Source organism: Saccoglossus kowalevskii, chromosome 20, assembly GCF_978046115.1.
Source record: "Saccoglossus kowalevskii chromosome 20, keSacKowa6.1, whole genome shotgun sequence".
Lineage (NCBI taxonomy): Eukaryota > Metazoa > Hemichordata > Enteropneusta > Harrimaniidae > Saccoglossus > Saccoglossus kowalevskii.
In genome coordinates this window covers 28,565,711-28,637,799 of record NC_140660.1, presented here as the reverse complement: position 1 = coordinate 28,637,799, position 72,089 = coordinate 28,565,711, and the positions used below count along the sequence as shown (strand labels likewise).

Below are 72,089 nucleotides of genomic sequence, written 5' to 3'. Positions count from 1 at the left end.
TCAAGCCTCTGGACAGTGTGATTATACAGCCAGGTAGGACAATTTTTGTAGACACATACACGTCAGGATGTCATGATGCCACCTAGGCATGCTCCTGGCAAACACATTTTATTTTATAAACATGTGTTTATATTACAGTGTTTTCATTTCATGCGAGTTACGTTACACCCCGTATTTACAACATGTATGATGGTTATCCACAGTGGGATAAATTCTAGTCATATTATTTATTGAGAATGTTTTTGACAGGTAAAAAAACTCACAATCACGAGTAATGAGTGGTGTCCTTCACGAACAGGATTGTTCGTGCATAATATCATTCAACACTGTGACATTTGGTGTCAGAAGTGGGATGTGTTATAATTTATTAAACACATCCAGGATATTTGTTTATCTCTGTTCCAAACCACAGAAAACTGTAATCCAGCCTGTGAAGTCAACACAAGTGCAGAGTACCGGTACCTCTGATAAAACCCAAAATGATACCACCAGTAAAGAAAGTCACATGTTATGCAACAAAAGATGTCCATGGCAAATTTCGAACTGCATCAAAAGGGTCGACCCCTTCCCTGGGTGAGTGTGCCACAGACCCAATGGGATGGCCAATTCCACTAGCTGAGATTTATTCACTAACGAATGTGACTTTGGGGGAACCTTGGTTAAGATCCGTAGGTCCTTGTGTTCGACCGAGCCTGGTTGACGCCAAGTTATCATTTGATAGAGAGATGGCCACACAGCCCTGTCATGTAGTCCTAAACATGGATATGACTTCTGTGGCAAAATGCCTACAAAATGTGATGCCATATACATGTAAGTTCATTAGACAGTTAGTCCAAAAAACAAAAAAATAAAAAAATTATATGAAGTATTATTTTTCTGCCAAATTTAATTTTTAAATTCCTCAGTCATGTGTAATGTAACATACATTGTATTCCTTATTTCCAGTTGTCATGTGTACATTATATTGTGACAGGTCATCATGAACTGGATCTAAAGGTCATAGTAACCTTCAGTTCACACCATCAATTTGAGTATTTTGCTAAGAATACAGAGTATATCTTAAAATATATGTCCTCACCATCGAATTTACAATTTCAATTATTTAATTGAAATCATCTTCCTTTAGATTAATCAGAAAAAATAAATGGATCTCAAGAAAATGTGAGCTTTCAAATTCATATATATTTTTGATATAATTACAACCAATTAGGAATGTTAAATTAAATGTCAATGAAATGAATCCTGATGTCAATAAAATTCCTTAAATTTTTAATAAAAACATGTGAAGCTTAAATAATGAAAACAAAATAATTTCTGGCCTACTTTGTGAATGAAGATCACATTTTTTTTAACCAAATCACTCCTGAGATGTTCTAGAACCACAAAACTATGTGTTTCCTAAAGCTGTGTTTCATAACACTTAATATATATTCCAAAGTTGAATAAATTTGGTGTATGCAAAGCATAAATGTTGAAAAAAAAATATTTTTTGACCAAAGAGACACTTCAGTACACTTTAATTGTGTCTATATGTATCAATATACGTAATGTACTGTAGAATACCAGATTTTCGCTTGAAATTTATTTTTGATATTTTCCGCTGAAGGAATGATTCAGTTAAAATAAAATTCAGCGAATATACTTTTTTCCCTTTATTTTACATTCAACTCGTCAAAAATCAGTGAAAATAAATTCTATACAAAACGCCCAAAAAGTATATTCAGCAAAAATTAATTCCAGCCAAAATAAAGTATTTTACAGTATTGTGTATTAGCTATATGTAAAGTTTGAATGGGTAATTCATTGCTGCACCCTAGCCTGTTGCTATGGAAACCAGGCTTTTAAAAATTGTAAATTTATTATACATTATACTTTCATTTTAAACTGTCAAGATTTTTGATACATGAAACAAAAGCAAGCAACGGAAGATGACGACATAGGTTCCGTCTGGCATAAAAACAAAACACTAGAGGGCTGTATGAAGCCACCAAAACATAAATCTTTAGTAAAAACTACCATTAAGATACTATAATGACCCATACCACATAGAAATAATTATTCATATTACAGGCTAGCACAATTACATTATTTTGTATACTATGTTGCTTGCTTAAATTAATGGAAACAAAAATTATTTTTAATTTTAAATGAAATATTGACAGGATACATGTACACATATTTAAAATATTAGAATAGTCCCCAACCATAAAAATATAACTGGCAATTTTTCCCATAAAAGGAGTTGCCCACATACAACTAAATCAAAACAATGATTTTATTTGAAACTACTCTGGGCAAATTAAAAAAATAATATAAACAATGAATACCTTGCCTACACACACCAACAAACTTGACAGACCATTATGACAAATCACTATATACTCTACACAAACGGCAATTGTTATGATGACATTTGATTGGCCCTATGTGGTGTAAATTCATCAATCAAGTATGTGAAGTTTCAATGAAATTAGTCATTGCATTGCTGAGAACAAAACATCTTTGTTAACTTTACTATTTGAATAAAGATGACATATTTTCACCCAAAAAGAACCTCTTGATAAACTTTGATTGTGAAATATTGTTGAACAATATATATATATATATATATATATATATATATATATATATATATCAGTAATTTTAATGAAAAAAAGTACATTTTTCTTAATACTAGTGACACCTGTTGTTTAGTGTGATGGACCCCCACGGTTGGGTACAGGAGCATAGAAGTTTATAATTAAAATTGTTTTCCATAAGTAACATGAAACCATCATACATGGCCTTATAAATAGCCTTTTACTTCATAGTGGGGTGGGTGGAGTAAAGCTGTGATTATTTTTATTACTTTCTGACCATCTAGTTTGCCATTTACCATGTCCATATAAACTAAAGCTCCAGCCAATATCAGATTTGACTACTTGTTTCAAGCTATGGCACTTGGAAATGAGTGTTGTGACATGTGGCAAATGTCCAACTGTCTTGGTTAATAAGATTGGCTATATTTCAACTAGAAACAGGTAAACCAGTATACCTGTATGTACGAAGCCAGTGAATGTTATTCAAGCCAAAGAAACTGCATCTATTTATATAAATACACATGGACAGAATATTTTCTTGGAGCACTAAATGTGACAATTGCCCTACTGTCTGTGATAAATATACCACACCAGCTACATAGTGCCCGACGAGGAGTTGGGTAGGTAGTGAAGAAAAACATTGACTGAAGCCTGGCAGAGGACTGAATTGTTGTCAACAGCAACAAACATACTGGGAAAGTCAAAGACAGTGAAAAAACAAACAAAAAAACACACAGGCATATAAATACTAACTTTCTAGGATCTTTATTGACTCCAAGTAATCCAGAGTAGAGCGAGATGAATCAACGCTATACTCCGCCATCTTTATTTTAATATTAGATGCAACCATTATATGTAGGGGACAACGGGTCATAACTTGAGGGGAGTTAACACCCATGATTTTTAAAATGCCTTGATCAATAAGAGTATAAGATACAGGGAACATTATTTTGATTTTTCAGTGGACCAATAAATGCATTTGACAGGAAAATAGAAAAACTCTACCACAACAGCTTGCTGCATTATAAGTATCACTTCCCTGTCAAATTAGTGGTTCATTCTTATTTGAATCTGAACATAACAGGCCAATTCTATCACACCTTGCTAGGCTTGAACTTCCATCCAATCAGAGCATTCCAAATGAACATGATTCTCCACAAATACTAGAGGGCGCTCTGACCAAAAAATTGCTATTATCTAAAGAAAAAGAACTGATATATATACGGTATATATATATATAGATATATATATATATATATAAAACTAATAAAATAAAGTAATATGCACCAAAAGCATAGTGAATAATTTAGAGTGGTTGGTCAAGTATCAACTGAACACAAACCATCAAGCACGCATAAGATATCACATTTTCAAAAAACAAAATGGCTGCCAATCCGCCATCTTTTCTCCGATCATGAATCAAATCTCAATAGACATGTATCCTAACATGTATTATGCATGTACCAAATTAGAACACAAACCGACAAGCATGCATAATATACAACATTTTCGAAAAGCAAAATGGCTGCCAGTCAGCCATCTTTGATCCGAAAACATGAATTGAATCGTCAGACATGTATCCAACAAGCATGCATAATATACCAAATTTTCTGAAAGCAAAATGGCTGCCAGTCAGCCATCTTTGATCTGAAAACATGAATCGAATCGCCTGACATGTATCCTTACATGTATTATGTATGTACCAAATTTGAACACAAACCTACAAGCATGCATAATATACGACATTTTCGAAAAGCAAAATGACTGCCAGTCAGCCATAATTGATCCAAAAACATGAATCGAATCATCGGACATGTATCCTAACATGTATTATGCATGTAGCAAATTTGAATACAAACCAACAAGCATGCATAGATACCACATTTTCGAAAAGCAAAATGGCTGCCAGTCAGCCATCTTTGATCCAAAAACATGAATTGAATCGCCAGACATGTATCTTCACATGTATTATGCATGAACCAAATTTGAACACAAACCAACAAGCATGCATAGATACCACATTTTCGAAAAGCAAAATGGCTGCCAGTCAGCCATCTTTGATCCAAAAACATGAATCGAATCGCCAGACATGTATCTTCACATGTATTATGCATGAACCAAATTTGAACACAAACCAACAAGCATGCATAGATACCACATTTTCGAAAAGCAAAATGGCTGCCAGTCAGCCATCTTTGATCCAAAAACATGAATCGAATCGTCAGACATGTATCCTAACATGTATTATGCATGTACCAAATTTGAATACAAACCAAGAAGCATGCATAATACAGTCAAACCTGTCTATAGCGGCCACCCAAGGGACTTTGAAATTTTGGCCTTTATAGACAGGTGGCCTTTCTATACAGGTTCACTAATTTTTTCATGAATATTAATTAGGCACTGAATCAATGTATTAAAACAGATCTCGCAACCCCATTTGACACACTATTACACTACTGTACACAGTATCCAAACACTTTATTCCAAATAAAAAATGTTGATTTTAAATTGTATTATGTAAACTAAAATCATTTCACAAAAATCGATCATTGCACAATAATGAGTAGTATGAAAACTATTTGAAGATTTGTACAGTAAAGTTCATGTTCAGCAGCAGTTTGAGTCTCATTTCCTACTAAAGAAATCACTCAGCTTGCTTTGCTTAGCTATTCTGAATTTGTATGTCTCTTTTAATATTTATTGTGTGTGGTAACTGTTTTAATAAATCGGAGTGTCTCTGGGTTATAGCAAATTCTTTCAAGGAGAAGGGAGAGGGACAGTTAGCAGTGCTTTATTGATCCCTACAACGTTACGTACACGAAAAGAACACTTATCTATTGTAGTGATGGATCTCCTTCCAGTTACATGTACGTGACAACTTGAAAGTTTCCTACCCAATCACAATTCCCTTAACATTTTGTACATTTTTTTTTCAAAAATCTTCTCGACCTACCTCACTTACGAAATGGTTGATCCCTAATCAAAACATTACTTTGTGCAATCGAAATCTGTGCGACTTCCATGTTATTGTACTGATGCAACAATAGAAACATGTGTAAAATGCCTGGCGACTTTGGCCAGTGAACTGAGGTCAATTTAACATCATTGTTAAAAGCATCTATTGTTAAATGTACCGAGGCAGTAGCAACCGAGAAAACAAAATAGTTGAATGAATTTAGTTGGACAACGAGATGATACTGCACACACATTCCCTCAAAGTCACAGTGATCTATACACAGTAAAGGAAGCGACTATACTTTTTGACTCAAGTTATCATAACCCCGGAAGAACAAGAACGCACATGTGCAAGGCTAATTAGCATACTTTATTTGGATGGATAAACAACAGGCATGGCCGTTGCGTTGATTGTTTTCCTTTTTGGCTATCAGTTCCAGTTACATGCGTATTTATCGATATTTATAGGAGTTCAAAGTGAATAAATATCGATACTAAAGTGAGTTGTTATGTTTTTTTATTGGTAATCAATTCGATCGGAAATTTACCATCGGCATTCTGATTCACCCCAGCCACATGCATAGGGACCGTGACTGTGTCCCGGCAACTCACAAAACTTTCGCGGGTCGTCATCGTTGTGGTTACTCGATTCATTCATTGAACAAAATTGTAAGGTATTCCCATGGTATACATATTTCAACAAAACATTAATGACAGCATGTTTTTTTATCAAGACACTTTCAAATTCTTAATTATGTTTTTGGCGTTCCATAACCAACGGTACGGTGTGCTTGCCGTGGTAAACTGAATTATAAACAAGAATAAAACATAATTGCTGAAGCCATCGGTTGAATGAAAGGTGTGAAAACGTGCTAACTTTGTCCTTTGTGAGCTTATGAGCTGTCTGAGGTAGAAGGCAGTAGTCTGCAAGACATCCGGGAACTATGTCCGTTATATGCAGTTCAACTGATCACTGCAGCCGCAGAAGCGTTGCCATTGGCCGCGTTAGGCAGGTGGCTGCTATAAACAGGGTACTTTACATGTAAAATTCGTAGGGACTGTTCGGTTGTGACCGCTATAGGCAGGTGGCCACTGTATCCAGGTGGCCGTTAACACAGGTTTGACTGTATAACACATTTTCGAAAAGCAAAATGGCTTCCAGTCAGCCATCTTTGATCCGAAAACATGAATCGAATCGTCAGACATGTATCCTAACATGTATTATGCATGTATCAAATTTGAACACAAACTGACAAGCATGCATAATATACAACATTTTCGAAAAGCAAAATGGCTGCCAGTCAGCCATCTTTGATCCAAAAACATGAATTGAATCGTCAGACATGTATCCTAACATGTATTATGCATGTACAAAATTTGAATACAAACCAACAAGCATGCATAATATACGACATTTTCGAAAAGCAAAATGGCTGCCAGTCAGCCATCTTTGATCAGAAAACATGAATCGAATCGTCAGACATGTATCCTAACATGTATTATGCATGTACTAAATTTAAATACAAACCAACAAGCATGCATAATATACCACATTTTCAAAAAGCAAAATGGCTGCCAGTCAGCCATCTTTGATCCGAAAACATGAATCGAATTGTCAGACATGTATCCTTACATGTATTATGTAAGTACCAAATTTGAACACAAACTGACAAGCATGCATAATATACAAAATTTTCGAAAAGCAAAATGGCTGCCAGTCAGCCATCTTTGATTCGAACATGAATCAAATCATCAGACATGTATCCTAACATGTATTATGCATGTACATGTACCAAATTTTAACACAAACCAACAAGCATGCATAATATACCACATTTTCGAAAAGCAAAATGGCTGCCAGTCAGCCATCTTTGATCCGAAAACATGAATTGAATCGTCAGACATGTATCCAACAAGCATGCATAATATACCAAATTTTCTGAAAGCAAAATGGCTGCCAGTCAGCCATCTTTGATCTTAAAACATGAATCGAATCGCCTGACATGTATCCTTACATGTATTATGTATGTACCAAATTTGAACACAAACCTACAAGCATGCATAATATACGACATTTTCGAAAAGCAAAATGACTGCCAGTCAGCCATAATTGATCCAAAAACATGAATCGAATCATCGGACATGTATCCTAACATGTATTATGCATGTAGCAAATTTGAATACAAACCAACAAGCATGCATAGATACAAATGTACCACATTTTCGAAAAGCAAAATGGCTGCCAGTCAGCCATCTTTGATCCAAAAACATGAATCGAATCGCCAGACATGTATCTTCACATGTATTATGCATGAACCAAATTTGAACACAAACCAACAAGCATGCATAGATACCACATTTTCGAAAAGCAAAATGGCTGCCAGTCAGCCATCTTTGATCCAAAAACATGAATCGAATCGCCAGACATGTATCTTCACATGTATTATGCATGAACCAAATTTGAACACAAACCAACAAGCATGCATAGATACCACATTTTCGAAAAGCAAAATGGCTGCCAGTCAGCCATCTTTGATCCAAAAACATGAATCGAATCGTCAGACATGTATCCTAACATGTATTATGCATGTACCAAATTTGAATACAAACCAAGAAGCATGCATAATACAGTCAAACCTGTCTATAGCGGCCACCCAAGGGACTTTGAAATTTTGGCCTTTATAGACAGGTGGCCTTTCTATACAGGTTCACTAATTTTTTCATGAATATTAATTAGGCACTGAATCAATGTATTAAAACAGATCTCGCAACCCCATTTGACACACTATTACACTACTGTACACAGTATCCAAACACTTTATTCCAAATAAAAAATGTTGATTTTAAATTGTATTATGTAAACTAAAATCATTTCACAAAAATCGATCATTGCACAATAATGAGTAGTATGAAAACTATTTGAAGATTTGTACAGTAAAGTTCATGTTCAGCAGCAGTTTGAGTCTCATTTCCTACTAAAGAAATCACTCAGCTTGCTTTGCTTAGCTATTCTGAATTTGTATGTCTCTTTTAATATTTATTGTGTGTGGTAACTGTTTTAATAAATCGGAGTGTCTCTGGGTTATAGCAAATTCTTTCAAGGAGAAGGGAGAGGGACAGTTAGCAGTGCTTTATTGATCCCTACAACGTTACGTACACGAAAAGAACACTTATCTATTGTAGTGATGGATCTCCTTCCAGTTACATGTACGTGACAACTTGAAAGTTTCCTACCCAATCACAATTCCCTTAACATTTTGTACATTTTTTTTTCAAAAATCTTCTCGACCTACCTCACTTACGAAATGGTTGATCCCTAATCAAAACATTACTTTGTGCAATCGAAATCTGTGCGACTTCCATGTTATTGTACTGATGCAACAATAGAAACATGTGTAAAATGCCTGGCGACTTTGGCCAGTGAACTGAGGTCAATTTAACATCATTGTTAAAAGCATCTATTGTTAAATGTACCGAGGCAGTAGCAACCGAGAAAACAAAATAGTTGAATGAATTTAGTTGGACAACGAGATGATACTGCACACACATTCCCTCAAAGTCACAGTGATCTATACACAGTAAAGGAAGCGACTATACTTTTTGACTCAAGTTATCATAACCCCGGAAGAACAAGAACGCACATGTGCAAGGCTAATTAGCATACTTTATTTGGATGGATAAACAACAGGCATGGCCGTTGCGTTGATTGTTTTCCTTTTTGGCTATCAGTTCCAGTTACATGCGTATTTATCGATATTTATAGGAGTTCAAAGTGAATAAATATCGATACTAAAGTGAGTTGTTATGTTTTTTTATTGGTAATCAATTCGATCGGAAATTTACCATCGGCATTCTGATTCACCCCAGCCACATGCATAGGGACCGTGACTGTGTCCCGGCAACTCACAAAACTTTCGCGGGTCGTCATCGTTGTGGTTACTCGATTCATTCATTGAACAAAATTGTAAGGTATTCCCATGGTATACATATTTCAACAAAACATTAATGACAGCATGTTTTTTTATCAAGACACTTTCAAATTCTTAATTATGTTTTTGGCGTTCCATAACCAACGGTACGGTGTGCTTGCCGTGGTAAACTGAATTATAAACAAGAATAAAACATAATTGCTGAAGCCATCAGTTGAATGAAAGGTGTGAAAACGTGCTAACTTTGTCCTTTGTGAGCTTATGAGCTGTCTGAGGTAGAAGGCAGTAGTCTGCAAGACATCCGGGAACTATGTCCGTTATATGCAGTTCAACTGATCACTGCAGCCGCAGAAGCGTTGCCATTGGCCGCGTTAGGCAGGTGGCTGCTATAAACAGGGTACTTTACATGTAAAATTCGTAGGGACTGTTCGGTTGTGACCGCTATAGGCAGGTGGCCACTGTATCCAGGTGGCCGTTAACACAGGTTTGACTGTATAACACATTTTCGAAAAGCAAAATGGCTTCCAGTCAGCCATCTTTGATCCGAAAACATGAATCGAATCGTCAGACATGTATCCTAACATGTATTATGCATGTATCAAATTTGAACACAAACTGACAAGCATGCATAATATACAACATTTTCGAAAAGCAAAATGGCTGCCAGTCAGCCATCTTTGATCCAAAAACATGAATTGAATCGTCAGACATGTATCCTAACATGTATTATGCATGTACAAAATTTGAATACAAACCAACAAGCATGCATAATATACGACATTTTCGAAAAGCAAAATGGCTGCCAGTCAGCCATCTTTGATCAGAAAACATGAATCGAATCGTCAGACATGTATCCTAACATGTATTATGCATGTACTAAATTTAAATACAAACCAACAAGCATGCATAATATACCACATTTTCAAAAAGCAAAATGGCTGCCAGTCAGCCATCTTTGATCCGAAAACATGAATCGAATTGTCAGACATGTATCCTTACATGTATTATGTAAGTACCAAATTTGAACACAAACTGACAAGCATGCATAATATACAAAATTTTCGAAAAGCAAAATGGCTGCCAGTCAGCCATCTTTGATTCGAACATGAATCAAATCATCAGACATGTATCCTAACATGTATTATGCATGTACATGTACCAAATTTTAACACAAACCAACAAGCATGCATAATATACCACATTTTCGAAAAGCAAAATGGCTGCCAGTCAGCCATCTTTGATCCGAAAACATGAATTGAATCGTCAGACATGTATCCAACAAGCATGCATAATATACCAAATTTTCTGAAAGCAAAATGGCTGCCAGTCAGCCATCTTTGATCTTAAAACATGAATCGAATCGCCTGACATGTATCCTTACATGTATTATGTATGTACCAAATTTGAACACAAACCTACAAGCATGCATAATATACGACATTTTCGAAAAGCAAAATGACTGCCAGTCAGCCATAATTGATCCAAAAACATGAATCGAATCATCGGACATGTATCCTAACATGTATTATGCATGTAGCAAATTTGAATACAAACCAACAAGCATGCATAGATACCACATTTTCGAAAAGCAAAATGGCTGCCAGTCAGCCATCTTTGATCCAAAAACATGAATCGAATCGCCAGACATGTATCTTCACATGTATTATGCATGAACCAAATTTGAACACAAACCAACAAGCATGCATAGATACCACATTTTCGAAAAGCAAAATGGCTGCCAGTCAGCCATCTTTGATCCAAAAACATGAATCGAATCGCCAGACATGTATCTTCACATGTATTATGCATGAACCAAATTTGAACACAAACCAACAAGCATGCATAGATACCACATTTTCGAAAAGCAAAATGGCTGCCAGTCAGCCATCTTTGATCCAAAAACATGAATCGAATCGTCAGACATGTATCCTAACATGTATTATGCATGTACCAAATTTGAATACAAACCAAGAAGCATGCATAATACAGTCAAACCTGTCTATAGCGGCCACCCAAGGGACTTTGAAATTTTGGCCTTTATAGACAGGTGGCCTTTCTATACAGGTTCACTAATTTTTTCATGAATATTAATTAGGCACTGAATCAATGTATTAAAACAGATCTCGCAACCCCATTTGACACACTATTACACTACTGTACACAGTATCCAAACACTTTATTCCAAATAAAAAATGTTGATTTTAAATTGTATTATGTAAACTAAAATCATTTCACAAAAATCGATCATTGCACAATAATGAGTAGTATGAAAACTATTTGAAGATTTGTACAGTAAAGTTCATGTTCAGCAGCAGTTTGAGTCTCATTTCCTACTAAAGAAATCACTCAGCTTGCTTTGCTTAGCTATTCTGAATTTGTATGTCTCTTTTAATATTTATTGTGTGTGGTAACTGTTTTAATAAATCGGAGTGTCTCTGGGTTATAGCAAATTCTTTCAAGGAGAAGGGAGAGGGACAGTTAGCAGTGCTTTATTGATCCCTACAACGTTACGTACACGAAAAGAACACTTATCTATTGTAGTGATGGATCTCCTTCCAGTTACATGTACGTGACAACTTGAAAGTTTCCTACCCAATCACAATTCCCTTAACATTTTGTACATTTTTTTTTCAAAAATCTTCTCGACCTACCTCACTTACGAAATGGTTGATCCCTAATCAAAACATTACTTTGTGCAATCGAAATCTGTGCGACTTCCATGTTATTGTACTGATGCAACAATAGAAACATGTGTAAAATGCCTGGCGACTTTGGCCAGTGAACTGAGGTCAATTTAACATCATTGTTAAAAGCATCTATTGTTAAATGTACCGAGGCAGTAGCAACCGAGAAAACAAAATAGTTGAATGAATTTAGTTGGACAACGAGATGATACTGCACACACATTCCCTCAAAGTCACAGTGATCTATACACAGTAAAGGAAGCGACTATACTTTTTGACTCAAGTTATCATAACCCCGGAAGAACAAGAACGCACATGTGCAAGGCTAATTAGCATACTTTATTTGGATGGATAAACAACAGGCATGGCCGTTGCGTTGATTGTTTTCCTTTTTGGCTATCAGTTCCAGTTACATGCGTATTTATCGATATTTATAGGAGTTCAAAGTGAATAAATATCGATACTAAAGTGAGTTGTTATGTTTTTTTATTGGTAATCAATTCGATCGGAAATTTACCATCGGCATTCTGATTCACCCCAGCCACATGCATAGGGACCGTGACTGTGTCCCGGCAACTCACAAAACTTTCGCGGGTCGTCATCGTTGTGGTTACTCGATTCATTCATTGAACAAAATTGTAAGGTATTCCCATGGTATACATATTTCAACAAAACATTAATGACAGCATGTTTTTTTATCAAGACACTTTCAAATTCTTAATTATGTTTTTGGCGTTCCATAACCAACGGTACGGTGTGCTTGCCGTGGTAAACTGAATTATAAACAAGAATAAAACATAATTGCTGAAACCATCGGTTGAATGAAAGGTGTGAAAACGTGCTAACTTTGTCCTTTGTGAGCTTATGAGCTGTCTGAGGTAGAAGGCAGTAGTCTGCAAGACATCCGGGAACTATGTCCGTTATATGCAGTTCAACTGATCACTGCAGCCGCAGAAGCGTTGCCATTGGCCGCGTTAGGCAGGTGGCTGCTATAAACAGGGTACTTTACATGTAAAATTCGTAGGGACTGTTCGGTTGTGACCGCTATAGGCAGGTGGCCACTGTATCCAGGTGGCCGTTAACACAGGTTTGACTGTATACCACATTTTCGAAAAGCAAAATGGCTTCCAGTCAGCCATCTTTGATCCGAAAACATGAATCGAATCGTCAGACATGTATCCTAACATGTATTATGCATGTATCAAATTTGAACACAAACTGACAAGCATGCATAATATACAACATTTTCGAAAAGCAAAATGGCTGCCAGTCAGCCATCTTTGATCCAAAAACATGAATTGATTCGTCAGACATGTATCCTAACATGTATTATGCATGTACACAATTTGAATACAAACCAACAAGCATGCATAATATACGACATTTTCGAAAAGCAAAATGGCTGCCAGTCAGCCATCTTTGATCAGAAAACATGAATCGAATCGTCAGACATGTATCCTAACATGTATTATGCATGTACTAAATTTAAATACAAACCAACAAGCATGCATAATATACCACATTTTCAAAAAGCAAAATGGCTGCCAGTCAGCCATCTTTGATCCGAAAACATGAATCGAATTGTCAGACATGTATCCTTACATGTATTATGTAAGTACCAAATTTGAACACAAACTGACAAGCATGCATAATATACAAAATTTTCGAAAAGCAAAATGGCTGCCAGTCAGCCATCTTTGATTCGAACATGAATCAAATCATCAGACATGTATCCTAACATGTATTATGCATGTACATGTACCAAATTTTAACACAAACCAACAAGCATGCATAATATACCACATTTTCGAAAAGCAAAATGGCTGCCAGTCAGCCATCTTTGATTCGAAAACATGAATTGATCACCAGACATGTATTCCAACATGTATTATGTATGTATAATGTACCAAATTTGAACACAAACTGACAAGCATGCATAATTTACCTTTTTGAAAAGCAAATTGGCTGCCAGTCCGCCATCTTTGATTCAAACATGAATCGAATCATCAGACATATATCTTAACATGTATTATGCATGTACCAAATTTGAACACAAACCGACAAGCATGCATAATATGCATGTACCGCATTTTCAAAAAGCAAAATGGCTGCCAGTCAGCCATCTTTGATCCAAAAACATGAATCGAATCGTCAGACATGTATCCTAACATGTATTATGCATGTACCAAATTTGAATACAAACCAACAAGCATGCATAATATACCACATTTATGAAAAGCAAAATGGCTGCCAGTCAGCCATCTTTGATCAGAAAACATGAATCGAATCGCCAGACATGTATCCTCACATGTATTATGCATGTACCAAATTTGAACACAAACCAACAAGCATGCATAAGATACCACATTTTCAAAAAGCAAAATGGCTGCCAGTCAGCCATCTTTTATCCCAAAACATGAATCGAATTGTCAGACATGTATTCTAACATGTATTATGCATGTACAAAATTTGAACACAAACCAACAAGCATAAATAATATACAATATTTTCAAAAAGCAAAATGGCTGCCAGTCAGCCATTTTTAATTTGAACATGAATCGAATCGCCAGACATGTATCCTAACATGTATTATGCATGTACCAAATTTAAACACAAAAATGCATAAGATACCACTTTTTTAAAAAACAAAATGGCTGCCAGTCAGCCATTTTTGATTGAATCAGTAAACCACTGCATGTGTATATGTCCCAGATAAAGTACTAGGCACATGCCTAGGCAGATGCACAGATGAACAGATGGAGACCGAATTATAAGTCCCCGAACATGGCAACAACCAAAGCATGCATGCATATATTACTCGTCATCGTCAGGAAGGCAAATGGATATGGTATGTAACGCATTCCATGTTAACTTCGTTTAGTTGTTAAGAAATGTCTAGTGGTTGTTGCATCAGACTCATGATCGGTAGACCCAAGTTCAAATCCCACCTTAGGCTGAACATAAAAAAGGGTCGACCCCTCCCCTGGGTGAGTGTGCCACAGACCCAATGGGATGGCCAATTCCACTGGCCGAGATTTATTCACTAACGAATGTGACTTTGGGGGAACCTTGGTTAAGATCCGTAGGTGCTTATGTTCGACCGAGCCTGCGTGACGCCAGGTTAGCGTTAAACTTGCCATTTGATAGAGAGATGGCCACACAGCCCTGTCATGTAGTCCTATACATGAATATGACTTCTGTGGCAAAATGCACTATGTGTCGGCACTTGCAATTCGCACAATTACAAAAAAAAAGTAAGGAGAGACAACAGTGACACTCAATGTCCAGAACTGGTGCCTGGCACAAAAACAATTAAAAACAAATTAAAAAGAAAATAAATGTCTACTAGTATGTAGCTTATGTCTATGGAAGTAAGCCTGATTGGACCACTAAACATATTGATGTTTCAAGGGTTAGTGTAATTAGCTTGTAAATAAACTACATGTACAAGGGTTTTTGTAAACATACGAGTAAGCTGTGCAAGTGATTAACAACACTCATTAGCATATCTACACATTCAGAGTAAAATTACTTTAGATGGCTATCGTTATTTGAGGAGTGACAGAAAAAGGAACAATAAATTTGGTGGACTTGCTATTCTCTTCAAAAGTCAACTACAAAAATAGAAGTTATATCTAGTGAGTACTTACATGTATGTTGTAAAATTGATGGAAGAGTATTTGATAGTGATTTAGATCTTTATATATGTTCTGTTTATATTCCTCCTGGAAACTCAGTCATTCATAACAGACAAGACATTGAGATTTTTGAAAAACTATCCCAGGATGTCATTAGGTATAACAATATAGGGGAAGTTCTTCTAATGGGTGATTTTAACGCACGTACTGGGACCTTAGCAGATCATATAATTAATGATGATAGTACCTATATGCCAATACCAGATAATTATGTTGATGATGAGTATAAAAATAGGAACACAAGCAGCCTGTCGGCTGAGATAGCTCCGCTGTTAGCAATGCACATGGCAATTAAAGAACAGAAGATATCATTAGAAAATGAACAAATCTGAGAGAGGTCCACATGTAGTACCTATATGTATAATATATCAAAGCAATTGGACTTGCGGTTTTCAACAAGAAGTCGAAAATATCACTTTTTACCAAAAATTACAAAAATATTCATCAAAATTAGAGAATTAAAGATATCATTACAAAATGAACAAATATGAGAAAGGTCCACATGTAGTACCTATATATGTAATATCAAAGCAATTGGACTTGCGGTTTTCAACAAGAAGTCGAAAATATCACTTTTCACCAAAAATTACAAAAATATTCACCAAAATTAGTGGATTAAAGATATCATCATGAAATGAACAAATCTGAGAGAGGTCCACATGTAGTACCTATATATGTTATATCAAAGCAATTGGACGTGCGGTTTTTAACAAGAAGTCGAAAATATCACTTTTTACCAAAAATTACAAAAATATTCACCAAAATTAGTGGATTAAAGATATCATTACAAAATGAAAAAATCTGAGAGAGGTGCACATGTAGTATCAATATATGTAATATCAAAGCATTTGGACGTGCGGTTTTTAACAAGAAGTCGAAAATATCACTTTTTACCAAAAATTACAAAAATATTCACCAAAATTAGAGAATTAAAGATATCATTACAAAATGAACAAATCTGAGAGAGGTCCACATGTAGTACCTATATATGTAATATCAAAGCAATTGGACTTGCGGTTTTCAACAAGAAGATGAGAGGTCTACCCAAGGTACATATACACGAAGTATCAAAGCATTCAGGCTTGCAGTTTTCAAGAAGAAGTCGAAAACGTAAAACATTGACACAATCGATGGACGACGACGGGTGACGACAGACAATGACTCATATGATAAGCTCCGCTTGACAAAGTTGACAGCAGCGCTAAAAATTGTTAAAATTAAATAAAAATAACAATCTATTAATCCTGAATGGTCGAACACCAGGAGACTTATTAGGTAAATTTACATGCTATAATTTTGCTGGGGGTGTCAGTACAGTAGACTATGCCTTAGTATCCAAACCTTTCCTTTCAAATATCCAATGTTTTAAAGTAAATGAGATTAATAATTATCTGATCATTGTGCCATTTCACTAGCAATAACTACAAGGGATTTACTGTCATCAGATAACAATGAAATTAAATGTACACCTTTACCAGATAGGATACCAAGTCAATTAATAGATATCAGGATGCACTCCACAGCACAGAAATCATTAATAAGCTGGTGTCATTTAATTATGAAAACAATAACATCCATAATTCAGTAACTGAACTTACAAACATTATTTGTAATGCTGCTGATAATTCACTGAAAAAAAATAAACACAAGATATCGAGTAGCAATAAAATGAAAAACACAAAAAGACAGAAGTGGTTTGATGATGATTGTTGGAATTTAAGAAAGCAATTCAGAGAAACTGCCAAATTAGTGGAGAAATACCAAAAAGACTGCCATATACGTGGCCAATTTATGGTACTAAGAAAGAAATACAATAAAATCTATATAAGCAAAATTTATCGGATTCAGTTACATTGCAAGAAAGTAACCCAAAACAGTATTGGAAAAATTTCAAAGTCTTTTCAAAGAATGATATCAGTGCTAACAATGACATAATCCAAGCAAATGAGTGGTACAACCACTTTAAAAATCTAAATAAGTTAAAAATAGTAAAACCTGTAAATATGACAGTGATTTTGAAAATAAAATAATTAATGAAACTAGGGAGATAGAAACTAATAAAGAGATTAATAAGGAACTAAATGAACCAATTACCATAGGTGAAGTAAAAGTAAAAATCTCCTGGCGAAGACAAAATAATTAATGAACTAATCAAGTATGGCCAGAACTATCTTACGGAACCAATTTCTGCTGTTTTTAATAATGTTTTAAAATCAGGAACATTTCCTAAGGGATGGAAGGGTAGCATTATTGTACCAATACACAATCAAAGAAAGTTTAAAAGAACTCCCGTGTGCTGAGAATATTGGAGACACATTAAAAATTAAATTAAAAATTACTTGAACTTGACATATTGATGGAAATGCAGAAAACTAATTATGCAAATAAGGTAACTAATATGAACAGATTTAAGTGTAAAACAAATAAGATCTGCACAATGTAAAAGTAATAAGATCTGCGTAATGTAATATCTATGTACCAAGTTTCATTGAAAATGTGATTAGAACCAAAAAAATATTAATTATTATGCTAATTAGATAATTAATATGAACAGATTTTAACCCAAAATTATCAGCATTTATGTACCAAGTTTTATTCAAATGTGATTATCAATACTTGAGATATCAATATTAATTAATTATGAAGCATAAATATTTACCATAAACTAATATGGTGTATAGTCCTAGGTTCATTGAAATGTGATGGGTACTTTTTAAAAGTTTCATTAAAATTCAATGAGTGGTTCTTTAGTGCAACAGCCATAGAACAGCAACAAATTAACTAATTATGCAAATTAGGTAATTGATATGCACAATTATTTAGCCCAAAATTAATCAGGTCTCTGCATAGTCCTAAAAGATCTATGTTGCAAGTCTCATTGAAATGTGATTAGTACTTGAGATATCCGGTGAAAAGCTGAAAGTTAACTAATTATGCTAATAAGGTGATTAACATGCACAAATATTTAACCAAAAACTAATTAGGTCTCTGCAGTCCTCAGATAACTAAGTACAAAGTTACATTGAAATGTGATCATTACTATTTGAAATATCAAAAGCTGAAAATTAATTAATTATGCAAATTAGGTAATTAATATGTACTGATATTACCCTAAAAACTATCAGGTCAGGTCTATCAGGTCATATAACATCTATGTACCAAGTTTTATTGAAATGTTATGATTAGTACTTGAGATATCAGTGGAAAAGCCGAAAATCATTATGCAAATTAGGTAATTAATATCCATAGATTTTTACCCAAAACAAATCAAATCTGCGCATTAGTTTAGAGCATCCATGTGCCAAGTTTTATCAAAATCCAATGAGTGGCTCTTCAGATATCAGTGGAACAGTCATGGAACAGCTAAAATTATCATGCAAATTAGGTAATTAATATTCATAGATTTTTACCCAAACCTAATTAACTCTGTGCATTATCCCAGAGCATATATGTACCAAGTTTCACCAAAATTTGATGAGTGGTTCTTGAGATAACGGTGGAACAAAAAAGTGACATACATACATACATACATACATACATACATACATACATACATACATACATACATACATACATACATACATACATACATACATACATACAGACATACAGACATACATACAGACATACAGACATACATACAGACAGGGTAACTGCAAAGACTCCCTTTTGTGCTTCACACACAGGAGTAAAAAAGGGAACAAGATCAGACCCAGACAATTTCAGGGGAGTGGCTTTGTCCAGTTGCTTGGGTAAGCTATTCACTGCCACACTAAATAATAGATTAATAAAATATTTAGAGAAAAATAATTTATACTCTCCTTATCAATTCGGTTTCCGTAGAAATAGACGGACGACAGATTGTTTATTTATCCTAAAATCTATAGTAGATATTAAGTATATTCACTTAGAATACTCAAAAAGTAAAAAATGCAGACTATAAGAAGGCATTTGATAGCATTTGGCGTGATGAATTGTATTGGAAATTGCAAAAATATGGTATCATCGGAAATATTTACAACCTCATAAAAAATATGTATAGTGGGGTATCCTACAAGGTAAAAACAAATAAAGGGCTCACAAATGAATTTGATTCATTTATGGGGGTAAAACAAGGCTGTAATATAAGTCCAACTTTATTTAGTTTATTCATTAATGACTTGCCAGAAAAAATAAAATCTGTAAATGGCAACCCCCCTGAACTAAACAGCCAAAAACTAAACTGCATTTTATTTGCTGATGACGTCCTAATCTTATCACAGACCCAGGAAGGTATGCAGTGCAGCATAGATGCACTGGCAAAATACAGCAATTCTTGGAAACTATCAGTAAGCCTAAATAAAACTAAATTAATGGTATTCAATAAAAGAAATCATACATTAAATAGGAAGTCAGTGTTTTATGAGGGAAATGAAATGGCCACAGTAGATAGTTTTAATTATCTGGGTATAGTTTTCACACCGAATGGAAAATTCAAAACAGCGTCCAATACTTTAAAAGAGAAAGCTATGAAAGCTATGTTTCCACTAAAGCAGTCTTTAATAACATTATCACATTATAAAATTAGCCCAGCATTGAATTTATTTGATAAATTAATTATTGTACCAATTATTAATTATGGGTGTGAAGTATAGGAAGAAGAATCAGCAAAACATAGTAACATTCTAGAAAGTGTACAGTTTGCATTCTGTCAGCAAAAATTCAACAAAAAATGCTATTCTTGGAGAGCTGGGTAGATATCATTGAACGTCAAAATTAAAACACAGATGTTAAAATATTGGTTGAGACTAAAATCCCCAGAAATTCTCAACATTGTAGCAACTGCCTTTATGGAAATAAAAACTTGACAAAAGAAAATTCCTAGAAACGAAAGAATATGTAAACTCTGCACAGATGATAAAATTGAAGACGAGTACCATTTTCTAATAGGATGCAGTAAATATGACATACCTCGTAATAAATACATACAGGGCAAAAATTCTGACTTCTTGAAAATGAATTAAGTCGAAAAAGTTCGATTAATTATGACAGGCGTTGCAGGAATAGAAACTGCACAATTCATACATACAAGTATGAACTTAAGAGATGAAACATAGCAACTCCATCAAATTAGTCTGCAGGTAGTTTTAATGCAATGGCATATTTAGTAGCTTAGTAGTTTTATTGTTATAATAATTTTCATGTACTTTTTTTCTTCCATACTTAGTTACAGTTATTCAATGTTTTATTCGTGATTTTTTTGAAGTGAACTGTACTTTGGTTTTGCTTTTGTTTTTTCCTTTTTCTATAATTTTATGTATTTAATGTGCTATTTGTGATATTAGTTGTGTGAAGTATTATTTCTCTTTTTGTTTTACAACCATAAAATTACTGTCTGTAGTAGATAGTAGGACCCTTAATGCAATTGTTATTGTTGAGTTACACAAGTGTAAGCTTCTATTGGTGATGTGCTTCAAATAGAGCCTACAAAATGTGATGCCATATAGTTTATTAGACAGTTAGTCCAAAAAACTACAGGTCCACATGTAGTACCTATATATGTAATATCAAAGTAATCAGACTTGCTGTTTTTAACAAGAAGTCGAAAATATCACTTTTACCAAAAATATTCACCAAAATTAGAGAATTAATGATATCATCACAAAATGAACAAATGGGCCATTCCAGTTTATATCTGCACCTCCCCCCCACCCCCGTTGATGTGGTCGGATTTCCAGCACTGTATGATGGGGAAAATACCCCGGAATTCCAACTGTATATGGAGAAACAGAATCTGGAAATCCAGACGATTATGGAAAAAAAATTCCTGGAAATCCAGGCAGTTATGGCTACGAAAATTAAATATGGCCTAGTTTATTTCGCCACATACCAGTTGATGAGGTTGGATTTCCAATAGTATGACTAAAAATATTTGGATTTCTGACTGTATATAGTAAAAAATTGGGCCAGTATCAAATAGTTATTACTGAAATTAGATAAGGATGATGGATTTTCATTATCAAATATAAAATTTTGATCTTGTTTTTAACAAGAAGTTGAAAATATCACTTTTCACCAAAAATAACAAAAATATTCATCAAAATTAGAGAATTTGAGATGAAATGAACAAATCTGAGAAAGAACCATCCAAGGTACTTGGATATCAAATTTGAAAAAATTCTGACTTGCGGTTTCGAAGAAGAAAGTGAAATTGTAAAGTTGACGATGCCAACAGACGACAGCGACGGGCAATCAGTAATATGAACAGCTCCGCTGTGTTGACCTTGTCGACAGCGGAGCTAAAAATTATATGAAGTATTATTTTTCTGTCAAATTTAATTTTAAAATTCCTCAGTCATGTGTAATGTAACATACATTGTACTCCTTATTTCCAGTTGTCATGTGTACATTATATTGTGACAGGTCATCATGAACTGGATCTAAAGGTCATAGTAACCTTCAGTTCAATTTGAGTATTTTGCTAAGAATACAGAGTATATATTAAAATATATGTCCTCACCATTGAATTTACAATTTCAATTATTTAATTTATGTCCTTCCTTTAGATTAATCAGAAAAAATAAATGGATCTCAATAAAATGTGAGCTCTCAAATTCATATATAATTTTGATATAATTACAACCAATTAGGGATGTTAAATTAAATGTCAATGAAATGAATCCTGATGTCAATAAAATTCCTTAAATTTCTAATAAAAACAATGATTTCACAGAAAAACTTGCATGTGTATTACTCAAAGACCATCATCATTTGATTCTGTTACAGTAACAGGTTGAACAATACACCTGAAATGTGCTTGAACCACAAAACTATGATACCACTGAGTATGTGAAGCTTAAATAATGAAAACAAAATAATTTCTGGCCTACTTTGTGAATGAAGAACACATTTATTTTTAACAAAAACACTCCTGAGATGTTCTTGAACCACAAAACTATGTGTTCCCTGAAGCTGTGTTTCATAACACTTAATATATATTCCAAAGTTGAATAAATTTGGTGTATGAAAAGCATAAATGTTGAAAAAACATTATTTTTGAACAAAGAGACACTTCAGTACACTTCAATTGTGGAATTGAGTCTATATGTATCAATATACGTAATGTACTGTAGAATACCTGATTTTCGCTTGAAATTTATTTTCAATATTTTCCGCTGAAGGAATGATTCAGTTAAAATAAAATCCAGTGAATAAACCTTTTTCCCTATATTTTATATTCAACTCGTCAAAAATCAGCGAAAATAAATTCCAGTCAAAATAAGGTATTTTACAGTATTGTGTATTAGCTATATGTAAAGTTTAAATGAGGATATCATTGCTGTACCCGAGCCTGTTGCTATGGAAACCAGGCTTTTAAAAATTGTAAATTTATTATACATTATTATACTTGCATTTTTAATAAACTGTCAAGATTTTTGATACATGAAAAAAAAGCAATTTTTCCCATAAAAAGAGTTGCCCACATACAACGAAATCAAAACAATGATTTTATTTGAAACTACTCTGGGCAAATTAAAAAAATAATATAAACAATGAATACCTTGCCTACACACACCAACAAACTTGACAGACCATTATGACAAATCACTATATACTCTACACAAACGGCAATTGTTATGATGACATTTGATTGGCCCTATGTGGTGTAAATTTATCAATCAAGTATGTTTCAATGAAATTAGTCATTGCATTGCTGAGAATAAAACATCTTTGTTAACTTTACTATTTGAATAAAGATGACATATTTTGACCCAAAAAGAACCTCTTGATAAACGTTGATTGTGAAATATTGTCGAACAATATATATATATATATAAAACTAATAAAATAAAGTAATATGCACCAAAAGCATAGTGAATAATTTAGAGTGGCTGGCCCAGTATCAACTGAACACAAACATTCAAGCACGCATAAGATACCACATTTTCAAAAAACAAAATGGCTGCCAGTCAGCCATCTTTTCTCCGGTCATGAATCATATCGCAATAGACATGTATCCTAACATGTATTATGTATGTACCAAATTTGAACACAAACCGACAAGCATTCATAATATACCACATTTTCGAAAAGCAAAATGGCTGCCAGTCAGCCATCTTTAATCCGAAAACATGAATCGAATCGTCAGACATGTATCCAACAAGCATGCATAATATACCACATTTTCGAAAAGCAAAATGGCTGCCAGTAAGCCATCTTTGATCCAAAAACATGTATCAAATCGTCAGACATGTACATGTATCCTAACATGTATTATGCATGTACCAAATTTAAACACAAACTGACAAGCATGCATAATATATATTTTCAAAAAAGCAAAATGGCTGCCAGTCAGCCATTTTTGATCCGAACATGAATGGAATCGCCAGACATGTATCCTAACATGTATTATGTATGTACAATGTACCAAATTTGAACACAAACCAATAAGCATGCATAATATACCACATTTTCGAAAAGCAAAATGGCTGCCAGTCAGCCATCTTTGATCCGAAAACATGAATCGAATCGTTAGGCATGTATCCTAACATGTATTATGTATGTACAATGTACCAAATTTGAACACAAACCAACAAGCATGCATAATATATCAAATTTTCGAAAAGCAAAAAGGCTGCCAGTCAGCCATCTTTGATAAGAAAACATGAATCGAATCGTCAGACATGTATCCTAACATGTATTATGTATGTACAATGTACCAAATTTGAACACAAACTGACAAGCATGCATAATATACCACAATTTCGAAAAGCAAAATGGCTGCCAGTCAGCCATCTTTGATTCGAAAACATGAATCGAATCGTCAGGCATGTATCCTAACATGTATTATGTATGTACCAAAATTGAACACAAACCAACAAGCATGCATAATATACCACATTTTCGAAAGGCAAAATGGCTGCCAGTCAGCCATCTTTGATTCGAAAACATGAATCGAATCGTCAGGCATGTATCCTAACATGTACATGTATTATGTATGTACCAAAATTGAACACAAACCAACAAGCATGCATAATATACCACATTTTCGAAAGGCAAAATGGCTGCCAGTCAGCCATCTTTGATCCGAAAACATGAATCGAATCCTCAGGCATGTATCCTGACATGTATTATGTATGTATAATGTACCAAATTTGAACACAAACCAACAAGCATGCATAATATATCAAATTTTCGAAAAGCAAAATGGCTGCCAGTCAGCCATCTTTGATCCAAAAACATGAATCGAATCGTCAGGCATGTATTATGTATGTATAATGTACCAAATTTGAACACAAATCAACAAGCATGCATAATATACCACATTTTCGAAAAGCAAAATGGCTGCCAGTCAGCCATCTTTGATCCGAAAACATGAATCAAATCACCAGGCATGTATCCTAACATGCATTATGTATGTACAATGTACCAAATTTGAACACAAACCAACAAGCATGCATAATATATCAAATTTTCGAAAAGCAAAATAGCTGCCAGTCAGCCATCTTTGATCCGAAAACATGAATCAAATCGTCTGACATGTATTCTTACATGTATTATGTATGTACATGCACAATGTACCAAATTTGAACACAAACTGACAAGCATGCATAATATACCACATTTTCGAAAAGCAAAATGGCTGCCAGTCAGCCATCTTTGATTTGAAAACATGAATCGAATCGCCTGACATGTATCCTAACACGTATTATGTATGTACCAAATTTGAACACAAACCAACAAGCATGCATAATATACCACATTTTCGAAAAGCAAAATGGATGCCAGTCAGCCATCTTTGATCCGAAAACATGAATCGAATCGCCAGACATGTATCCTAACATGTATTATGCATGTACCAAATTTGAACACAAACTGACAAGCATGCATAATATACCACATTTTCGAAAAGCAAAATGGCTGCCAGTCACCCATCTTTGATTCGAACATAAATCAAATCGCCAGACATGTATCCTAACATGTATTATGCATGAACCAAATTTGAACACAAACCGACAAGCATGCATAATATACGACATTTTCGAAAAGCAAAATGGCTGCCAGTCAGCCATCTTTGATCCAAAAACATGAATCGAATCATCAGAAGATGTATCCTAACATGTATTATGTGTGTACCAAATTTGAACACAAACCAACAAGCATGCATTATATACCAAATTTTCTGAAAGCAAAATGGCTGCCAGTCAGCCATCTTTGATCTGAAAACATGAATCGAATCATCAGACATATATCCTAACATGTATTATGTATGTACCAAATTTGAACACAAACCGACAAGCATGCATAATATACGACATTTTCAAAAAGCAAAATGGCTGCCAGTCAGCCATCTTTGATCCAAAAAACATGAATCAAATCGTCAAACATGTATTCTAACTTGTATTATGCATGTACCAAATTTGAACACAAACTGACAAGCATGCATAATATACCACATTTTCGAAAAGCAAAATGGCTGCCAGTCACCCATCTTTGATCCAAAAAACATGAATCGAATCGTCAGACATGTATTCTAACATGTATTATGCATGTACAAAATTTGAACACAAACTGACAAGCATGCATAATATACCACATTTTCGAAAAGCAAAATGGCTGCCAGTCAGCCATCTCTAATCCGAAAACATGAATCGAATCGTCAGACATGTAACCTAACATGTATTATGCATGTACAAAATTTGAACACAAACTGACAAGCATGCATAATATACCACATTTTCGAAAAGCAAAATGGCTGCCAGTCACCCATCTTTGATTCGAACATAAATCAAATCGCCAGACATGTATCCTAACATGTATTATGCATGTACCAAATTTGAACACAAACCGACAAGCATGCATAATATACGACATTTTCGAAAAGCAAAATGGCTGCCAGTCAGCCATCTTTGATCCAAAAACATGAATTGAATCGTCAGACAAGTATCCTAACATGTATTATGTATGTACCAAATTTGAACACAAACCGACAAGCATGCATAATATGCGACATTTTCGAAAAGCAAAATGGCTGCCAGTCAGCCATCTTTGATCCGAAAACATGAATCGAATCGTCAGACATGTATCCTTACATGTATTATGTAAGTACCAAATTTGAACACAAACTGACAAGCATGCATAATATACAAAAGTTTTGAAAAGCAAAATGGCTGCCAGTCAGCCATCTTTGATTCGAACATGAATCAAATCATCAGACATGTATCCTAACATGTATTATGCATGTACATGTACAAAATTTTAACACAAACCAACAAGCGTGCATAATATACCACATTTTCGAAAAGCAAAATGGCTGCCAGTCAGCCATCTTTGATTCGAAAACATGAATAAATCACCAGACATGTATCTTAACATGTATTATGCATGTACCAAATTTGAAAACAAACTGACAAGCATGCATAATATACATGTATCACATTTTCAAAAAGCAAAATGGCTGCCAGTCAGCCATCTTTGATCCAAAAACATGAATCGAATCGTCAGACATGTATCCTACATGTAACATGTATTACGCATGTACCAAATTTGAATACAAACCAACAAGCATGCATAATATACCACATTTACGAAAAGCAAAATGGCTGCCAGTCAGCCATATTTGATCAGAAAACATGAATCGAATCGCCAGACATGTATCCTCACATGTATTATGCATGTACCAAATTTGAACAAAAAACCAACAAGCATGCATAAGATACCACATTTTCAAAAAGCAAAATGGCTGCCAGTCAGCCATCTTTGATCCCAAAACATGAATCGAATTGTCAGACATGTATCCTACATGTAACATGTATTACGCATGTACCAAATTTGAATACAAACCAACAAGCATGCATAATATACCACATTTACGAAAAGCAAAATGGCTGCCAGTCAGCCATATTTGATCAGAAAACATGAATCGAATCGCCAGACATGTATCCTCACATGTATTATGCATGTACCAAATTTGAACACAAACCAACAAGCATGCATAAGATACTACATTTTCAAAAAGCAAAATGGCTGCCAGTCAGCCATCTTTTATCTGAAAACATGAATTGAATCGTCAGACATGTATTCTAACATGTATTATGCATGTACCAAATTTGAACACAAACCAACAAGCATGCATAATATACCACATTTTCGAAAAGCAAAATGGCTGCCAGTCAGCCATCTCTAATCTGAAAACATGAATCGAATCGTCAGACATGTATCCTAACATGTATTATGCATGTACAAAATTTGAACACAAACTGACAAGCATGCATAATATACCACATTTTCGAAAAGCAAAATGGCTGCCAGTCACCCATCTTTGATTCGAACATAAATCAAATAGCCAGACATGTATCCTAACATGTATTATGCATGTACCAAATTTGAACACAAACCGACAAGCATGCATAATATACGACATTTTCGAAAAGCAAAATGGCTGCCAGTCAGCCATCTTTGATCAGAAAACATGAATCGAATCGTCAGACATGTATCCTAACATGTATTATGTATGTACAATGTACCAAATTTGAACACAAACTGACAAGCATGCATAATATACCACAATTTCGAAAAGCAAAATGGCTGCCAGTCAGCCATCTTTGATTCGAAAACATGAATCGAATCGTCAGGCATGTATCCTAACATGTATTATGTATGTACCAAAATTGAACACAAACCAACAAGCATGCATAATATACCACATTTTCGAAAGGCAAAATGGCTGCCAGTCAGCCATCTTTGATTCGAAAACATGAATCGAATCGTCAGGCATGTATCCTAACATGTACATGTATTATGTATGTACCAAAATTGAACACAAACCAACAAGCATGCATAATATACCACATTTTCGAAAGGCAAAATGGCTGCCAGTCAGCCATCTTTGATCCGAAAACATGAATCGAATCCTCAGGCATGTATCCTGACATGTATTATGTATGTATAATGTACCAAATTTGAACACAAACCAACAAGCATGCATAATATATCAAATTTTCGAAAAGCAAAATGGCTGCCAGTCAGCCATCTTTGATCCAAAAACATGAATCGAATCGTCAGGCATGTATTATGTATGTATAATGTACCAAATTTGAACACAAATCAACAAGCATGCATAATATACCACATTTTCGAAAAGCAAAATGGCTGCCAGTCAGCCATCTTTGATCCGAAAACATGAATCAAATCACCAGGCATGTATCCTAACATGCATTATGTATGTACAATGTACCAAATTTGAACACAAACCAACAAGCATGCATAATATATCAAATTTTCGAAAAGCAAAATAGCTGCCAGTCAGCCATCTTTGATCTGAAAACATGAATCAAATCGTCTGACATGTATCCTCACATGTATTATGCATGTACCAAATTTGAACACAAACCAACAAGCATGCATAAGATACTACATTTTCAAAAAGCAAAATGGCTGCCAGTCAGCCATCTTTTATCTGAAAACATGAATTGAATCGTCAGACATGTATTCTAACATGTATTATGCATGTACCAAATTTGAACACAAACCAACAAGCATGCATAATATACCACATTTTCGAAAAGCAAAATGGCTGCCAGTCAGCCATCTCTAATCTGAAAACATGAATCGAATCGTCAGACATGTATCCTAACATGTATTATGCATGTACAAAATTTGAACACAAACTGACAAGCATGCATATTAAACCACATTTTCGAAAAGCAAAATGGCTGCCAGTCACCCATCTTTGATTCGAACATAAATCAAATAGCCAGACATGTATCCTAACATGTATTATGCATGTACCAAATTTGAACACAAACCGACAAGCATGCATAATATACGACATTTTCGAAAAGCAAAATGGCTGCCAGTCAGCCATCTTTGATCCAAAAACATGAATTGAATCGTCAGACATGTATCCTAACATGTATTATGCATGTACCAAATTTGAATACAAACCAACAAGCATGCATAATATACCACATTTTCGAAAGGCAAAATGGCTGCCAGTCAGCCATCTTTGATTCGAAAACATGAATCGAATCGTCAGGCATGTATCCTAACATGTACATGTATTATGTATGTACCAAAATTGAACACAAACCAACAAGCATGCATAATATACCACATTTTCGAAAGGCAAAATGGCTGCCAGTCAGCCATCTTTGATCCGAAAACATGAATCGAATCCTCAGGCATGTATCCTGACATGTATTATGTATGTATAATGTACCAAATTTGAACACAAACCAACAAGCATGCATAATATATCAAATTTTCGAAAAGCAAAATGGCTGCCAGTCAGCCATCTTTGATCCAAAAACATGAATCGAATCGTCAGGCATGTATCCTAACATGTATTATGTATGTACAATGTACCAAATTTGAACACAAACTGACAAGCATGCATAATATACCACAATTTCGAAAAGCAAAATGGCTGCCAGTCAGCCATCTTTGATTCGAAAACATGAATCGAATCGTCAGGCATGTATCCTAACATGTATTATGTATGTACCAAAATTGAACACAAACCAACAAGCATGCATAATATACCACATTTTCGAAAGGCAAAATGGCTGCCAGTCAGCCATCTTTGATTCGAAAACATGAATCGAATCGTCAGGCATGTATCCTAACATGTACATGTATTATGTATGTACCAAAATTGAACACAAACCAACAAGCATGCATAATATACCACATTTTCGAAAGGCAAAATGGCTGCCAGTCAGCCATCTTTGATCCGAAAACATGAATCGAATCCTCAGGCATGTATCCTGACATGTATTATGTATGTATAATGTACCAAATTTGAACACAAACCAACAAGCATGCATAATATATCAAATTTTCGAAAAGCAAAATGGCTGCCAGTCAGCCATCTTTGATCCAAAAACATGAATCGAATCGTCAGGCATGTATTATGTATGTATAATGTACCAAATTTGAACACAAATCAACAAGCATGCATAATATACCACATTTTCGAAAAGCAAAATGGCTGCCAGTCAGCCATCTTTGATCCGAAAACATGAATCAAATCACCAGGCATGTATCCTAACATGCATTATGTATGTACAATGTACCAAATTTGAACACAAACCAACAAGCATGCATAATATATCAAATTTTCGAAAAGCAAAATAGCTGCCAGTCAGCCATCTTTGATCCGAAAACATGAATCAAATCGTCTGACATGTATTCTTACATGTATTATGTATGTACATGCACAATGTACCAAATTTGAACACAAACTGACAAGCATGCATAATATACCACATTTTCGAAAAGCAAAATGGCTGCCAGTCAGCCATCTTTGATTTGAAAACATGAATCGAATCGCCTGACATGTATCCTAACACGTATTATGTATGTACCAAATTTGAACACAAACCAACAAGCATGCATAATATACCACATTTTCGAAAAGCAAAATGGATGCCAGTCAGCCATCTTTGATCCGAAAACATGAATCGAATCGCCAGACATGTATCCTAACATGTATTATGCATGTACCAAATTTGAACACAAACTGACAAGCATGCATAATATACCACATTTTCGAAAAGCAAAATGGCTGCCAGTCACCCATCTTTGATTCGAACATAAATCAAATCGCCAGACATGTATCCTAACATGTATTATGCATGAACCAAATTTGAACACAAACCGACAAGCATGCATAATATACGACATTTTCGAAAAGCAAAATGGCTGCCAGTCAGCCATCTTTGATCCAAAAACATGAATCGAATCATCAGAAGATGTATCCTAACATGTATTATGTGTGTACCAAATTTGAACACAAACCAACAAGCATGCATTATATACCAAATTTTCTGAAAGCAAAATGGCTGCCAGTCAGCCATCTTTGATCTGAAAACATGAATCGAATCATCAGACATATATCCTAACATGTATTATGTATGTACCAAATTTGAACACAAACCGACAAGCATGCATAATATACGACATTTTCAAAAAGCAAAATGGCTGCCAGTCAGCCATCTTTGATCCAAAAAACATGAATCAAATCGTCAAACATGTATTCTAACTTGTATTATGCATGTACCAAATTTGAACACAAACTGACAAGCATGCATAATATACCACATTTTCGAAAAGCAAAATGGCTGCCAGTCACCCATCTTTGATCCAAAAAACATGAATCGAATCGTCAGACATGTATTCTAACATGTATTATGCATGTACAAAATTTGAACACAAACTGACAAGCATGCATAATATACCACATTTTCGAAAAGCAAAATGGCTGCCAGTCAGCCATCTCTAATCCGAAAACATGAATCGAATCGTCAGACATGTAACCTAACATGTATTATGCATGTACAAAATTTGAACACAAACTGACAAGCATGCATAATATACCACATTTTCGAAAAGCAAAATGGCTGCCTGTCACCCATCTTTGATTCGAACATAAATCAAATCGCCAGACATGTATCCTAACATGTATTATGCATGTACCAAATTTGAACACAAACCGACAAGCATGCATAATATACGACATTTTCGAAAAGCAAAATGGCTGCCAGTCAGCCATCTTTGATCCAAAAACATGAATTGAATCATCAGACAAGTATCCTAACATGTATTATGTATGTACCAAATTTGAACACAAACCGACAAGCATGCATAATATGCGACATTTTCGAAAAGCAAAATGGCTGCCAGTCAGCCATCTTTGATCCGAAAACATGAATCGAATCGTCAGACATGTATCCTTACATGTATTATGTAAGTACCAAATTTGAACACAAACTGACAAGCATGCATAATATACAAAAGTTTTGAAAAGCAAAATGGCTGCCAGTCAGCCATCTTTGATTCGAACATGAATCAAATCATCAGACATGTATCCTAACATGTATTATGCATGTACATGTACAAAATTTTAACACAAACCAACAAGCGTGCATAATATACCACATTTTCGAAAAGCAAAATGGCTGCCAGTCAGCCATCTTTGATTCGAAAACATGAATAAATCACCAGACATGTATCTTAACATGTATTATGCATGTACCAAATTTGAAAACAAACTGACAAGCATGCATAATATACATGTATCACATTTTCAAAAAGCAAAATGGCTGCCAGTCAGCCATCTTTGATCCAAAAACATGAATCGAATCGTCAGACATGTATCCTACATGTAACATGTATTACGCATGTACCAAATTTGAATACAAACCAACAAGCATGCATAATATACCACATTTACGAAAAGCAAAATGGCTGCCAGTCAGCCATATTTGATCAGAAAACATGAATCGAATCGCCAGACATGTATCCTCACATGTATTATGCATGTACCAAATTTGAACAAAAAACCAACAAGCATGCATAAGATACCACATTTTCAAAAAGCAAAATGGCTGCCAGTCAGCCATCTTTGATCCCAAAACATGAATCGAATTGTCAGACATGTATCCTACATGTAACATGTATTACGCATGTACCAAATTTGAATACAAACCAACAAGCATGCATAATATACCACATTTACGAAAAGCAAAATGGCTGCCAGTCAGCCATATTTGATCAGAAAACATGAATCGAATCGCCAGACATGTATCCTCACATGTATTATGCATGTACCAAATTTGAACACAAACCAACAAGCATGCATAAGATACTACATTTTCAAAAAGCAAAATGGCTGCCAGTCAGCCATCTTTTATCTGAAAACATGAATTGAATCGTCAGACATGTATTCTAACATGTATTATGCATGTACCAAATTTGAACACAAACCAACAAGCATGCATAATATACCACATTTTCGAAAAGCAAAATGGCTGCCAGTCAGCCATCTCTAATCTGAAAACATGAATCGAATCGTCAGACATGTATCCTAACATGTATTATGCATGTACAAAATTTGAACACAAACTGACAAGCATGCATAATATACCACATTTTCGAAAAGCAAAATGGCTGCCAGTCACCCATCTTTGATTCGAACATAAATCAAATAGCCAGACATGTATCCTAACATGTATTATGCATGTACCAAATTTGAACACAAACCGACAAGCATGCATAATATACGACATTTTCGAAAAGCAAAATGGCTGCCAGTCAGCCATCTTTGATCCAAAAACATGAATTGAATCGTCAGACATGTATCCTAACATGTATTATGCATGTACCAAATTTGAATACAAACCAACAAGCATGCATAATATACCACATTTACGAAAAGCAAAATGGCTGCCAGTCAGCCATCTTTGATCAGAAAACATGAATCGAATCGTCAGACATGTATCCTAACATGTATTATGTATGTACAATGTACCAAATTTGAACACAAACTGACAAGCATGCATAATATACCACAATTTCGAAAAGCAAAATGGCTGCCAGTCAGCCATCTTTGATTCGAAAACATGAATCGAATCGTCAGGCATGTATCCTAACATGTATTATGTATGTACCAAAATTGAACACAAACCAACAAGCATGCATAATATACCACATTTTCGAAAGGCAAAATGGCTGCCAGTCAGCCATCTTTGATTCGAAAACATGAATCGAATCGTCAGGCATGTATCCTAACATGTACATGTATTATGTATGTACCAAAATTGAACACAAACCAACAAGCATGCATAATATACCACATTTTCGAAAGGCAAAATGGCTGCCAGTCAGCCATCTTTGATCCGAAAACATGAATCGAATCCTCAGGCATGTATCCTGACATGTATTATGTATGTATAATGTACCAAATTTGAACACAAACCAACAAGCATGCATAATATATCAAATTTTCGAAAAGCAAAATGGCTGCCAGTCAGCCATCTTTGATCCAAAAACATGAATCGAATCGTCAGGCATGTATTATGTATGTATAATGTACCAAATTTGAACACAAATCAACAAGCATGCATAATATACCACATTTTCGAAAAGCAAAATGGCTGCCAGTCAGCCATCTTTGATCCGAAAACATGAATCAAATCACCAGGCATGTATCCTAACATGCATTATGTATGTACAATGTACCAAATTTGAACACAAACCAACAAGCATGCATAATATATCAAATTTTCGAAAAGCAAAATAGCTGCCAGTCAGCCATCTTTGATCTGAAAACATGAATCAAATCGTCTGACATGTATCCTCACATGTATTATGCATGTACCAAATTTGAACACAAACCAACAAGCATGCATAAGATACTACATTTTCAAAAAGCAAAATGGCTGCCAGTCAGCCATCTTTTATCTGAAAACATGAATTGAATCGTCAGACATGTATTCTAACATGTATTATGCATGTACCAAATTTGAACACAAACCAACAAGCATGCATAATATACCACATTTTCGAAAAGCAAAATGGCTGCCAGTCAGCCATCTCTAATCTGAAAACATGAATCGAATCGTCAGACATGTATCCTAACATGTATTATGCATGTACAAAATTTGAACACAAACTGACAAGCATGCATAATATACCACATTTTCGAAAAGCAAAATGGCTGCCAGTCACCCATCTTTGATTCGAACATAAATCAAATAGCCAGACATGTATCCTAACATGTATTATGCATGTACCAAATTTGAACACAAACCGACAAGCATGCATAATATACGACATTTTCGAAAAGCAAAATGGCTGCCAGTCAGCCATCTTTGATCCAAAAACATGAATTGAATCGTCAGACATGTATCCTAACATGTATTATGCATGTACCAAATTTGAATACAAACCAACAAGCATGCATAATATACCACATTTTCGAAAGGCAAAATGGCTGCCAGTCAGCCATCTTTGATTCGAAAACATGAATCGAATCGTCAGGCATGTATCCTAACATGTACATGTATTATGTATGTACCAAAATTGAACACAAACCAACAAGCATGCATAATATACCACATTTTCGAAAGGCAAAATGGCTGCCAGTCAGCCATCTTTGATCCGAAAACATGAATCGAATCCTCAGGCATGTATCCTGACATGTATTATGTATGTATAATGTACCAAATTTGAACACAAACCAACAAGCATGCATAATATATCAAATTTTCGAAAAGCAAAATGGCTGCCAGTCAGCCATCTTTGATCCAAAAACATGAATCGAATCGTCAGGCATGTATCCTAACATGTATTATGTATGTACAATGTACCAAATTTGAACACAAACTGACAAGCATGCATAATATACCACAATTTCGAAAAGCAAAATGGCTGCCAGTCAGCCATCTTTGATTCGAAAACATGAATCGAATCGTCAGGCATGTATCCTAACATGTATTATGTATGTACCAAAATTGAACACAAACCAACAAGCATGCATAATATACCACATTTTCGAAAGGCAAAATGGCTGCCAGTCAGCCATCTTTGATTCGAAAACATGAATCGAATCGTCAGGCATGTATCCTAACATGTACATGTATTATGTATGTACCAAAATTGAACACAAACCAACAAGCATGCATAATATACCACATTTTCGAAAGGCAAAATGGCTGCCAGTCAGCCATCTTTGATCCGAAAACATGAATCGAATCCTCAGGCATGTATCCTGACATGTATTATGTATGTATAATGTACCAAATTTGAACACAAACCAACAAGCATGCATAATATATCAAATTTTCGAAAAGCAAAATGGCTGCCAGTCAGCCATCTTTGATCCAAAAACATGAATCGAATCGTCAGGCATGTATTATGTATGTATAATGTACCAAATTTGAACACAAATCAACAAGCATGCATAATATACCACATTTTCGAAAAGCAAAATGGCTGCCAGTCAGCCATCTTTGATCCGAAAACATGAATCAAATCACCAGGCATGTATCCTAACATGCATTATGTATGTACAATGTACCAAATTTGAACACAAACCAACAAGCATGCATAATATATCAAATTTTCGAAAAGCAAAATAGCTGCCAGTCAGCCATCTTTGATCTGAAAACATGAATCAAATCGTCTGACATGTATTCTTACATGTATTATGTATGTACATGCACAATGTACCAAATTTGAACACAAACTGACAAGCATGCATAATATACCACATTTTCGAAAAGCAAAATGGCTGCCAGTCAGCCATCTTTGATTTGAAAACATGAATCGAATCGCCTGACATGTATCCTAACACGTATTATGTATGTACCAAATTTGAACACAAACCAACAAGCATGCATAATATACCACATTTTCGAAAAGCAAAATGGATGCCAGTCAGCCATCTTTGATCCGAAAACATGAATCGAATCGCCAGACATGTATCCTAACATGTATTATGCATGTACCAAATTTGAACACAAACTGACAAGCATGCATAATATACCACATTTTCGAAAAGCAAAATGGCTGCCAGTCACCCATCTTTGATTCGAACATAAATCAAATCGCCAGACATGTATCCTAACATGTATTATGCATGAACCAAATTTGAACACAAACCGACAAGCATGCATAATATACGACATTTTCGAAAAGCAAAATGGCTGCCAGTCAGCCATCTTTGATCCAAAAACATGAATCGAATCATCAGAAGATGTATCCTAACATGTATTATGTGTGTACCAAATTTGAACACAAACCAACAAGCATGCATTATATACCAAATTTTCTGAAAGCAAAATGGCTGCCAGTCAGCCATCTTTGATCTGAAAACATGAATCGAATCATCAGACATATATCCTAACATGTATTATGTATGTACCAAATTTGAACACAAACCGACAAGCATGCATAATATACGACATTTTCAAAAAGCAAAATGGCTGCCAGTCAGCCATCTTTGATCCAAAAAACATGAATCAAATCGTCAAACATGTATTCTAACTTGTATTATGCATGTACCAAATTTGAACACAAACTGACAAGCATGCATAATATACCACATTTTCGAAAAGCAAAATGGCTGCCAGTCACCCATCTTTGATCCAAAAAACATGAATCGAATCGTCAGACATGTATTCTAACATGTATTATGCATGTACAAAATTTGAACACAAACTGACAAGCATGCATAATATACCACATTTTCGAAAAGCAAAATGGCTGCCAGTCAGCCATCTCTAATCCGAAAACATGAATCGAATCGTCAGACATGTAACCTAACATGTATTATGCATGTACAAAATTTGAACACAAACTGACAAGCATGCATAATATACCACATTTTCGAAAAGCAAAATGGCTGCCTGTCACCCATCTTTGATTCGAACATAAATCAAATCGCCAGACATGTATCCTAACATGTATTATGCATGTACCAAATTTGAACACAAACCGACAAGCATGCATAATATACGACATTTTCGAAAATCAAAATGGCTGCCAGTCAGCCATCTTTGATCCAAAAACATGAATTGAATCATCAGACAAGTATCCTAACATGTATTATGTATGTACCAAATTTGAACACAAACCGACAAGCATGCATAATATGCGACATTTTCGAAAAGCAAAATGGCTGCCAGTCAGCCATCTTTGATCCGAAAACATGAATCGAATCGTCAGACATGTATCCTTACATGTATTATGTAAGTACCAAATTTGAACACAAACTGACAAGCATGCATAATATACAAAAGTTTTGAAAAGCAAAATGGCTGCCAGTCAGCCATCTTTGATTCGAACATGAATCAAATCATCAGACATGTATCCTAACATGTATTATGCATGTACATGTACAAAATTTTAACACAAACCAACAAGCGTGCATAATATACCACATTTTCGAAAAGCAAAATGGCTGCCAGTCAGCCATCTTTGATTCGAAAACATGAATAAATCACCAGACATGTATCCTAACATGTATTATGTATGTATAATGTACCAAATTTGAACACAAACTGACAAGCATGCATAATTTACCTTTTTGAAAAGCAAAATGGCTGCCAGTCAGCCATCTTTGAATCAAGCATGAATCGAATCATCAGACATGTATCTTAACATGTATTATGCATGTACCAAATTTGAAAACAAACTGACAAGCATGCATAATATACATGTATCACATTTTCAAAAAGCAAAATGGCTGCCAGTCAGCCATCTTTGATCCAAAAACATGAATCGAATCGTCAGACATGTATCCTACATGTAACATGTATTACGCATGTACCAAATTTGAATACAAACCAACAAGCATGCATAATATACCACATTTACGAAAAGCAAAATGGCTGCCAGTCAGCCATATTTGATCAGAAAACATGAATCGAATCGCCAGACATGTATCCTCACATGTATTATGCATGTACCAAATTTGAACAAAAAACCAACAAGCATGCATAAGATACCACATTTTCAAAAAGCAAAATGGCTGCCAGTCAGCCATCTTTGATCCCAAAACATGAATCGAATTGTCAGACATGTATCCTACATGTAACATGTATTACGCATGTACCAAATTTGAATACAAACCAACAAGCATGCATAATATACCACATTTACGAAAAGCAAAATGGCTGCCAGTCAGCCATATTTGATCAGAAAACATGAATCGAATCGCCAGACATGTATCCTCACATGTATTATGCATGTACCAAATTTGAACACAAACCAACAAGCATGCATAAGATACTACATTTTCAAAAAGCAAAATGGCTGCCAGTCAGCCATCTTTTATCTGAAAACATGAATTGAATCGTCAGACATGTATTCTAACATGTATTATGCATGTACCAAATTTGAACACAAACCAACAAGCATGCATAATATACCACATTTTCGAAAAGCAAAATGGCTGCCAGTCAGCCATCTCTAATCTGAAAACATGAATCGAATCGTCAGACATGTATCCTAACATGTATTATGCATGTACAAAATTTGAACACAAACTGACAAGCATGCATAATATACCACATTTTCGAAAAGCAAAATGGCTGCCAGTCACCCATCTTTGATTCGAACATAAATCAAATAGCCAGACATGTATCCTAACATGTATTATGCATGTACCAAATTTGAACACAAACCGACAAGCATGCATAATATACGACATTTTCGAAAAGCAAAATGGCTGCCAGTCAGCCATCTTTGATCCAAAAACATGAATTGAATCGTCAGACATGTATCCTAACATGTATTATGCATGTACCAAATTTGAATACAAACCAACAAGCATGCATAATATACCACATTTACGAAAAGCAAAATGGCTGCCAGTCAGCCATTTTTAATTCGAACATGAATCAAATCGCCAGACATGTATCCTAACATGTATTATGCATGTACCAAATTTAAACACAAAAATGCATAAGATACCACATTTTCAAAAAACAAAATGGCTGCCAGTCAGCCATCTTTGATTCATTATGGATTGAATCAGTAAACCACTGCATGTGTATATGTCCCAGATAAAGTACTAGGCACATGCCTAGGCAGATGCACAGACGAACAGATGGAGACCGAATTATAAGTCCCCGAACATGGCAACAACCAAAGCATGCATGCATATATTACTCGTCATCGTCAGGAAGGCAAATGGATATGGTATGCAACGCATTCCATGTTAACTTCATTTAGTTGTTAAGAAATGTCTAGTGGTTGTTGCATCAGACTCATGATCGATAGAACCAAGTTCAAATCCCACCTTCGGCTGAACATCAAAAGGGTCGACCCCTCCCCTGGGTGAGTGTGCCACAGACTCAATGGGATGGCCAATTCCACTGGCTGAGATTTATTCACTAACGAATGTGACTTTGGGGGAACCTTGGTTAAGATCTGCAGGTGCTTGTGTTCGACCGAGCCTGGTTGACGCCAGGTTAGCATTAAACTTGCCATTTAATAGAGAGATGGCCACACAGCCCTGTCATGTAGTCCTAAACATGAATATGACTTCTGTGGCAAAATGCACTATGTGTCAGCACTTGCAATTTGCACAATTAAAAAAAAAAGTAAGGAGAGACAAAAGTGACACTCAATGTGCAGAACTGGTGCCTGGCACAAAAACAATTAAAAAAAAATGTCTACTAGACAAAATGTGGTTAACCCCAAAAAGTAGTTTGAGAACATGTCAACTTAACTTAATTCATCAAACAAAAATCATGTACAACATCAAATACATGTATTAAAGCAATCGGGCTGGTAATATTCAAGAATTTTCCAAATTCCAAAAACAAAAGAAGGAAACATTACCGGTATTTCTGATACTCTCAAAAACATACAATAATTCAATTCAAATACTAATTAATTAAGCTAATTAATTATGCACATATTATCAACAGCATTAATAAAATCTTGGAATTGTTCCAATTATTTACTGTGAAATACTTTATTTTAGCTGGAATTAATCTTCACTGAAAAGACATTGTGAATTGTGGTTGTTTTATATGGAGTTTAATTTCACTGATTTATGATGAGTTGAATGTAAAACATAGCAAAAACAGTGAATATGAGCACTGGTTTTAGTCAAGTCAATGGAACAAGAATTACATTCACAATTTTTCTTATTAATTGTTAAAGGATTTTAACCAAAACCAAACCAGACCTTGCAAATTTGACTGCATATGACTGCTCAGAATCATCTGATTCTGATCACTGATTCTTGTTATATTATGTTCACAAATTTGCTGCACAGACAAAGGAAACAACAACACCACAAAATAAGCAACCGTTAACTATCAATGGGAGATAAAAATCCCTTGTCAATTTTTTTTAATTTTAATATGAAAATCTCCGCATGAATTGTATTTTTACTTTTTATTTCAATTCTTACTTCATCTTAGCCCAATGATGTGTAGGTGTGGGATATTTATACGCCTTCCTTGGTTATACAAATAATCTAATTATTTAACATTATTTATTTGTTCTAGGGAGAATAGTTTTTATTATTATTTTTATTTTATTGGTGTTTTGTACTTACAATTCAACTGATATGAAAGTTGTTTTTATTACCAATAAATTTGTGAAAGCGATTAAAGTAATATAAGTTTAAAATGTGACATGGTTTGCAGTATTTACTGTTACATCAGTCTCCCAAAGTTGAAAATTATTGAAAAGTTTTCCAATAAACAAGTGTAGATTCACAATTTACAGTGTTAAATCATATTTTTAAAAACACAGCTGCAGGTGTACATGTATAAAAGTAAAGATGGAGTATGCAAATTACACTCCGTGGCCATGTACAAGGTTGGCGTGCTCCACAAAATTAATATTTTCGATAATCAGAAAACACGGGGTACTTTATTATTCAAGCACATCCATGAATATTTGAAGAATGTGAGTTTGTCTATCAGTTGAATTAAACATAATTATATTTAGATGAAATAGCATGTTTAAAATAGATTAAGTGAGCATAAACACTCAAAGTGACACTGAATTACTAGTAGATTTTATAGACTTGATTCCTAGATGCAGTATTGTAAAGTATAATGTCCTCATTTACCACATACAAGTACAGACCAATATTTTTGGCATGATTAGTAATTTCAATTAATTTCTAAAACAATACATAGAATTATTATTATTAAAGTTATAGTTTATCACTAAAATTATGAAAAAAACAACATTTTATTTAATCAAACTTCTCAATTCATCAGCTCATTATTTCTCCAATTAATACAAAATTAAACAGGATCTGAGCTCAGGCCAGAGACCTGTGACATGCAACCTTGGATATACTAGTACCGAAACACAACAGTTTGACTAACCATGACTACACATGAAATTTACTATACATAAAAAGCATAGTCAAATATTATGTGAAGAAAACAGTTTTATAATTTAGAAAAAAATAAAAATATACCAAGCAGAAATAGGTCTAAATATAATATACCCCTATTACATATTTCTGATTAATGGTGGAAGGGGAGTTGCAATCACTGTTCAAAAATAAAGTCATGTTATGACTAATTAGCAAAATAATTACAAACAGACAGACAGACAGACAGACAGAGAAAATAGCAATAATAGGATGGAAAGAGTTGTATTACTTGGACAATATCCTGACAGTATACAACACTCTTGTCAGTGACAAATTATACAATACAATTTTGAGAAGCGATTTGTTTATTTTGGAATTTGACCTCATTAAACATTGAATATGGTAAATTAGTAATGACCGCACTAGAAATTGTAATGCATATCTGCCATAACATAAAATAAAACAAAAATCTCTGATAAGATAATTGGTGACATAAGACCTTATGTGGTGACAGTGTCTGTGAACTTGTACAAGTTGCACGGATCAGCTGACTAACTTTGAAGGTCAGTAAAATACAGAGACAGCTGACACTGTAATCTCCGTTTGACTGGTTTTATCTGTGTATATGGCACCCAAACAATAAATAATAAATTTCTAATCAAACAATCACTGACCTGGTGATTAGTTATACCATATCCAGTCACGGTAAGATCGGCGATTCCGCGAATTGGCTGACAAGTAAGTAATTTTCCAATAAACTAAGTCAAACACCCCGGTCAAACGTGAAATCGAAATCGTTTGATTTGTAGCACAAATTTCGACACATATTTACTTTCCCGGGAATCAAATTAAATTCCAAAATTACCGAAATTAATTATACAATATTTAATTCGATATTATTATAACAGCGATAATTAAAAGCGACTGAATTAGCTTTTAGAAAAATCGCTATTTTCAGTGTCACGTGACCCGGTTTAAAAGTTCTGTCAAGATATAAATATATATATATATATTTTTTTTTTTTTTTTTTTTTTTCAAAAATATATCATATTCGATAATGTTGTTCTGTTGTTGTTATTGTTTACATACCAGTTTTCTGTGGAAACAATTCATCCCATAGTTTCCTGATTTCCGTTGGGTTGTTCGTAATCTCCACATATTCTGATAACACTCCTTCAATTGGGCTACACCAAAACTCCTTCAAATTTGTAAGTCTTGTCAGCGATGCAGGAAGACGTTCTAATGGGTTGTCATTCACGTTCAGTTCTTCTAACTTTTTTAGATCACAGACTGACTCCGGAATATGTCTCAGTCTGTTGACACTCAACCACAGTACTCTCAATTCTGGCCATAAAGTCCCGATATTTGGAGGTAAATCTTCTATTTGATTTCCCTGCAGCCATATCTCTCTAACTTGATGACGTAATGGCTCTCTTAAAATCTCATCAGGTATTTGACTTAGACCACAGGCCCAAGCATCGTATCTCTTGTCTTCAGGATACCACCGTGGTTTACGCCCAGCCATTGGATAAACACGTCGCTATGCCAACACTACAATACCAACATTAATCACTGTATTGAAGTATTTCACCTAAAAATAGAACATAATGACGTCATTGAGATCACATGATCAAAGCCTGAATGCCGTCCGTCAGACGATATCACAATCTGTCAATTCTGTCTCCGAAATACTCTAAAAATGGCGTTTACAAGTTGATATCAGATGTTAAATATTCACTAATTATGAGGTAAAGTAATTCTGATTTCATTTCAAACTTTCACTTCATTTTAATAAAACACACAATTCTAAAAAACGGGTTTTTCTGTATTCAAATTCCACGGTCAAATTTTTCGTCTTTCGCGCATGCGCAGTAGGGTCGTTGTTCGCTGGTTTCAACACAATTTTCGGTAATTTTCAAATTTTGACGAAATTCTCAAGATTATTGGGTTCAATTTTGTAACACATGAACAGATAACTATCTCTGCTAACACTACGTATAAAATATACTTTCATTTTTACTGAATCTGTTTCGTATTTTGCTCTGTTTATATTGCCGTGACCTCTAGTCTTCACGTTTCAGATATGTGTTAAATATACTCAGTATATTTTGGCTCACCTTTCTTGTTATTCTTGTATTTTTGGTCGTGTTATTTAAATTATTAAGTTTATTTTCAACTATAAATTAATCATTTTGTGTAATATTTTTTTCACAGAGAATACAGATTCTACAGTCGAGATGTAAAGTCCAAATTTACTGATTTTTATCAAGTTGTACGGACAAATCAATGAGCTGAGATTTAATTTTATTTTCTATGGTTCTTACATTTTTCAGTCACTGAAAATAATTTTCAATAATTTTTCACATATGCAGGGATCAAGTCATTGTATTTTGTTTATGTGTGATGCTGTATTTTTTTTACATAAATCTGAGCAATTTCTGAAACAACTGAATGGTAATTTTTTTGAGAAATTAATTTTATTTATTTCAACTGTTTTTGACTGTCCACACAAATTTGTATCTTATTTTATATTGTATACATTAAATAGAAAACTGAATTCAACCTGTTTTTATCTGAATGTGTTTATGTTTTGGTATTTATATAATTTTAACAGATTCGCTGAGCCATGATAATTTTATCTTTCTTCAATCTTGGTCTGATGGAAATTTCGCGTGAACGCAGGGGATTCTACAAACTCAGTCTTCGAAGAATTGTCATATAAAACAATAAAATTGTCACGACTGGATCAGTCTAGGTATTGTAATTTGAAATGAGTATGCTTACAGAGAACACTGCAACAACGGAAATGGCCATATTGTAAACATAACTCTGTTTCTACTCAGAGGACGACATGAAACCACGAATTACAACTATTGTTTACGTTTTAAAACGGTTTACAAATTAATTGTGATATTCCTTAAAATAATTCCTTGAAAAATTATTAAAGTTATCATTAAAATGTCGACAGGGATATCCAAGATTTCCGTGTGGAGAAATAAAACGAACATAGTACAAGTCTTCAAAATCGCTCCATGACGGTCATAGTCTGACTCTCTTAAATTGGCGGCATATTTGGCACACGAGAATTTATTTTTAACTGAACTATCACTGGTCCGTCAGTAATTTATTTATGATAAAACACTCATAGTTGAGAGAAATACAGAAAGGTGGAAATCTAGCATTCCTGGTACCTAAGATCGATGTTCAATACTGTGATCGGTGGGCGACCTGACTGGTCAGGTTGATGAGACCTAAACCAGCCCCTAAATAAACTCACTGACCGGTCTGGTTGGTTTCCAGCGAATTGGTTTTGATGTGACCTGAATCAGTCCGCGTCAAAAGTCAAAGTCGTGAAAAACGCTTCAAACCGGAGTTTCAATGGGAAGTGCAGTAAATGTGGAGAAGAGATAAAACGATAAATTAAAAGCTGTTAATAAACAGATTATTTTTCATATCAACTTTGTAGTATAAATAATTCTAGGTAATTCACAAATATTATCATAATTTAGTCATAGTGAGGTTACCCCGTTCTTGGTTTATGGCGTCTTGTTGCCATGGGGTTTCGGTGTTTGAGGTCAGGTCGCACAGAAAGACACACTCTCAAAAAATCGAGTGAACACGCTGATTTTCGAGATTTTACATGTTAAATCATGGCACCACAAATAAGCCCGAACATTCACGCACATCTTAGCACGGACTGACGTGTTTCGGCTCTTTGGAGATTGCCGACTCAATGTTTACAGCGGAAATGTTTGCTTGGGGATTCCCTGTCACTAAGACAACATTGTTATACAAGTACACACTGTCCATGTAGTTACCAGTGTTATTATCTAACCCAGTAGTGAATGTAAGGTGTTGTGTCGCAAATCCAAACAGAGTCGCTTTGCACTTGTTTCAAATTGATCTGAAAATACGATACGTCAAACTGTCTCGATGTTATGTGTGGATGATAGCGACAACACAATGACGAATAGTCTGTGTATGAGGTAAAATTACGGTCTGAGGTAAAAAAAAAACGACATTTATGGTGCAAAGCCATACAACTGATCAAGGGTAGTAGACAACAACTGTTGAGTAAGAGTATTTAATTCAGTATATGATTGAAATAATAAATAAATACATTTAGATCTTTGGTAATTATTGTAATTTTTAGACAATATACACAACAATGGGTCGTACACATCACTAATTACTGGCAATGTAATTATCGTGTAAATTTTAGTGAATATCACCACCAGCGAGTTTTCTTTTGTTACACAGTTAGATCATACCACTCGTAGTAAAACGTGTTACGCTCGGCTTTGTGTGGAACGTTCCAAAACACGGCGGGCATTCACGCTTTTGGTCGCGTGTATTCAACATTATATAAATAGACGGGGTATAAGACGCAGCGCATTCCGATTTCGTTCAAACCGCGTACATCTGATTTGTACGCAAAACATATTTATCTCTAAATATTCGTTTTAACATGTCGATAGGTCCAGCATAGATGTTGTTATCAGCGACTAATCTAACATAAATTATTGTGAGTTCCCACTACGTTGTGGGATGTGTCTTCAAAGCATAAACTGTACTTACACATCAAATAATTCGGGTCCTATTCAAAATGTATATAATTATTATGACAATGACTTTGTTACACGATTTATCTACCTCGGAATTTATCATATCACTTCTATTTTCGGACATGACACTCGACGCTCGTCGTTGACTGAATGTTGCGATCACTATTTATTTTTATTTTTTTGTATTCTACGGAAATAAAGAAACAAATTGGGGTGCCCGTGTTTTAGACAAGATGCCTATTATCGTGTATTCAGACTCTTGGCTTATCCGAACAAACGATAAACTAATATTTTTACTAATCACGATGTCTGAATATTGGCCAGTCATCTGGTACTTCCTTGTAATTGTTGCTGTCTCCCGCTAAGGGTGATAACAGTTACCTGTCGTGCTTACTAGTAAAATCATATCAAAAACATAAACATAATTCTTGATGATGCTACATCCAGTAGTCTATTTGTGGACTCTCCAGAAATCGATAGATAAGAAATCTACTCTTAAAGTTCGATGTCTGTGTATTTCTGTATGTGCGTATGTACAGAGGTTTAGCAGCGCCAACGCGTACGGTCCACGTAAATACTCACGGTTTGAATGTCAAACACGACTGCTACAGAGTGAGTGAAAACAACGTCTGCATTTATTTTTCCGTAACATAAAAGTTACACTGCTTTGGTTTTTAATTTATTAGGAGGCTATACGTAACAATTACGTGAATATATACTAATACAAGAATAACACGTTATTATTGTTGATGATTTTATCACTAAAACTTGGTGACCGGCAGACGTCAAGTCTCGGTACCGAGTACACGGCTATATTACCACTGGACAGCTGTTCAATACAATAAATGTAGTTTGATGTTACGATTGGAAACTTAGTTTACGCCAATCGTTAAACTTCTCGGAGTGCTACTAGTGTTTGGGGAAAATGTACTATATTAGAATACAGCCAAGGGTAGGACAGTGGCGGCGGCACGTGGGGGGGAGCAGTCGCCGCCTCGGATAAATGTTGGGGGGCGTTGTCCCCCCCCCCAACTCAAGCTGAAACCTTTTGTGTCTGCAAAATTTGCCCCTCAAAGTGTAGAAAATATCGTTTCAGAGGGTCTGGATTTCAAAATTGTTAAGAGGAGCATGCCCCCTGACCCATAGTAAGGCCGCGCGGGGGATGGTCAGCAGATCTCGTCCCCTCATGCTTAATGTCGTGCCACCGTTTCTGTAGGATTGTTTCACAACCGAGCTAGTAGATTTTGACACACTTACTTTACTCCATTCACAAAAGACACGTGTCATACACGTGTCAGATATTCATTGTACGAAATGATACTAATGGTCACGTGTTATGCATCGTACGGTTGGAATGATGGGACCGAGTGAATTTTGCAAGCGGAATTCAAGTATGCTTAGTTGTCATGACAATGATGTCAGGTGGGGGACGTTATAAAAGATCAAGGTAGACGCAGCCCGTGGTGTTCAGGTTACTTGCCTGGTCGATGGACATTGTGTAGAGACAACGAAAGATTTGTTTACTACGTGCAATTCTACGGACATTCTGTGTTCGGTACAAGTTATACGAATTATTCTATGGGAAACCAGGCCTGGGTATCGAATTGAATCTACGTGTAGCGACGTTTCTACTATAGCCCGACAGAAGCCGGTAATTATCACGCTCGTTACACACACGTTAGGCTAGGGTTTATTGGATGTGTTTTGAATATTATTATTGGTAATTATTTGTTTAATTTATTGACGAAATTATTGTATTCCTATTTACGGGAGCTCTGAAATTGCAATAGCATTCGTTTTATTGTATTTCATAACAGCCTGTTTTCTGCTTCAAAGTTTCGCTCGCCTGTCCGTGCAGTTAGTAGTGACGTCGTTCTATATATAAAGAAGACTTTGTCCATTCTGAATCATTCCGTTATCTACTTTATTCTGCTCTGACACGTGTTAATTTTTCTATGGTACAGTGAATTCATGTTTTCCTGTGTACTATTGATATCGTAAAACGGTTGTACAATTAAAACATCATTTACGACATTACTGTGTATTTTATTGTGTGCAAGCTGGTCTGGTACGTTAATAATTTATGCATGGGAAAACCAACAAATCAGCTGGCTTATTTTGATTTTATAATCGGAAGGGTGTTAAAGAACCCACAACACGGGGCGAAGGCATCCTCTTGGATGCACGCGCGGGTTTAGGGGAAGGCACGCCAGACGGGCGCACATAATTACATAATCCAAAACGTGGGTGGGTGGGTGGGGGGGGGGGGGGGTAAATGTATTTACCAATTAAAACCCGGAGGAAAAAAATACTTCTCTGGCAACCCTCTATATCCCCCTCCCTACCATGGAAAGTTTGACAGACGTCCCCTCCTGTAGGGAGTAGAGGGGTGTTCGGGATATTGGGATGATGAGAAGATGTCATGTCAGACTAAACAAAATAGTGAAAAATTATCATGGAATATCAGTAGAATAACGAGTCGAAAAGTTCTTTGACTTTGATAGAAAACAACACAAAATTGAATATTTAATTAGAATCGGAATCATTGCTTGAAAACGATATTGTTCATAATAGAAAGAGTTCATTGGCCTAGGTCAGATAAGGTATAAAATACTTTACATTAAGGCGAACAACTCAAAGTCAATAAAAGTTATTAATGATTACAGTTCCCAATTCTTTGGTCAGCATGTACAAACGCTCTCCTGATGGGTCTTGACTCAATAATCTCGGGCTCGCATCTCGGCGGTACAATATCCTGTATATTTTCGGATGTACCGGACTGATTATTTAATCCAACTGGCGTAGTTTCCAGTGGAGTAGCCGTATTATTGACTTCAACAGAGTAAAGTTTGGTGATTGGTCGGTTAGTGTTACCAGTCTTTGTTTTGATTTCCACGGATCATATTATTTCATTAGCACCGGGATAGTCTTGAGTTCAATAAAGAAAACGCAAGATTGTCAGAGTATTTTCTTCAGGGCAGATTTAGTAACTTCAATTATCATTTCCCAGAATCCGCCATGGAGCTCTCTTAGCTATAAATTTTCACGTAGTGCGTAGTTTGGCTAGCGTGTTCTGAACTTCCGGGTCAAACATGAACGCATTGAGTTCGCTCTAAGCAGAGATGAAAAGCTGTGGTTAAATCTGACAGTGTTCCAAATTTCTGGCACGTGTCACAGCGCACGTAAATAAAATGAACACACGCACGCTTTAGAGACGGTATGGTTATTTCGAACAAACAACGTACCGGAGTAGTACACGCGTGTAACACAGAAGTGAGGAATCATATTAACCCGATATTCAGGAAGTGGGGTGGTTATAGGTCTTTTATTAGCGTGACCATCGAATTTCTTACACTTAACACATTTATATAAGACATAGTTCACGACACGGCGAATAGAATATTATCACCGATAAATAATTTAAGTTATTTGCACAGTTGACCCAGTTTATGTTCGTTGTGTTTGAGTGACGTTAACACGTCGGCATATTCGGGGTGTTGTACGTCTTGCCACGAATTCTGTGATTTGAGCCAGGTGGGTCCTTCCCATCGAAGTGTAAATTCTTTCAATTCTCGGTGTGTAATTCTACAAGTAAGTAGGTCAGCAGGATTATAATCCGTGGGTTCATATTTACATGTTTGTTGTTAATTTCTTTAACACGGTTAGTGGTAAACACGTCTGGTTTGCCGCGTAAATGTATCCAATGAAGAGCAATTTGCGAATCAGACCAAAGCACCTGTCAAGCAATATTATAGTTGGAGCGTAGCGCGTTTTCAGTGAATTTAGAAAGACGCGTTGCTATCACGACAGCCGTTCGGTGTAGAGTCAAAGTTTGTTCATTAACTGGAGTGACACGAGTTTTTGCTATCACAAGCGAAGTCTGATATCCAGATTTGATGTACACAGCGCTTCTATATGCCTTTTTCAAGGCGTTGGTGAATGCGTGGATTTCAATGTTCGTATTGTTGTTGTCGGGAAAGTACTGGCAACTATACCGATAGATTAATTTAAGTCCGCTGCAATATTAATCCATGAATTTTGTAGTTCGTGAGAAATGGGGTCGTACCAATGATAATTTAGTTTCCACGGTGATTGGATCAGTATTTTAGCACGAACTTGTACGGGTGACAATAATCCAAGGGATCGTAGAGAACAGATGAGTAACTTACAGTGTCTCGTTTTGTAGACAAGGCATAGACGGATGGGGTGTCAAGTTCTTTGTGACCGAGAATGTCTTTTTCAGAATCCCACAGAATTCCGAGAACCCCAACTGTGTTTGAAGTGGTAGACTTTTCATCTTTGGCGACGAGTTCCCTTACATTGTTATCGTTAGATTTCCAAGAGCGTAGGTTAAAACCTCCTGTTGACATGAGTTTGATGGAATCCTTATAGTATTATATGGCTTTCTCAGTATTGGTACAGTCAGATACAACATCATTGACATAAACATTTCTATGGAGATTGCGTACAGCGGATATATCCTCATTGGCTTCAATGTTTTACAGCGGCGTTGAGTATGAATAGACTCGACGTAACACCGAATAAAATATGTGATGAAATCGTTTTCCGGGTCGTTAATATCGGATAACCAGAGAAACTTAGTAAATTGTGATCGGTATGGTCCAGGCGTATTTGTAAAAATACCCTCTCAATGTCACTGGTTGACTGGGAGGCGATGGGGTTGGCACGAAATCTAAGCAATATAGTAGTGGTGGTCCAGTATCGAGATAGTCGTTCAGACTGGGCTGACCAGAGTTATCTTTCGCACTGCAGTCATAAACCACGCGAATTGGAGTAGTGCTGCTTACTCGTTTAACAGCGTGGTGAGGCAAGTAGTGTCTCCACAGATCGGTTTTCTGTCCGGAACTTGCCGACTCATATTGTCGCAAAGCGCCGGCTTGTCATAAAACTCGTTTTGGACTACCTAAAAACGTGCCAATTTTGTCGTAAATGATCTTCTTATTGCCGGGAATATTCCAATATTCTGATTCCAACGTGGAGACCACGCCACAAAAATACGTGAGCATAAAAGTTCGTGAGCATAAAACGGAGGAATTGTTGTAGACTGTAGAGACAAACAAGCAAGGACGATTCTGTATCATTGCAATATTTTGTTAGTTATTGTCATAAAGTAGCGATATGTACATTCCGCCTGGACTTGTAATGAAAATGGTGTTCATGCTGTACCTTGAATGCAGTGTTTTTGACTGAAGGTACTTCATCATGACTACATGTACTAGAGCATGTCTGAAATGGTTATACCTGTGATAGTAATACTGTACATCAACATGTGCCTCCTACAAATAAAGACTTCTTGTTGTTTTGTTGATACACTGTGTTCTGTGGTTCAATTCGTAATACCAGCTCCGCAGTCCTGTGATTTTAGCAGCATTTCGGGGGGGGGGGCAGGATTTTTTTTTCGCCCTCTCGCATTAGTTTTGGTGTCTCCAGCGGATGTCATCCATAACATTACATCAGTGTGACCTAACCTTGTCATACCTTGTCATTGTTATTTAGTTATAGATTGGACTATGTTCTATTCAAAATGAATAATGTCAATAAAGTTAAAGTTGTACATGTCAACAATGCCACGTGGCAGGCGACTAGCCATAAGTCGAGTGCGGTTTAGGATTGCGTTCAAGTTCGTTTGAAGCGGTTCATTGTTGCCTTTCCAAGGCAATTTGGCAGTAAATCTTTCATCTTCTTTTTTTCAAACAAGTTTGAGTGTATTGCTTTAGTTGTTCGTTAGACGTAGCCTTTTAGCGGGTCTGGTTTATCTCGTCTTTTATCCCTATATATTCGAGATCCCAGCATGAAATAACGTGGTTGTCAAGCATGGCGTCGCTAATGGCGTCTGTAGTAACAGACATGTCCGCGGTGTGTTCGTGCGTTGTTTATTATGGTGTAGAGGTTCAGACAGCAAATATCCTAATGGAGAGTTCACGGCAACGGGTCTGATCCCTTTAAATTAATGTTACCAATGAAATCCCAGTACCGATCCGCTCCGATTAGAATGTCAATATTCAACGAATCATCGTAGGAAACAGGGTGAGCAAGTCGTAGTTTGGGCAGATAGTGTAATAGTCCATCTATAACGCGACTGACTTTGTCTTCAAGGAAACTTCCTAAATATGTCAATGTTTGTACATTTGACAAAGAGCTATGAAGTTGTCGTTGAACTGTGACCATATCAGCGTGTTGCCGTGGACAGTCAGTATTTCGAGCTTTGATAACTGCATGGATTTGAACTGTGCAGTCGGAGTCGTCGCGGCGGCGACAGGATAACGTTACTTGTTTGTATTATCATGATTTATATTTCAGTCAGTTTGAGAGTGGTTGTCATGACATATACTGATAAAGGTTAATGACAAGACCAGATGGCGAGCTGGTCGAAATCAACCAAAAACATCTTATGACTCTGCAGTTTTTAAGATACAAGACAGTAGCTGTAATTCTAAACCAATGTTGTTTGCGAGTTTAAAAAAGGTAGTATCTTGGTGGAATGTTAGTGCGAGATTATTACCCCATCAATATTAGTTAGCGTTGACAATGTATAGAAATGTTTTCTCTAGACAGCTGGACGAGTAATTAATTGATTATGATGTGTAAAACTTTCATGTGATTGGTTGTTTGTTGGAAGGCAAGGCCTTGGAGTCTCTTATACTGATTGTAATTGGTTAAGGGGTGACAAGAAATAAAGATGGATTTAATGCTGTCTCGGGTGAAAACCAGGGACTTGGCAGAGAATCGTTTTGGGAACATGAACGAAGCTTGTGTGTGTCTTTTGTCAGCCTAGCGTGGAAACGACCGAATCCCGGTTACCTAAGTGAAAGGTTTTTAACCATCAAAAATACCTATCACAGTATGTCTTCCCTGGCTAGTTTACGCTTGTACTCGGGGCTGTTTTAGCGTAGAAATTGGAGGCTTTCTGAACTCGGACGGAGCCACTGAATTCGTAATTACTCATTTCAGTAATGCCGGTGTTTTCGAGATAAATTTGGCAATGTTATCGTCGATGGTAGTCAACTCTTTCAGGCGGTTCTCGGTGATCGGTAACATTGCGTGAATTGCGTCGTATGCTTCTATTTTTTGACTCCTTGCAGCGCTGAATTTTCCGATGGCTGTTCCAATCTTGTTTGGTGCTCTCACGAGCTAGGAACGGGTGGTCATACGTCTACTTTTGAATAACTCGAGATCACTTTTTGCAATAACAATAACTCTACCACTGATGTGGGAAAAGTGTAGAGAGGTTTGGAATATTGGGATGATGACAGAGGGTATGTCATGTCAGACTAAACAAAATAGTGAAACTCGGTTGAGTATAACAATGACGTATTGTAACAACGAAACACAGATTGGAATGGCAAATTAATAGCAAGCAACGTGATAACAATTGGTAAGATTCACGTGTACTTGACAAAATAACTCGCACTAAGCAATCATTGGTCAACATAGTAAACAAACGAGTGTTTAAACGATACCCCCCTTGCCTCTTTAAATCAGATGACATATTATTACCTATCTAAAACAACGTTTTGTCTGACTATTGGGTTGTCTGAACAAAGGAATACTTCTGTATTTTTATGATTCATGTATTTTGTTTATACTAATATATCACGTGACAAATCTATCGTGTCAACAAAAGAAACTATTATACTGTAACTATGGTAACTACGCTGTGAAATACTGGTAACACGAATATTTCACGTCAATCACGTAACCTCTGACATCAACAATGTCACCAAATATCGACCGTAAAAACGTTTATACGATGTTAAAACAAGCTCCGATTTGAGTCCTGCTTTATATTACAAATTATACAACAATACAATTTTAACTTACCGAGTTACGATGAATACCTAGATGTGATCAGATCAGCTGTGTACAAATTATACAACAATACAATTTTAACTTACCGAGTTACGATGAATACCTAGATGTGATCAGATCAGCTGTGTACAAATTATACAACAAAATATTATATTTTAACTTACCGAGTTACGATGAATACATAAATGTGATCAGATCAGCTGTGTACAAATGAACGACGATTGTGTGACGATGGGTGTTGCTCAGTGTAACCGAATCAACAGAATGACTACATGCACAGAATATTATGATTTACGTTTAACTGATAACATTGTTATTTGGTTAATGATTGACATCCATGAATACATTTCTTATCTACAGTATTGTTATCACTTTATAAAAATAGCACATTGTCCCCCATACCAGGGTGGTTGGGGTAGAACAGAAGTGCTGCCAATTTACAACCAACACAACAACGTAAATTAGGACAATGTTAAATACATCATAAAATCGTAAAAACATTGAAAACTTTAAAATAATGTTTTAAGTTACATGGTACATAGACCCACTGCAATTGGAGTCTTATTTCGTTTAAGTTTGATTACCAGGAGGTCTATTTAGATTATTGTCTTAATTACCAGAAAGCGGGTGTTACTTCATTGCATTCTGGTTGAAAGATATGGAGTTTCCAGATAGGGAGTCTTATTTGGTTGTAGACTGGTTTCCAGATATGGGGTCTTATTTGGTTGTAGTCTGGTTGCCAGATATAGGGTCTTATTTGGCTGTGGACTGGTTGTCAGATAGGGGGTCTTATTTGGTTGTAGTCTGGTTGTCAGATAGGGGGTCTTATTTGGTTGTCAGATAGGGGGTCGTATTTTGATTGTAGTCTGGTTACCAATTATGGGGTCTTAGTTGGTTGTAGTCTAGTTACTAGATGGGGGTCTTACTTGGTTGTAGTCTGGTTGTTATATAAGGGATCTCCTCTTGTTGTAGTCTGGTTGTCAGATAAGGGGTCTTATTTGGTTGTAGTCTGGTTGTTTATATGAGGGGTCTTATTTGGTTGTAGTATGGTTGTCATATAAGGGGTCTTATTTGGTTGTAGTCTGGTTGTCAGATAAGGGGTCTTATTTGGTTGTAGTCTGGTTGTCATATGAGGGGTCTTACTTGGTTGTAGTCTGGTTGTCAGATGAGGAGTCTTATTTGGTTGTAGTCTGGTTGTCAGATAGTGGGTCTTATTTGGCTGTAGCCAGATTGTCAGATAGGGGGTCGTATTTTATTGTAATCTTGTTACGAGATAGGGGGTCTTATTTGGTTGTAGTCTGGTTGCCACATAGGGGGTCTTATTTGGTTGTAGTCTGGTTGTCAGATAGGGGGTCTTATTTGGTTGTCAGATAGGGGGTCGTATTTTGATTGTAGTCTGGTTACCAGATATGGGGTCTTAGTTGGTTGTAGTCTGGTTGTCAGATAAAGGGTCTTATTTGGTTGTAGTTTTGTTACTAGATGGGGGTCTTACTTGGTTGTAGTCTGGTTGTTATATAAGAGATCTTCTTTGGTTGTAGTCTGGTTGTCAGATAAGGGGTCTTATTTGGTTGTAGTCTGGTTGTCATATGATGGGTCTTATTTTGTTGTAGTATGATTGTCATATAAAGGGTCTTATTTGATTGTAGTCTGGTTGTCAGATAGTGGGTCTTATTTGGCTGTAGCCAGATTGTCAGATAGGGGGTCGTATTTTATTGTAATCTGGTTACGAGATAGGGGGTCTTATTTGGTTGTAGTCTGGTTGCCAGCTAGAGGGTCTTATTTGGTTGTACTCTGGTTGTCATATAGGGAGTCTTATTTGGTTGTCATATAGAGGGTCTTATTTGGTTGTCAGATAGGGGGTCTTATTTGGTTGTAGTCTGGTTACCAGCTAGAGGGTCTTATTTGGTTGTAGTCTGGTTGCCAGATAGGGGGTCTTATTTGGTTGTCAGATAGGGGTTTTTATTTGGTTGTCAGATAGGGGGTCTTATTTGGTTGTAGTCTGGTAACTCCATACGGGTCTTATTTCTATGACCTAATGGGTTTGAAATAGGTAACGAGTGAGTTTGAAATGGGTAACGAATGGGTTTGAAACATTTTTAAAAAACATTTTTGTCTGTAATCATAAGTTACTGTGAATGCATTAATTTTTCACTGGTTTTTAATTTTTCTATTTTTGCTGTTAAGTAAAATTTGCTAAATTAAATCTACTTGAACATGTAGAATAACAATAAACTCATTGTTTTTCTACCAAGTTTGTGAAATTAAAACCCAGTGAAATTGCTCAAAACATCAAAATAGTGAAATTAAATGCCAGTGAAAATAAATGCTTTTACAGTACTGTCTGAGTGCATACTTTGAGGTATCCTCATAATTACATTATTATTATACATCTTTCCTTCCAAGGATACATCAAAATCGATGCCGAAATAAAAAAAATTTTAGAACAGAATCAGCGAACTTCTTTGTGTGGAGTGCGATTAATCCCTGGTGGCAGCCATGTTTGTTTTTATTAGTAGAAGACGCTTATGAGCGTAATCATTCTGCTGTATTTGGAATTCCCATTTCGGAAAATGGTAGGAAAATGCAAAATTATGGCACGCTGTAACTTATGGCGTTACGGTGGCAGATGTATAATAATAGGAATGGAGACTTTCATACTTTGTAATTTAAAATAAGACTTGACACTAAAGTTAAATACAAGGTAACATTTAATCTTGGTTGATGTAATGTGGTTGACATGTTAAATTGACTGAAATATAAAATAATGTGTTACAACATTGTATTTGCATTGTATTTGCTTACATAGTAATGTATATTAAACTCTTCATTGGATTAACAGTATAAAACATTTTGTTGACTTTTTAAAACTAGAAATAGATAAAATGACATAACACAGTATACAAACATTGTTATTTCTGTCAAAAAAACACCATGAAATCCCCAAACATAAATTAAAACACAGTCTATTCTATAAACTGTGATTCAGAACAATACAGTGGGTAAAACACCATGAAATCCCCAAACATAAACTAAAACACAGAGTCTATTCTATAAACTGTGATTCAGAACAATACAGTGGGTAAAACACCAGAATTTATACTAAATTTGTTGGTGATAATTTCTGTGGTTCATGGTCACTTCTATTATTTTTTCTGCATTTCATAACGTGTTACAAAAAGAAATATCAACTTATAGTCAGTATCAATAATCAATAATCAATATTTTTGGATTTGAAAACAATTTTTTAACAAAGTCCCTGAAATATTTTCCTATAGATTATACAGCAGATGACAAATACCGCTGTGGTGTTGTGACATTCTATATATATATATATATAACTAAATTAACACACAAGTTTGTTGACAATCCTTATCAAGCAGTGTGATTGAAAGAGAGCTTATCTCCATAAAAAAAATCATCTGTCACAATAATAATGTAAAACACATTTGCTACAACTTCAGTGAGCTCAGGGTACATGGTAATTTTTAAGGGGGGGAAGAGATGGACGAGATTGTTGGTGCCACCCTCCCTACCTCTCCCAAATACAATGTAACGTGATCGAGGATAAAATCCATTTCATCACTGAGTGTGATCTCTATACAGAAAATAGACAAGAATTCTGCAATCCAAATTTCAAAAATTACAACAACAAAGATAAATTGATACACATTTTAAACACAACTAACAAACAATGTCTACTCGGTTTATTAAATTACATACAAAAAGCCTACAAAATAAGAAAAGTAAAGGTGAAAATAAATTAATTGTATTGTTGTTCTATATTTTCAGTGTGATTTAGTTGTAGTTTATTTGAAATCTATTATTGTATTGTTGTTCTATATTTTCAGTGTGATTTAGTTGTTGTTTATTTAAATCTATTATTGTATTGTTGTGCTATATTTTCAGTGTGATTTAGTTGTAGTTTATTTAAATCTATTATTGTATTGTTGTTCTATATTTTCAGTGTGATTTAGTTGTAGTTTATTTGAAATCTATTATTGTATTGTTGTTCTATATTTTCAGTGTGATTTAGTTGTAGTTTATTTAAATCTATTATTGTATTGTTGTTCTATATTTTCAGTGTGATTTAGTTGTAGTTTATTTGAAATCTATTATTGTATTGTTGTTCTATATTTTCAGTGTGATTTAGTTGTAGTTTATTTGAAATCTTTTATTGTATTGTTGTTCTATGTTTTCAGTGTGATTTAGTTGTAGTTTATTTGAAATCTATTATTGTATTGTTGTTCTATATTTTCAGTGTGATTTAGTTGTAGTTTATTTGAAATCTTTTATTGTATTGTTGTTCTATATTTTCAGTGTGATTTAGTTGTAGTTTATTTGAAATCTATTATTGTATTGTTGTTCTATATTTTCAGTGTGATTTAGTTGTAGTTTATTTGAAATCTATTATTGTATTGTTGTTCTATATTTTCAGTGTGATTTAGTTGTAGTTTATTTAAATCTATTATTGTATTGTTGTTCTATATTTTCAGTGTGATTTAGTTGTAGTTTATTTGAAATCTATTATTGTATTGTTGTTCTATATTTTCAGTGTGATTTAGTTGTAGTTTATTTGAAATCTTTTATTGTATTGTTGTTCTATGTTTTCAGTGTGATTTAGTTGTAGTTTATTTGAAATCTATTATTGTATTGTTGTTCTATATTTTCAGTGTGATTTAGTTGTAGTTTATTTGAAATCTTTTATTGTATTGTTGTTCTATATTTTCAGTGTGATTTAGTTGTAGTTTATTTGAAATCTATTATTGTATTGTATGTTTATTTTAAAAAGCTTTAATACAGCTTTAATTACCAAAACTGAAATGTCAGATTTCATTAAAAATGTAATAAATCATTATTATTACATATGTACTGCAGTTTATTTTGATTCGTCTATGAAATCAAAATCGGTATTTCCACACCCCATATGCAAATGAGATCTGAGAGCAAACCAGAGTAGTCCCTCAGGAGTACAGTTTTTCGAAACATAGCAGAAATATACAATATTAAGAAGTACAATATTTTTTCTTGGGGTACATGAATATACTTGCCAAGTGAAATGAAATTTGAACAACAGTAGTGGTACCTTTAGCCAGTCACTTATTTGTACAAAAACTAATTTGCATATCACCCATGCAATAATTATTTCGGTATTTTCACGGTCGATATGCAAATTTAAAAAAAAACAGTGTTTTCTACAGGCATTAAATAAAAAGGCAAGAACGACGTTTTTCTAAATCTCAATGAAAGGGAGGAAATATGGAAAGTGATTGAGTAGTTTAGTATGGACTATAGGTACGACCATGAGGGCGCTGTTCATAATCTGATGCGATGACATCATACGAACAGCGCCCTCATGGTCGTACCTATAGTCCAGCTTTAGCATAAATAATGACGTCACAATGGGAATTCGTGCATAAATTAGCATAAATGAGGAGCAATGCCGTAAAGGGGATCATTTGAATGAGGATGACGTCACAATGGGATATTGTGAATACATTTGCATACATAAAATTGATGTGAATACGAGGTCGTGTCGAGGTCATCGTGAATACATTTGCATAAATTACCATCATTTTTTAATTATTTTTTAATTATTTTTAATTATTTTTAATTATTTTTTAATTGGACAGGCGTGGACGAAAGATTTTTCAGAATGTTTCGTAGAGGGCGCTCACACACACGCACACACACACGCTAATAAATACACATCATTTTGAAAACTAACAGAGTTTATTACACAAAGAAGGGAAATCTACTAATGAGTAAATAATCAAAAAGAATGGATTAAAAACTGAGTAATTGAAATTGAGTATATAGAAAGTATACATTTTGTTTTTGTTTTGTTTTTGTTTTTTGTTTTTTTTTGTTTAAGTAAATAATCAAAAAGAATGGATTAAAAACTGAGTAATTGAAATTGAGTATATAGAAAGTATACATTTTGTTTTTGTTTTGTTTTGTTTCTTGTTTGAGTAAATAAACAAAAAGAATGGATTAAAAACTGAGTAATATAAGAACAAAAAATGACATTTTGAGTATATAGAAAGTATACAATTTGTTTTTGTTTTGTTTTGTTTCTTGTTTGAGTAAATAAACAAAAAGAATGGATTAAAAAACTGAGTAATATAAGAATAAAAAATGACATTTTGAGTATATAGAAAGTATACATTTTCAAATGCGGATAAGTATTCGATTATGATAAAAACAAGAAAACACGAGTAACACCGAAAAGTCAATACACACTTTTTTTCTAATCAGAATCGCTCATCTGTGATAAAAAGAAAAAAAGAGAAATAATATGAAATCGATATATATATATATATATATATATATATATATATATATATATATATATATATATATATACATGTGAAATTTCAAAAGCATAAGTCATCTAGTAAAACTGCGTGGGAAAAAATATTTGTCATAAATAGGGAGGTTGAGTCCGGTCACGTTTTCGATATATCTGTTCACATAAAGGTCATTCAAATGTCTATCACGCGTAAAAGAGTCGGCTACGGACTTCATAGGTTCCCCTCGACATCTGCGCAGCAAGTAATACAGGACGTATTGACCACACACTGTAGAGAACGGAGCTTGTAGTATTTGATGATTGTAGACCCATGTACAAACGTTTTTATCGAGAAATCTCTTAAATTCCACGTAGTAGGGTTGACTACCATACGAGTCAAAATATTCTCCACGGTAGGGATCCTTCAGATAAAAAGCCACCCAATGTGTCCCACCTTCGTTACTATCATCGGTGTTTGATACGAACGCTGCGGGATACTCCAACACTTTAGCCTTAGGCAGTTGATCTCTAGCATAAACGCCAAAGAACACGTTTCTAGTGTACGGATTAGTCGACAGAATACGATTCAGTTGATTCGTGTCCATCGCAGCTAGAAATCAGTCAATACGTTTCTGTCTCTGTCAATCTCGATAACGTTATCGTATTCAGCATAAATCAAAACGGACACAGTCTCAGTCAATGCTTGTCTGAACTGAATCTCAAGACCAATCTTTCCTTCTTGTATCAAATTGAGGTGATAATCGCTGGCCGATTCGTCGGGAGTGAGGTCAAATGCGAAGATTGTGTACCCTTCGGGATATTCGTCTCGAGTGATGCCGTTGCCTTGGTCTTGACCCATTTTATTTGTACCGGTAAATAGAGTGTAATAAGCCATGATGCAACTTCTGCCACCAGCTGCCGTGAAGTCTGTCTTCAATGGCTTTGCGGGAACTTGCTCGCCTCTAACATTGAGAACCAGTGATGTGATACCGTAATTCTGGAAGTTGAATGGATTTGTTTCGTAGGATCCGTTGAAAGACGTATTAGAAACCAGACACAGGATGATCCTTTTGGGCAGCTGACCGAGGAAGATCAAATCTTTGTTTAATGACATTGTACCAGCCGGGATGGAAGCGATTTTCATAACGCATCGATCGATGGGGTATTTTGCAGTACCCTGTTTCAACGCTTCAACGTGTCCCAGTTGTACGCTGGGGCTCAACTTGACTTTTCTCACTAGGAGGGTAGCATCGGTGATGACTACTTTGAATGCTGGATTTTCGGTTGAACTGATCAAGCAGAACTGATTTTTACTTCGATGTAATTTCAGTCTAACTTCCACCCCATTGAGTAAATACTTTGGTTGAAAAAATATGTCCCCATGTATTCGTCCGATCATGTCGACCGTCTTACTGAGTGATGTATATGCGTATCGACGTTTGAGTCCCATGTTAGCGTCACCATCATCAGCCCTTGGGTTTGCAACATTCATTTTTCCAGCGGTGTCCTTCTCAAATATCGCAGCACCAATCTGCGTTGATTTGGCATCGCCTCCATAATTCAATAGCGTTTCGATCATGGCTCTGTAAGAATAGGTGGGAGATGCATCCGAAATCTGCTTTCCATTTAGATACACGTCGATTTGATTGAAGAGGGAATGCAACCACAAGTTTGCAGGCCCTACAGTGGCGTCCGCAGCCAAATTACTTCCATTTGCATTCGTGATTTTAGCCTTGATGTGCAAAAGCGTAGAACCAATATCGATGTAGTCACTTCCGGCCGAAGGTATTACAAATTCGATCGGACCATCGGCTATATTCGTGAGTGGGTTTACCTCTTCGTAACTTCCTTTTTCGATACTTGTCTGTGTCGGAGGAATAGTAAAGAGATCGAGTTCCGTCTTTGCGCATTCACAGGAGTGTTCGTGTACAAAAGCCATGATGTTCAGTCGAATATATCCGGAGATCTTCTCCTCTTCTTAGCCTTGGAAGAAATGACACGTCTCGTTGTTGTCTTCTTTCTTTTGATGGTGCGTCCTCGCCCCGTTTGAGAGGGTCTTCCAAATAAATTGCTCAATACTGAAGAAGTAATTTGACGACCCGCAGTCTTTGCTCTACTCGAAGCCGCTTTTTTAAAGTTTTTCCCTTGTACAACATCACCTAGAATACCCAAACCGGCATCGAGCGCTGGTTTTGCCACTGCTTTCAGACCTTGTGTTAACAGAGGTGCGGCCGATCTCGCCAATCCAGAAAACATACTTCCGATTCCATATCCGCGTTGCAGTCTCGCGCCAGAAAATACAGATCCTCGTCCAATCTGATTCATGTAGTAATTTCTATAAACCCCCACGTGAGGAGTGTAAGGTCGATGTCTGTTCATTTTTTCTTCACACTAGCGAAGGACGAGCTTTGCGAAAACTCAGCGTCACGATCACTCGTCCGCGTTGAAATGGCACCTTCTCCCCCGTATCAGACCTTATATCAATCTCCACAGTCTCAAATGTTGACGTTCGAATTGGGAGAAAGTATGGTTTGTTGTAAGTGTGATTGACGCTATCACCGTGGGTTCCTTCAATGTTGACTATTCTCAAGAGAGGTACGGAAACGTCACCGACCATTTGGTGTTCGACTATATTGCAATACACGTAGAGGGAATACAAACTTCTAATGTCGGCAAGGTAGGGACTAGTGCGTCTTTCGTTTGTAATTGTTGTATTTGAGGGAAATCCTAACAGTTCAGCCAATCCACCCATCAAGATTACACGAGCTCCTTCTTCAACCGCCACGGTCACTCTCCTTGACCTCGAATTATATGTCATCAGTATTTCATCTGGTAGACCTTTTTCTCGAATCGCATCTAAAATCATTTCGATCGAGTTGTAGTAGCCCGGATTCAATTTCAGTTCTCCGTGATCTCTCATATTGGGTGAGGCATCGTAAAAGATCCTATTTTCGTCATGTACGACGTTGTACCACGAATTTGGGTAGTGGATGTCGGCCAATGCTACTTCCCAATCACCATCTAGCGAAAGCGTTCTCGGTAGTTTGACAGTGTATTTTGTCAATGTGTTGTTCGGGAACACATCGAGCGAGGCATTACTAGGGAGCGTCAAAAAGAAATCCTTTCCAGACATGATGATCTTTTGAAATGAATCGGGTCATCGTGTGTGTGAATGGTATTTATAAACGTTGCAAGTCCCTGATCCAAGAATTAAACGAAGCATCATACCCACGCCACTTAACGAAATATTCCACGTGACCTTTACGTTTTCTCTTGCGCAGCACATTCTCCACAATGTACAATGCATCGTCGTCTTTTACTATTTTCTGAAGTTCTTCTTCGTAGAAAGTACCTTCCAACATTTCGCCGTTGTAATCTGAAATTTTGTAAACAGGTGGTTGTGTGTTGAGACGTCCAACAATCGTGAATACCTCTTCGGTCCAATTGGGTAAGTAACCTTTTTTGAAAACGTGTTTGGTTTTACTGATTCTGACTCTGTCACCGAGTTTATAAATCTTCCTCTTCTTCACCCCATTTTTCTCTGTGTTTAGATCACCGTACAATATGTCTCTGACCTTTTTCTGGTTCGCGTAGGTAACGAGTGAGGGTTTGGTATTTATACTTCTGTGATGGGTATTGTTGTAAGAACGTACCATGTCGTCTAATACAGGTAGATAAGTCAACGTGTTGTTCTTCGTGAAATATCTGAACATTTTTCCCTTGATGGTTCTGTTGTATCTCTCCACAATGCTGGCTTTAGTCTCATTGCCTGTAGTAAAGAACTTAATGTCTTCGCTCTTGAGGTAGTTCTGAAAAAGTCTGTTGGTGAATTCAGTTCCTCTGTCCGTGTGCAAAACGTCAGGGCGACGCCCCTTCCCGAGTATTTTCCGAAATGCCTCGACCAAACTCGCCCCTCTCTTGTCTTTCAGAGGTACGACGAAAGCATATTTTGAAAAAACATCGATACACGTCAATAAGAACTTGTATCCACTGTTGTATCTGGATATCGAGGAGAGATCGCATAGATCAGCCTCCCACTGCTCGTCCACTTGGAAAACCACCACCCTCCTTCTTTTAAAGGACCGTCTAGAAGGTTTGTGCAGAGTATATGTATCCTGTTTACTCAACCACTTCTTCACGTCCGACTTGGTTATCTTTTTTCCTCTCTTTGTTTTTTTTACGGCAGCATAAAGGGAATTCAAACCCCCGTAACTTCCAGGACTTTGGACATCGTAAAACAGTTCGTCTAGGACAGTGTCCATCTTCTTCGTCATTGTTTACGGGTGTGGTTATTTCACACGCGCAGAGGCAGTGGATACGTTCGATAAACGAAAGCAAAGCAGGACAACGTGGATCCATCACGACCGACTGAACCAAAGTGAGATCTAGCGGTTGCGACGAGGTTCTATTTAATACGTCACCCACCTGTGTCGAGGATGAATGGGAGTGGAAACCACATGGGGTCCACGTCTCTTCGGAACTCTCCCCTTGAGTGTGTTGGTATGCATGTAAGACCACCGATCTGTATTGCCAACAAGGTCTTGAGGTACATTTGACATTTTCATAACTTCGGCAAATTCTCTCCAACCTGTGGGGGTGAAATTCTTCCTTTTACGCAAGAAATCATTGACTAAATCGATGATGTGCGTGCCTGGCACGGATTGTCCATCAATGATTAATTCACCATTTTCACCCCAGTCGACCCGTTGGTTCTGTTTAACTTTCTGTAGTAGAAGCTTCGCTTTTCTCTGCATGCTCTTGGGAACACTTTGTAAGACTTCGGATGTAATTTGATCTGGCACACCATCTTTGTCGGATTGAGATTCCTGATCGGCTACAGCATCAGTGTTGGGTAATTGCTGCGTAACGGAGATTGGAATCGGTTCGTTTTTCTTCTCCCGCAACAACAAGTACTTGCGTAGAACCTGTTGGTACAGTTTGACTTTTTCATCTTCAGGCAACTCTTCCATTTGCGTTATGTCGTTCATGTCTCTATCCAGCGAAGTCAATGATTTCACCACAGGTCTCGTCATTTGAGCATTCTGGCTTTGGATGGTAGATAATAGCTCAGCAGGGACTAAAGCCATCTTCTTCACGGATTCCATCTATTTAAGACCTAGTAGGGGAGGGAGTATGCTCGAAATTAAGGGAGCAATCAAGGCGGCCAGGAAACCTCCTTTCTGAACCAGAATTTTTTTCTTTTTCTTGACTGGAGTTTTCTTATTGGACAGTGCTCGGAGATGTTTCACGTACAACGCCAATTTTCTTTTCTGACTAGGTGATAGCTGGACGTTCCCTTTCAACACATTGAGCGAGCATTCACACAGACACTGTATCAAGTCACTAGAGGCTCCATCAATTATCCCCTTTTGTTGTTTCGAGTTGGCCTTGTGCAATACAGAGAGAAAATCAGCGTTCTTTCGCATGCGGGATGACATGGTGAAATGACTGACGATGAAAGACTGTCTTTTTTTATACCTTTCTCACATACACTATCGGTACTTGAGATGAAAGTATGTTCGTTCGAATGCGTATTTCCTCAGGGGTGTCTGGCATCAGATCCACGAGGAGGTAACCGTGAGGTTCTTGGGTGGCATCGGTGAATGCCTCCTGAAGAAACTTAATGTTTCCAGGGTACATTTGCTTTGCCAGAACGTTGACTTGTGATGCGTCCCTTGGATTTTTAAACAGGAAAATGTAGTGCGTGTTGAGACTGATGGTTCTCGATTGTCTGCCCTGATGAAAGAGATTTTGCAAAATCAGTATCACGGATAAATTTCGATGGTGAGATCCCTTCGTGAAGAACTGGGCGATTTGTTTATCGTTACCCGTTTCTGTCATCAGATCATCTATCACCAACAAGTTTCTTTTAGCCGGGTCGATTATTCTACCAATATCTGGAGGTATCCCTTCGATAAAGCGAATTTGAGGCACTGTCTTCATCATTTCCAAATAGGCTGTCTGAAACTCGCCGTAGCACCAATAGATAACATCTGGTGGTGGAGATATGACGCTGTCACATTGTTCTAATATCAGTTTGACTAAAAACGTCTTCCCAGACTGCGTGGGACCGCACACGAGAGAGGTAAATGGGTGTTTCAATCTTGCATCCATGACGATATCATAGGACCTCGCTGGTTATCGCGTCTCCTTTTACGTTCTTCAATGTACTTTTTCAACATCCAGTTTAAAACAAAATAAGGTAGTGTACATAAGCCAGAATAGACGAGTGATAGAACCAAGTCCGATTTGGTAGAGCCCATGCCAATGTGATTGTTCAAGGTTCAAATGGATGAATGATGGGTAACCGACGATCTAGCTTCTATTTATATATTTTTTGTTTTTAGAAGCCGTATGGGAGGGTACAGTAATCATCTTGTATCACCCGTTTGTCATACACTAAACTGTACGTTTTAACTTCTTCTCTATTGAATATTCTATCTCCCTTGCGCGTTATTTTTCGAGGGTCTTTGACGTGTAGAGGACCGCTTGTTCTCCGAACAAGTCGATTCATGGAGTCAAAATTAATTTCCAGTTGATTTCTGTAATTGAGGGTGAACCCTCTCACTTTACACACCGTTTGGTTCCCACTTTTGTCCGGTTTGTGTAGTCGGTACGCGTAATTCTTCGGTCCTCCCGATACGAAATGTGTGATGTAATTATCCGTCGGAGTTATTTCTCTCGTCAAATCTCCGAGATAATCACCTGTCGGTGGATCCCATTCTCCAGCTCGTTGGATGTAAATGATGGAATCTGTGTCAAAGTACAAGACTCTACTACCTAATTTCTCCAGAACACTGTAGAGTTTAAGTCGGGCATAGCTTGTCGTCATGGCAGCCAGTACAACGTTCGTATTGGGTGCTTCAGTAATGTTGTCTTCTTTATCGCAGTGCTGGACAAGAACCATTTCGTCAGAGACAAAAGAAAGATCTGTGACGTCCTTTGTATTATCCATCAACATTTCCAACAGTTTGGCGGGTGTTTCTACATACGTGCTCTGTCCAAAGTTTGATCTCTGTCCCAGCTTTCCCCAGAACGAGTTGAGATTTAGCTTGGCGAGAGCTCTGAGACCTGGATTGGTGGTTATCTTGCTTCTGTCCAAGACGATACCTTCTCTTTCGCGGTACCTTTGGATGTACATGGTTCGGTCTTCCTCGGTGCGACACCACTCTGGAAAACCGGAAGACTCTTGTTTAATTTTCAGAAACATGTTGATGTAATCGGTGAACAGCCCTCCTTCTCCAGTTTCAGGGTTGTATGTTGCCGACTCATCATAATGCCAAACTTCGTATACCTTGGTGATGCGATACCCTACTTCTTCAGCCTTTTCCAATTCTGGAGTGCACCAAACACCCGTCAGCTGCCGTTCATTGACACCATGGTGACATTCGTCTTGATTCATGGTTTCCGCGCATTTGGAACAGAGTGGGAACATCAGTTTGTTGTTCACCCTGAAAGGTAGAACTGGTATATACAATCTCCTCGGAGGTAAAACGTCGCACTTGATAATACCGAAATAGTCTGTGGGTTTGGCGATAAAGTCTTTAGTTACGACTGTCGGGTGGCCAACTGGATATCGCGAGGTCTTATTGATGTACGGGTAGAGGCTGCAAAAGTCAACATATTCTATCTTTTCGCCTTCCTTGACCTCGTAATACAGACTCAGGGCGTTGGTACGACCCCCGAGAAACACCTCCCTACCTCTGATAGGATTTGAGATATCTAAGCTTCCGACAAACCTCTCGACTTTGTGATTGTTCTTCATCAGGTTTTTGAAATCGCATTCCCACATGGTGACTAGCGAGTATCCTTTCGATTTCAACCACTCTTCCCTCGCCAGTAGTCTTTCGTAGAGGGATGTCATACTGAGTTCATTCTTGCGATTCGTCTCATTCCTTCTGGGAAAACACTTTCGACAACCGTGGAAGTAACAACCGTAGTACTCATACAAGGTTTCGGTAGAAGCATCATATCCGTCTACGTAATAAGGTCCAATTTTCATCTCCCTTCTGGAATTACGAACATGTTGAATATGCGTGTTATTGACGTGTGCCTCGTATTCCATCCATCTTATAGCATCTGCAGATTGATTCTGGGCGCTGAGGTACCCTTTCTCAGGCACAACCCCGATTGTGTCAGGAGTCAGGAAATGCTTTCGAAATATGACGTTGCACACGGAAGCGATCGTGATGCAACGGCTGAAGGGGTCAACTTTGGTGAGATCCATCATCATCGATCTAAATGCCAAACAACACTCCTCGAGTATGCGCACGTCGCTCCGACAGTACTTGAGCAGTTCTTTACGTAAATCATAAACGGAATTCTTTTCTACTTCTCCATTGTACCATGTGTAGAATGTCTTTCTAGCCACCTCCTTCATACCATCTGGGTCAAAATAACGAGCCCCGGGTATCGGTCCTCTGTAATTGTCTCCAGTGGATCTCGGAAACAGGTGAGGAAAAAAACCCTTGTGTAACTCGTCTATGCCGAAGGTCTTAGGAAGTTTTGATAGAGCCATGGGCAGGAAATTCAAGCTATCAATGAATTTGATATCTGCACGACGGATGTATAGTTGCATGACTTTCGAACCATTCATGATGACTTCGGGTAGTATCTTGTGATCGTGACAGTATTTCAGAATCATAATTCCATCATACCCCTTTGAATTATGCGCGATGAAAATCATCCCATTATGCTCTTTTTCTAATGCCCACTCGCAGAAATCTTCCAAGGTACGTGAACCATTGAACACTTTCTCCGTATTCGGTGGAATTCGCGCTACGCACAGATCTGGAATATGAGTGCAATGTTCGTCGGTCGTGCATTCAAAATCGTAAAAGACGTAGTTACCATGGCTGTCAGAGTCATCCTCCTCCAATTCTTCCATTGAATCGTCAGATTCTTGGTTCTTTTTTCTATCGGTGAGTGGTTGAATGTAACACAGGTGGTCGTACGTCTGAAAAGACTTGCAGGTTTTGCAGTAAACTTCGTTACATTTGTGAGACCCATCACGATATTTGAGGAGTTTGTGACATTTTTCGCAACGTTGAACTGACTGGCAAAGAGTTTTTTTCCCATTAACTGACTTTTGATGCTATTCGAAACATTCTTCGTTCTTGAAAAATCTGTGACAATTTCCGCATTTTTGCCATCGTGTAACCACGCAGTCCAGTTGATTTCCACAACTCAAACACCCAGTCGGACACACATGGTCGTAACGTTTGGAATAAGACTTGTCACATCGAGTGCAATAGTAGTCCTTTCCCAGAAAACCAGTCATTTTTGTGATGACGTTGTAGTGTTTATCTTTCAGAAACAGATATATGTCTTTGGAATCTTCTGCAGCATCGCCCACAAAGATGATGGAGTCAAAATGATCGTGCGACAATACGTGTATTCTGAAATCGGGTAACACGCTCTGGAATTTTTTAATCTCTTCGATGCCACATGGTCCCTGTTCGACTCTGGCCTTCCGTAAAAGTTCTCTAGCTCGGACGGTTTGCATAGAGTAGTTTGCCGTTTTTTTCCTCTTTATAGAATTCCACACCGATGGTGGATTTTCCTCTTTTGTGGCGTGTGCCATGGCGACCACGATCGCTCTGGCGCAACACATCTGGTCATCGGAAACGATTTCAATGACAGATTTGGAATTTCTCAACCTGTCTGCGATCTTTGTATCAAACTGTCGCTTCCTCCCGCGTGTTTTGCCGGCACCAAGAGGCATTTCAACAGATACTGTCCTGATGGTGATGTTTTCCTCAAGGGATATATCTTGGTAAGATTGTAGAATCCTCTCCACTTTTGACATCACCTTGTCAACATTCATGTCCTCAACCGGTATAAATGGTAACCAAATTTCGTTGTTCAAGTTGGGTACGTTTATGGAAATGCGAATTTGGTCACGTCCGTCAAGGTCAGAGGTGACCAGCTCGAGCAGTTGATGAAAAGTAGAGTGTAATACGCTATGCACTTCATCAAACGTATTGGCATTTGGATGCGAAACTTTTACGACCCAGTCCGTTCCACTCACCTTAAACTTTTTGACAAAACGTTTTCTCTTACTGACAAGATTGACATTAATCTTGTCGGTGATATTCTCGTCACTATCATCTGTGTCAGTATCACTGTAATAAAATTTCAAATTAAATAAATAAATACACAAATATATGAATAAATAATCAAATAAACAAACAAACAAACAAACAAACAAATATATAAATAAACAAATAAATAAATAAACAAATAAATAAATAAATAAACATACCTTACATAGTCTTTACGACCCCCACGTTGATATCCCGAGGTAGATGGATGGTTAACAGGCCCTATTGGAGTCGGAGGGTGGGAAGGCGTGTTCGTTTCTCCATATATAGAGTACAAATTTTTCTTAGCGGACTTGGGTGTTGCAAATCCAGTACTTGTAGAACTATAAAAACAACAACAACAACAACAACAAAGATTAAAGACGAAAAAACAAATTTCAACTTACCTCACATGTTTTTTGTTTTTTTTGTTTTTGTTTTTTGTATACTTACGTTACATGTGAGCAGGAACCAGATTTAATAAGACATTTCAACTTCTGATTGAAATCTGGAGTATCTATACTGCTGGCTGGAGACCATGAACTATGTATAAATAAATAAATAAATAAATAAATAAATAAATAAATAAATAAATAAATAAATAAATAAATAAATAAACAAACAAACAAACAAACAAACAAACAAACAAACAAACAAACAAACAAACAAACAAACAAACAAACAAACAAACAAACAAATAAATAACTTACGAAACACTATCTTTCGTAGGTGATTTCTCAGATGCGTCGTCTTCACTGAAAAAATAAGAGTTATATTATTGTTATTATTCATATTGTTTACTAAATCTTCATACGCATATCGAACGAGTTATTTATATAATATCGAATACACACC

At 36.2% G+C, this 72,089-nt stretch overlaps 3 protein-coding genes across 3 annotated transcripts; all 3 read right to left on the bottom strand.

The window, feature by feature from the left end:
- Window positions 1–43,549: 43,549 nt before the first annotated feature.
- On the bottom strand, window positions 43,550–43,993 carry LOC146730195 (leucine-rich repeat-containing protein 57-like). The gene has a single exon (XM_085494478.1). It carries the CDS (start codon window positions 43,991–43,993, stop codon window positions 43,550–43,552), a length of 444 nt encoding a protein of 147 aa, XP_085350604.1.
- Window positions 43,994–61,762: 17,769 nt separating this feature from the next.
- LOC146730194 (uncharacterized protein F54H12.2-like) lies at window positions 61,763–63,091 on the bottom strand. Its single transcript, XM_085494477.1, has one exon. It carries the CDS (start codon window positions 63,089–63,091, stop codon window positions 61,763–61,765), a length of 1,329 nt encoding a protein of 442 aa, XP_085350603.1.
- A 4,404-nt stretch (window positions 63,092–67,495) lies between these two features.
- LOC146730193 (uncharacterized) lies at window positions 67,496–70,039 on the bottom strand. Its single transcript, XM_085494476.1, has one exon. It carries the CDS (start codon window positions 70,037–70,039, stop codon window positions 67,496–67,498), a length of 2,544 nt encoding a protein of 847 aa, XP_085350602.1.
- Window positions 70,040–72,089: the final 2,050 nt, after the last annotated feature.

What these genes read in the sequence shown, in the direction of transcription:
- LOC146730195 (XM_085494478.1), bottom strand. Translation starts at nt 43,993, where the DNA reads ATGGCTGGGCGTAAACCACGGTGGTATCCTGAAGACAAGAGATACGAT.
- LOC146730193 (XM_085494476.1), bottom strand. Translation starts at nt 70,039, where the DNA reads ATGGAAGAATTGGAGGAGGATGACTCTGACAGCCATGGTAACTACGTC.
- LOC146730194 (XM_085494477.1), bottom strand. Translation starts at nt 63,091, where the DNA reads ATGGCTTTTGTACACGAACACTCCTGTGAATGCGCAAAGACGGAACTC.